General features: G+C 47.0%; 4 protein-coding genes across 20 annotated transcripts; 2 read left to right on the forward strand and 2 right to left on the reverse strand.

Annotated features, from left to right (window-relative positions):
• Positions 1-22,088: 22,088 nt before the first annotated feature.
• Positions 22,089-33,657, forward strand: LOC133927080 (uncharacterized). 6 transcript variants are annotated; one of them, XM_062373354.1, is made up of 9 exons: positions 22,089-26,956; positions 29,700-29,901; positions 29,999-30,146; positions 30,606-30,690; positions 31,135-31,222; positions 31,315-31,588; positions 31,663-31,705; positions 31,781-31,884; positions 32,924-33,657. In XM_062373354.1, exons 1-9 carry the CDS (start codon positions 22,501-22,503, stop codon positions 33,329-33,331), a joined length of 5,808 nt encoding a protein of 1,935 aa, XP_062229338.1. In that variant the 5' UTR covers positions 22,089-22,500; the 3' UTR covers positions 33,332-33,657. The 6 variants fall into 6 exon arrangements, with proteins under 6 accessions (XP_062229338.1, XP_062229339.1, XP_062229335.1 ...); XM_062373355.1 differs by having other exon boundaries at positions 31,318-31,588; XM_062373351.1 differs by having other exon boundaries at positions 31,663-31,884.
• Positions 33,605-37,114, reverse strand: LOC133927081 (protein TIC 21, chloroplastic-like). The gene is made up of 4 exons (XM_062373357.1): positions 36,781-37,114; positions 35,705-35,962; positions 34,620-34,823; positions 33,605-34,098 (listed from the first exon to the last, which is right to left on the reverse strand). Exons 1-4 carry the CDS (start codon positions 37,054-37,056, stop codon positions 33,985-33,987), a joined length of 852 nt encoding a protein of 283 aa, XP_062229341.1. The 5' UTR covers positions 37,057-37,114; the 3' UTR covers positions 33,605-33,984.
• A 1,153-nt stretch (positions 37,115-38,267) lies between these two features.
• On the forward strand, positions 38,268-46,301 carry LOC133927082 (uncharacterized). Of its 12 annotated transcripts, none has more exons than XM_062373359.1 (10): positions 38,268-38,604; positions 38,710-38,770; positions 38,854-38,871; positions 39,586-39,680; positions 39,767-39,800; positions 40,138-40,192; positions 40,271-40,313; positions 40,640-44,327; positions 44,462-45,168; positions 45,732-46,301. In XM_062373359.1, the coding sequence occupies exons 1-8, from the start codon at positions 38,365-38,367 to the stop codon at positions 40,709-40,711; spliced, it is 618 nt and encodes a 205-aa protein (XP_062229343.1). In that variant the 5' UTR covers positions 38,268-38,364; the 3' UTR covers positions 40,712-44,327; positions 44,462-45,168; positions 45,732-46,301. The 12 variants fall into 12 exon arrangements, with proteins under 12 accessions (XP_062229343.1, XP_062229344.1, XP_062229345.1 ...); XM_062373360.1 differs by having other exon boundaries at positions 40,640-41,479; positions 44,027-44,327; positions 44,462-46,301; XM_062373361.1 differs by having other exon boundaries at positions 40,640-41,479; positions 44,034-44,327; positions 44,462-46,301.
• Positions 46,302-47,809: 1,508 nt separating this feature from the next.
• LOC133927084 (probable LRR receptor-like serine/threonine-protein kinase At4g37250) lies at positions 47,810-51,498 on the reverse strand. The gene is made up of 2 exons (XM_062373371.1): positions 49,291-51,498; positions 47,810-48,672 (listed from the first exon to the last, which is right to left on the reverse strand). Exons 1-2 carry the CDS (start codon positions 51,140-51,142, stop codon positions 47,957-47,959), a joined length of 2,568 nt encoding a protein of 855 aa, XP_062229355.1. The 5' UTR covers positions 51,143-51,498; the 3' UTR covers positions 47,810-47,956.
• Positions 51,499-70,820: the final 19,322 nt, after the last annotated feature.

A 70,820-nucleotide genomic window follows, 5' to 3' on the forward strand; every position in this document is an offset into this window, starting at 1 on the left:
CAATGGAGATCACGTTTACCTGAGTCCCAATCTAATAGTGGCCGAACTTCGTGGAGTACAGAACTTCCTGGAGGCCTCAGCTACACACCGTGCTTCCTCTAGTCTAGCTTTACAATCTGCCAACCATCACCACAATCATGAATAAACCACAATAAGCATCAACATTCGTAGGCACAAACAGAGGGAAGACACTCTCATATGGGCACACAAAAGGCAATCTGCAAATGAAACATGCTCAGGCACAAATAGAGGGAAGACACCACCTCACCTTGAGGAAATCCGTGAGCGACCAGACTGGCCGTGCGGCGGCATTCCTGACCTTCCCAACCTGCTCGCAGGGGCGAAGCCAGGATTTGAGGTTGGGGGGGACAAGCCAGTGAAGCCTATGACCAAATGGCCAAAACCAACGTAGTTGTGTGTGCTGGGCTGCGGGGGTTCCCAAAATCGGATGGGGGGGCCCGGCCCACCCCGGCCCCCCCTGTAGCTTCGCCCCTACCTGCTCGGCCTCTAGGCCGACCTCGCCCCCCCCCCCCATCATATGCACGATCAGCCTGAATGCGACCTCCTTCCGCTCCAGTGCCTCAATCTCCTCCTCGAACCTCCACACCACCTCCCTAACCCCTCTGTTCTCCTCGCCCGCCGTGTCCTCCCCCTTCCCCTTCGCCTTGGTCAGCGCCTCCTCAGAGCCCAGGAACTCGAGGAGCAGCCGCACAATGATGGGTGCAGCATCCGCGGGGAGACGAGGAAGGAGCGCCATCATCACCGCGACGACAGAGAGGAATGTGCGGGCGAGCTATGCGGAGGCCGGGTCAGCAACGTCCAGCGTGGCGAGGAGCGCGGATGACAAGGTGGGAGGAGCCTGGAGAGGAACGATACTGCAGCGAAGGACTGAGGCCAAAAGGCTGGGAAGAGGAATGCATGAGACGCGAGGAACGCGAGGATCGGGGGCACGGGTGTCCCTAACCCTAGAATCGCAGGTCGGGGTGGAGAGAAGGGTGATGCCTGGGTTGGGGAGAGGCCGAACGGGCAAAGAGGGAAGAAAATTGAGTATTTATTGAATGGTGTGAGGTGGGTAATTTTTACGAAGTTTAGGGGTAGTCTGCAGGACGTGGAGGCAGGATGTCCTGTCTGATACGGGAACCACTACATATTTTTTAAGTAGTAGAGATATATATAGAGAGAGAGCATCAAGACTCCCTTTTTAGCAAGATTCTGTCATCTTTAAACTTAGGGATAAACTTTCTTGTTTAAAGGATATCCTAAAATCTACGTGCAGTTTCTATACATCCAGAGACTCCTTTCCTAGATATAATCATATGCTCCGAGAATCTAGAGAACCCTAAAGGATTCATATATACATATAGGATAGTCGTACATGATAATTTTATACTACTCATCATCACCAGTCAAGGGAGACCTCAGTGACTCCTCTGTTAACAACTTAGATTAGGCTATTTTATTACTCAATGTGACAAGAGTTGGTCTTTGTGTACTCGAGAATGTGCTAGTCCGATTTTGCAGTTTCATCACAAGGCTCTTTTGAACTAACAACATGAAGATAGACTTAATAAAAAAACGTAGCAGAGCTTTTCAAATTGCTCCATGGATAAAGTGCTTTCCTCTGGCCCCTGACTTTTCGATTGAAATAGAGCTTTTCAATCGGATAGTCAGAAGTTATGAGAAAGAAGATTATATTTTCTTAGCCCTCAACTGTTCAATTAAAGTAGAACTTTTCAATCGGACAGTAAGAAGTTACGAGGAACACATTATTAGTTATTATTAAAAAAATATTCTGTTCATATTTTTGTTTGTACTTAGGATGCCAAAAAATCATCAAGTAGGTTACACTTGGCAAACCGGACTGGTGAAGCTCTACCAGAGCTGGAAGTCAGCTATTAGGTCTTACAAAATTAATGAAAATAAAATCGCACACTGTATCTAAGAAACACCTTGACTTTGCTATTCTAATAGGAGAATTGAAATATACTTAACCTAACTAACTAATTTATTTAACGTAAAACTCATGAAGTCAGTCAATATCCACGAGTTGTTTGGTACTCACCCTAAGGAAGTTGTCCAATTTCGGGTCCAACGCAGTGCCAATCCAGACTTGCTTGGACAACTCTACTGGATTTAGAGGAACAATTTTGACCTCGTTGCCCTATTTGGGAACAATCTTGGGTTTTGAAGGTCCCGACTCTTCTTCCACAGAAGTGATCTCATGGAAGGGTATCTGTTTCGCTAACTCGAGTCTCTTCCTGTCACATTTCAGAGCCATATGTTTGTCGCCTCAAATGTTGATGACTTCTTTGGGACCCGAAACCTTCATTGATTAGTACGTGTAGTCAATCACAAACATGAATGTAGCTAGGGCTGGTCGACCAAGAATGACATTATACGCTGTATCAAAGTCGGCCACATCAAACTAGATCTTTTTCATCCAAAAATTCTTGGCGTTACCAAAAGTAACGGGGAATAACCAAGGGGTTTGGCCGAAGAGCCGGGCATGATGCCATGAAAATCATACTTGACCAGCTCAATCTTGGATCTAGGCACCTGCATATTATCTTGGATCTAGATGACTTTGGTGACAGCAAGGTGCACAATGATGACATCCTTGAGCGGTTGGCAGAAGCCATCAACAACTGCTAAGATCTTGAAGCAGCACTCGACTGTGGAGGTGGCCATGGTGCGCGGTAGATCTGAATAGAGGTGAGAGGAGCAGTGGCAAGTGGAGTCAACCAGTGAGGAGACTGGATGGATGCAATAGGCTTGGAGCAATGGACTGGGCTAGGAGTATTGATCTGGAACAACAATGCTTAATGGGTATATCCGTGAGTACCCATGTGCGGATTATAATACCCATGCCTGGACCACTACTTTGCGGGTACCCAACCTATTGTATCTGTGGGTAAAAACTCAGACCCATGCTCACGCCCACCGGGTATGGTACCTGCGAGTAGAATTGTCATCCCTAATGCTGAATCAAAAAAAAATTGTCAGCATGGCTAGAATGTATACTCTAGTTGATGGCGTCCTACATCGAAGAGGAGCCAACAAAGTATTGATAAAGTGCATCTTTCAGACGTAGGCTAATAGATTACTCAATAAAATCCATGAAGGTATCTGTAGAGCTCCTACTTATTTTTGAACTCTGGTTAGAAAGACTTTTAGACATGGTTTTTATTGGCCTACAACCATCCATGATGCGAGCGAATTGATAAGAAAATGTGAACAATGTCAGTTTTATAGCTGATAGATTCACCTTTCGCTACGTAGGGTTTGGTTATTCTAAGATCGCTCCATTTACAAAATATATCGAGGCGGAGCCAGTAGATATAATTACTACGAATGTTGCTAAACAATTTATCATGATGAATGCAATAACTCGTTTCGGAGTTTGAGTCGTATAATTATTGAGCATGGACCAGTTCACTAGTAATACTTTTCGCAAACACAATGAGGAACAGAGAATCAAGATATATTTTACTTGTGTAACTCATTCCTCGTCCTACCCGCCACCACCGCCAGATCAACCTACCTCCTCGACCTTCACTCTATCATGGAGATGAGCCACCTCTCTCCCCGGCAATTCTGAACCATAACCCTAAGTCGCGAGGACGCGATCGGGCTGCGGCGACATCAGACTTGACAGGAGAAAGAGAATCACCGCTGTCGGTGTATTAGGAACCAGGGGTCCCTAAATCCCGAGGCCAGGCCAGCCATCCGCCACATGGTGAGACCCCGCGAGGTCTCTCCTATAGGATGAGAAAAGCTCAAGTCCCGGGAGAAGGTGCTTGGGGCCACAGTCAGTGATCCCCGAGCACCCCAGTTCCCCGATGATCCACGGAATCCGAGTACCGTGAAGAAAGTGCTCGGGGAGGTGCCCGGTCACCCCCGAGCACCCTAGTCCCCCGACGATCAGAAGAGCTAAGTTCCGGGAGAGAGTGCTCGAGGCTGCGTGCGGCAGCTCCCGAGCGTTCGGTTCCCCGAAGATCCGTACAAGAGTGCTCGGGAGAGAGTGCTCGGGGCTGCACGTGGCAGCCCTCGAGCACTCGGTTCCCCGAAGGTTCGTGCAAGAGTTCTCGGGAGAGAGTGCTCGGGGATGTGAACAGTACCCCCGAGCGTATCCCCGAGCACTCGGTACCCCGACAACCCAGAAAGGCCCCCGAGGGGCCTGCCGATGAGGTGTCAACCAGCCAGAGGTCCGAGGCCGCATTTAATGAGTGTGCATGGCCTGACACCTCCAACTGCTCCCGCCGCGCTCAGCGTCAGTTCCTGCCACGTTTTGGCAGAGAGGCGTGGGGTCATTAATTGCACAGGTCCCGTCCCGTGCCATCCAGCTTGTCTCGGGATAACGTCGTGAGGATCAAGGCGTTCCGTCTGCTGCACTGCTGTGGCAGGGGAACAAGATAGGGCGAGCACGCCGAGTTGCTTTGCGGCTGCCCGGTGGGCCCTCTCCACGGCGCCCGTTGCCAGGGCATTTATGGTGACGAGCGACCGGGCGTGCGACGCATTTTCCACCCCCGGTCACTTCACCCAGAAGAAATGATGACACCCTTTCCATTTATGGTGTCTCGGAACTCGAGCCTCCTCCTTTCCGTTCTGGGCATGTCGTGGCCGGTGAGTACTTAAAATAGCCGGCAACACAGAAGAGAGGGGAGGATCGAGCCATCCTGCTTGGCAGGAGTTAATCCTCCGACAACCGTTGTTAGTTTCGTGCGTGCACGAATCTCAAAGCTGGTCGGTTTGACTGTTTGAGGTTAAAAATCAAGGGTGGCTCGGCTGGCATAAGGCCACGCCCAACAGCTTCCTTTCGCGGGCGAGATTCCCATCGTGAAGGGATTCTCGTTACCTTCAGCACTCCAACGGTTTTCCTTCACGACGGGATTCCCAGGGTCATTCTCTTCAGAACGTGATTCTCTCTCCTTTCCCTTCATAATTCCTCTCGAAATAAAGCTGTTGGAGATAAAAAAAAATAAAGAGAATAAGAACGGGTAAGGGAATCGATAAGAGAATGAAATAAAAGGAATATAGTTAGGATGATCTAACTCACATAGAGACTGCCACGTTGTTCTTCACCAGTCAGGGGTTTTTTTTTTTTAAAAAAAAGAACTAGACTCCACTCGTGCCGGTCGGCGCCTCCACTCGTACCACAGAGGATCTGTGTCCGCCGGCGCCTCCTCCGCTGACCAAAGGTCACAACAGCTCTGCGAGAATTCCATCCAGCCAAAAGCCAATACGGCAAAATCCTGCCCGGGCGCTCGGGCGCCGGCGCCAGCCACAGATCCCATCCAGGCAGCAGCCCCGGATTCCCACAGGCCGCACGACGCGCACGCAGCCGGCCGATCGCGCCCGAGCTGCCGTTGCCGGCTGGGCAAGGCAAGCAAAGCAGCCGCCGCACCCCACCCCAAGCAGCACGCGATTCCCACATCCTCCAGCCCTAGAACGCCCCGCCCCGCCGCCGAATTAGAACTGCAATTCACCGAGCCCAGCCCGAATCAATCGAACCCCCCCCCCCCACCGGTCGTTGCAGTCATTCCCATTTATTTCTCCGACAAACTTATTCAGGATCATCCCCCCGGCCGAATCTCTAAAAAGGGGTCTCTCGGGATCCCTGCGACAGGAGTTAATCCTCCGACAGCTGGCGCGCCAGGTAGGGGGGAACATCCCTGAATCTGTTTGTTTGTTTTCTTCCATAGAAAAAATGGCCGGTGGTCACCGCCTCCAGCGCTCCGGCTCCAGTTCCAGCGGGGAAATGCAGCCCCTCGCACAGGAGGCCCTAGCCGCTGCTGCGTCCCAGCAGCAGCCGCGATCTGCACGCGCGGCGTTCCCCGCCCAAGGGGACCAAGGCGCAGGGCCCAGCCAGGCCGCCGCCGTCGGTGCACCATCCGACCCCCAGCAGGTGGTCGAGACTCCGGCCGCCAGGTCCGCATCTGGACAGCGCCGGGCGCCTCTCCGGCGTAGGCTCGCCTTCATCGAGGCCAGCCCCGGGAGCGCGCTGCTTGCGGCGCACGCTCTCCTCAGGCATCCGCCTGTCCAGGCGACGCTAGAAACCCTGGAGGGCCGCTGGCTCCAAGAAGTCGCTGCCCTGGTCGGCACTGCCCGCCGCTAGGTGCTGGCCGAGAGTTCTCGCGCCACCACCCAGCGTGGCACCGCCAGAACCGGCCCATCGTTGGGTAACGTTCGCACAGGCCGGGGGGCCTCCAGGCGGAGCGCCGCCCCTCTGGCCGCGTCCGAAGCCCAGGACCTCCGCTTGCGTCTCAACGAGCGGAGGGGCCACGAAGATGCACGTGTCACTCTCGAGCGCCAGCGGGAGACCCGGCAGGAGGCCGAGGCTGAGGACCAGGTTCCTCTTTGCCGGCCCACGATCGCCAGGATTCCCCGGCTCGCTGGCGTTCGCCGCCAAGGAACGCCACCCGCACCACAGGGTACGGCACCGGCTGCCGTGCCTTCACTAGTGAGCTCCGCCAGGTCAAATGGCCCTCCAAGTTCCGCCCTGAGCTGCCGGAGAAGTACGACGGGTCAATCGACCCCGTTGAGTTCCTCCAGATATACACTACGGCCGTCCAAGCGGCCGATGGCAGTGAAAAGGTGATGGCAAATTATTTCCTTGTTGCCTTGAGGGCTCTGCCCGTTCTTGGCTCATGAACTTACCCCCAGGATCTTTTAGCTTCTGGGATGACATTTGCCACCAATTCGTGGCTAATTTTCAGGGCACATTCACGCGCCCCGGTTTGGAGTGCGACCTCCATGCCGTCAAGCAGCAGGAGGGGGAGACACTACGGCGCTTCATTCAGCGTTTCAGCTAGGTCCGTAGCACTATCCCACGGATAGCCCCCCACGTTGTAATCGTCTCCTTCCGGCAGGGCATTCGCGACGAGCGGTTGCTCGAGAAGCTAGGTACGCACGAAATCAAAACCACTGCGGAACTCTTCGCGCTGGTCGACAAGTGCGCCAAGGCGGCGGAGGCGCGGGCTTGGCATGCTCCGCGCCCCGAGAGCCCCGCCGCCGACCAACCAAGTTATTCCCGCTCCGACAGGCGGGAAAAGAAAAGGAGAAGAAGGCGTGAGGTTGCTCCCGTCGAACCGGCCCAGGGCCTCGCCCCTAGGACGACCCAAGAGCCCGATCGCCAACAAGAACGCCGGGCCGCCGCCGACAGACGGCCTGCACCCGCGAGAGCCCCGGCCAGGGCCCCTCCTAGGGCTCCGGCTCCCGCAAGGGCTCCGGCTCTCGCAAGGGCTCTGGTCCCCGCCCGGGCTCCCGCTCCAGCAAGGGCCCCCGCTCCTGCGGGGCCCGAGCCAGGCAAATGGTGCCCAATCCACCAGATCAGATGGCACGATCTTACAGAGTGTCGTACGGTCAAAGGCCTCGTCGAGCAGCGCCAGAGGGAGCGCGACGAGGCGACGCCGAGGCCGCCCCCGGCAACGCAGAGCTCGGCTTTCAGGAGCCCGAGCATACCGTCGCCTTCATCGACGGAGGCGCCTATACGCCTTCCTCGCGGCGTGGCATCAAGACCATGCGTCGCGAGGTGTGTTCGGCAACCCCGAGCGAAGAGGCCACAAGGCCCCTGAGATGGTCGGACGCTCCGATCACGTTTAGTATGGCCGATCACCCCGCCAGTACTGTAGGCATGGGGCGACTACCCTTGGTAGTGTCTCCCACCATCTTCAATGTAAAGGTCGGCAGAGTGCTGATTGACGGGGGCGCAGGCCTCAACCTCCTCTCCAAGGAGGCCTTCGAGAAGCTGCAGGTGCCCTCCAGGCGCCTAAAGCCGTCGCTTCCATTCTGCGGAGTGACACCCTGGCACTCCTTGCCCCTTGGGCAGGTCGAGCTACCCGTGACCTTCGGGAGTCGGGACAACTTCCGCACGGAGAACGTCCTCTTCGACGTCGTGGAGCTCCCCCTCCCCTACAACGCCATCCTCGGGCGTCCGGCGCTCACCAAATTCATGATGGCTGCGCATTATGTGTATCTCACAGTTAAGATGCCGGGCCCAGCAGGCCCCATCTTCGTGACTGCCGACTCCGGCGGCGTCGTTTCCTGCTGCGAGCAGTCATACCTGGCCTTGGTCTCAACTCAGGCCGAGGTCGAAGGCTGTCCAGGGGGCCCGGGACCCTCTTCATCCAAACCCTGACTCGCTACCGACGCCTCCGTTCCTACAAAGGAGGTCGTGGTGGGCGAAGACGCCTCCCAGGTCATCCGAATCGGCGGTGACCTGGACGGCAAATAGGAAAGCGCGCTTGTCACCTTCCTCCAGGCTAACGCCGACGTGTTAGCATGGCAACCGTTCGACATGCCCGGGATCCCAAGGGAGGTGATTGAGCACCACTTGGCTGTGCGTCCGGACGCATGCCCGGTGAAGCAGAAGGTCCGGCGGCAGGCGCCTGAGCGCCAGGAGTTCATCCGGGAGCAAGTCAGCAAGCTCCTTGACGCCGGAGCTATCCGAGAAGTCCTCCACCCCGAGTGGCTAGTGAATCCAGTTATCGTCCCGAAGGCCAACGGCAAGCTCCGCATGTGCGTGGACTACACCGATCTAAACAAGGCCTGCCCTAAAGATCCTTTCCCTTTGCCCCGCATAGATCAGATTGTAGATGCAACCGCGGGATGTGATCTTTTGTGTTTTTTAGATGCAAACTATGGGTATCACCAGATTCGCATGGCCATAGAGGATGAAGAAAAAACTGCTTTTATCACACCGGTGGGGACTTATTGTTATATGTCAATGCCTTTTGATTTGCGCAACGCTGGGTCTTCTTTCCAGCGCGCTATTCGCATCACCCTTGATTCGCAGGTTGGCCGCAACATCGAGGCCTACATCAATGATCTCATGGTCAAATCCCGAGACCGCGCCACCCTGCTCGAAGACCTTGCCGAGACTTTCAATAGTCTCCGCACTACCCGCCTGAAGCTCAACCCCGAGAAATGTGTTTTTGGGGTACCTGCGGGCAAGCTCCTCGGTTTCTTGGTTTCCAGCTGAGGGATCGAGGCCAATCCAGAGAAGATTCGGGCCATCGAGCAGATGCGACCCCTGGCTTGACTCAAGGAGGTTCAGCGTCTCGCTGGCTGCATGGCGGCCCTCGGGCGCTTCATCTCCAAACTTGGGGAGCGGGGACTCCCCCTCTTCAAGCTTCTGAAGAAGACCGGTCGTTTCGACTGGACGTCGGAGGCCGAGTGTGAGGAACCGTCCAAACAGTATTCTAATTAATCATTAGGAGGATTATTATTCATAATCACAACCTCAGTGATTAACCAGAATACCATTCCGGTAGTCCCGGCACGTGTTTATGCCCAAGATCGGAACACATGCCTTTCCAACAAGCATACCACAACATAGCTTAAGAAAGAGCGAGTACTTAAAGTTATATTACAAGTTCTTAAGTATGCAACCATTTGCAACAGTTTACACAAATGGAAACTACGCAGCGGAAAAAGAAACCTTAGCAACAACAAAAGGAGAGTGGAACCATATGCCCTTAGGCTCCACCTCAAAAGCTACACCTCACCAGAGTAGGATGCACTACTCTTGCCCACCACCTGCATCGGCGGGCATGAAGTAGCCAAACAACACATCACCCTCACCAGCAGAACCTGAAAGCACAAGCATGAGTACGAAGGTATTCGCAAGACTTAATCCATATAGAGCACATATACTTAGCTCGACTCCAAGGATTTTGCATTGAGCTGTTAGCAAGAGTAGGCCACAAAGTTAAGTAAAACATATGCGGTAAGCAACCTAGACACATATGTGTGAGCAGCTATACTTAACTCCAAGAACAACTACCTGTCTACTCTGTAGACCACAACTTGAACATGTATGTATAGTAACCATGGTACCTCATCGACAAACCACCAACCAAAACCATCATACCATAACCTTATCCCACATACGTAAACTCTACGACCGATACAAGTGAAACAATAGCATGCTCATGACCGAGAGCGCGGCAATTCGAATTGTTCTTACACCCTGCAGGGGGGTACAACTTTACCCACACGACTTGAGGACCATTCGGCTTGTGCTACTCACGAAAGCACACACAAGGGGGTACTCGAGTCAACCTTTCTCATACCCAGAACCACCCACTTGCAATGCCCCTATGGCACCGGGGTTACCACGAGCGTGTCCCGGACACCACCGGCTCCCCGCCACCTTGCTTCTCCTTTTCTTTTTTCTCTTACGCGTCATAGAGCCACAAGGCAAGTGTCGGCACGGCATAAGATAATCGGCTTACCTTACCATTAGATCAGCATGTGGTGAGTACGGTAAGTGCTAGAGCCAACTGTACCGACGGACGGCCTTAAACGATGCAAGCGGTCTATGGCATCTGGGTTCCTCTCCCGAACTACCCAGATGACTCCTCCTGGGCAGAAGATACCCCTAACACCGCCCACATCTCGTCTCAATCTCACATCTCAACCATTCATCTTAACCTTATCTTCGCATCCATAAACAGTGATTGAGCCCTAAGCTCGTGAACAACGGCAGCACCGTCGCTCGACTTCTACCGAGGACCTAAGCTTTGCTAAGCATTTCGAATAAACCTTGAAGCTAGACACCAACTATTTCATCAAGGCTACAAGGATAAGGATTCATCAATAAATCAAGGTAGAGATAATGCATCAACATAGGTTCTACCCATATTAGCTCGACACTGGACTCAACACATGCAAACATACATAAAGCATAATTTATCAATTTTAGACTCCATTTAATTTGAACAAAGGGTGCAGTATGCTTAGATGCTTAACTTTCTGCTCTGGGGTTTGCCTGATACTTCCCGAACAGAACTCGCAGAAGTGGTGTGCCTCGGTGCCAACCTCGATCACACTTGCGTCACGCTCCGATTCTTCGTTCACTACTGAAGAACGCATGCAATGATGAGCACGAATGACATGAAATGATGGATGCTCCACAGTGCATGACAAGGTGGAGATGCAGTGCATTATGACATGAGTTTTAAAGCCTCAAGATTTTCTTCACTTGGATTAATGTCAAGCATCTACTCACTTCCTAGATTAATTAAGCTTAACACAAAGCTTAACCCTAAATAGGTATTTAATCATGTCTAACATGAGGATGATTATGTTTAATGATCAGGGAAACAACAAACAAGATTTACAAAATTGATCTCATCAATTTTGGAGTTACCAATATTAAATTATGGATTAATAAAGCTCAAACCTATTTTATTAACCCATGCAATTTAAATACACATTTCATAGCTCCCAGTATTTTTTTTAACATGTAGATGATGATCATATAAAACTAACAAAATTGGTTTCGCAATTTTTGGAGCAATATTTATTTTTCTACACATTAAACAATGTCTCAGCCGATTTATCAACTGAACAACAAATCTATTTCGCTATTTTTGAATTAACCGGATTATTAAATGCTCTAAATCCTTTTTGTACCCATGCTGAGCTAGCCACAGCCATGACTAGTGGGGTCGGACTAGTTGACTCCGGTCAATCGTAACCTTGAGGCCATGGCGCACGGCCGACCAGCTCGGCTGGTTTCGCCGGCGGCGAATGGCGGCGCTATCGGCTGGCCGAGGACTTCAAAACGACCAACGCGTGATGAAGAATCCGATTGGACAAGGCTTGGCCAGTGGGCTCGTTGGAGCATGGCCGGCGGTGAGAGGCCACGGGCGGCGGCGCTCGGTCCGCGCGGACTGCCGCGCTGTAGACAGGCCAACCATGAACTAGCGCGGGCAAAAGTGCAAGGAGGGTCCCAAGAAGCTCACCGTGCTCTCGGTTGGCCGGGGGATGCACTGCGGTGGCGGATCGACATGCGACCGAATCTTGCTTGCTGGAGTTGGAGAAGATGACGGTGGTTCGGGCTCACATAGGCGATGGAGGAGCTCTGCTGCGGCACTGGGCTATGGGAAGAATGTCTCTAGTCCGTGCTGCACGCATTGGCTTGAGAGGAGGAGCGGCAGCGAAGCTCTCTGCGTTGATGCCGGGCGCGGGGAAGATGAGCGCACGCGCGGTGGTTGCGGAGCTGCTCGCCGAGGCCTGGGCGTCAGAGCTAGACGGGAGCGTGGATGTGAGGGAGCCGTAGGTGCTGCTCTAAGCTCAGCTAATGGAGGAGCAGAAGCTCTGCTGCTATTGGTTGGACGAGAGAGTGAGCTATGGCTGCTGCTGCTGCTGCTCTCTGTGCTGTGCTCGGCTGAGAAGAGAGAGAGATAGCATGCTACACATGCTGTGCTAGAAAACATCAGAGAGAGAGAGAGATATATCCAGCAGCCGGCTGGGCTTAAAGTCAAGGAAAATGGCACCGTCCATGAGGTGGCCGAATCCACTGGAAGGAAGGTCGGTGGCAGCGGGGATGGGTGATTGCCTCACTTAGTCAAGAAAAACGGCACCGGCTCTGATCTGTGTGCTGTCCAGATGAGTGAGTGAGAGAGAGCAAAAGAGAGAGCAAGAGAGAGCAAGAGGTGGCAGCTTTGCTCAAGGTCAAGTATGGCTGCGCCGGCCTACTCTGCTGTGAAGGAAACATGAGAGAGAGAGAGAAGAACAACAACAGAGAAGAAGCTAGATAACTTTTGGTGTTAGTTTGTACTAGTGTCTTCATTTTCTCATTTGTTTTCTCGAATTTCTCTAGTGGTCAAAAAGTCATCACAAAATTCAAGGATCAATTTTGCTGGATTCTATAATTCATGTGCAACCCATTTTAACTTGTTTGACCCATAATGCCTAAGCCAATTTCAAACTAAAATTCTTCAAAGATGCTAGCTTTTCTAACTTATGGTAATTATTATGCCTTCAAAATATTTCCCAAAAATTTAGAAAAATTCATTTATATTCCCCGCATGTCACGTACTAATTTCTAAAACTGTTTCCAGCCCTATGTTGTATAGTAATATTGTGAGTTCCTTAACAATGCACTAATTAACATTGATTTTCACAATTATGTTTAACTGAAAATGCAAGCTCATAAATCACCAACACAATTAAGCATGATGCCAATGATGTTTATGATGCTTAATGACATGATTAAGTCTTTTGGGCTGTTACACCGAGCAGGCCTTCCGCGATCTGAAAAAGTACCTCACCTCACCACCCGTGCTGGTGGCTCCATCCGAAGGTGAGCCACTACTACTCTACGTATCGGCCACTCCTCAGGTCATAAGCATGGTACTGGTGGTGGAGCGCGATGAGTGCGTGGGGCCAGGTGCTGGGTCCCAGCTCCCGGCCGCCCCCGGGCACTCCCCCGTCCTCGCGGCACCCCCCGAGCAGGGGGTCGAGCCCGAGCACTTAGCTCCCCCCGAGCAGGGGGTCGAGCCCGAGCACTCGGCTCCTCCCGGCCAGGGAGTAGAGCCCGAGCACCCCGTCAGCCCCGACCGCGCCGCCGAGCCTGGGGGCTGCGACAGCCCCTCGGGTGAGGTCGCGGTCCGGGCCCACCGGGTACAGCGACCGGTGTACTTCGTCAGTTAAGTCCTCCGGGAGGCCAAAACAAGGTACCCCCAGGCTCAGAAGCTGCTCTATGCCGTGCTCATCGCTTCCCGGAAGCTGTGCCACTACTTCCAAGCGCACAAGGTCTCGGTGGTTACCATGTATCCACTGGGACCTATCCTCCGGAACCGAGAAGGCACCAGGCGTGTTGTCAAGTGGGAGGTGGAGCTGGCGAAATTCGACCTGCACTTTGTCAGTCGCCAAGCGATCAAAAGCCAGGCACTCTCTGACTTCATGGCAGAGTGGACACCCGTCCCCGAGGTCGTCCCAGAAGAAATTTCTGCATATCCCGGGCACGATACGCCCGGATACTGGATCATGCATTTCGACGGTTCCCTCTCGCTGAAAGGCGCGGGGGCCAGAGTGGTTCTCACCTCCCCAACGGATGAAGAACTCAGGTACGTCGTGCAGCTGCAGTTCCGCGCATCCAACAACATGGCGGAATATGAAGGTCTCATCGCTGGCCTTCGAGCCGCGGTGGGCCTCGGGATTCGTCGCCTCCTGGTCAAGGGAGACTCCCAACTGGTGGTCAACCAGGTATCCAAAGAGTACCAGTGCACGGATCCTCAAATGGCGGCGTACGTGGCATCAGTCAGGAAGCTGGAGAAGCGCTTCGATGGCCTGGAGCTGCAGTACATCCCTCGCCGCGACAACGCTCTAGCCGATGACCTCTCCCGCCTGGCCTCCTCCCGTGCGCGCGTCCCTGCCAGAGTCTTTGAAGAAAGACTCACACGGCCTTCCGTCCTGCCTGCCGAACAGGGCGAAGGGGAAACCTCGAACTCAATTCAGGGGACCCCGGCGGTGCCCTTAGTGGGAAGCCCCGTCAGGGTGCCGCCGTCCGGCGAGTGCGTTGCACTTGCTGAATGTTCTCAAGATGCCTCGTGGATGGACGACATCCGAGGTTACTTGAAGGAAAAGTTCCTCCCCGGGGATGAGGCGTCTGCCGAAAGAGTTGCTCGGCAGTCCAAACGCTATGCCATAGTAGATGAAGATCTCTACCGGCGTAGCGCAGACGGTATTCTCCTGAAATGCATCTCCCGGGCAGAAGGCGGCGAGCTTCTCGCTGAGATCCACGAGGGCGAGTGCGGTGGCCATGCATCGTTCCGCACGCTGGTCGGGAAGGCCTTCCAGCAAGGTTTCTACTGGCCTACAGCCCTCCAGGATGCTTCCAAGCTGGTTCGGCGCTGCAGAGCGTGCCAGTTCCATGCAAAGTAGATTCACCAGCCAGCTCAGGCTCTTCACACCATCCCCTGTCATGGCCTTTCACGATCTGGGGGCTGGACATTCTGGGTCCATTCCCCCGAGCAATCGGGGGCTATGAGTGCCTCTACGTCTCCATCGACAAGTTCACCAAGTGGCCGGAGGCGGTCCCAGTCATCAAGGTGACCAAGAACACGGCGCTCCAGTTCATCCGCGGCATCACCAGTCGCTTTGTTGTCCCAAACCGGATCATCACCAACAACGGCACCCAGTTCATAAGTGCCCTGTTCGGGGACTACTACGAAGACCTCGGCATCAAGCTCTGCTTCGCCTCCGTCGCTCATCCTCGGAGCAACGGGCAGGTTGAGCGTGCCAACGTGGAGATACTGAAGGGGCTCAAAACCCGGACCTATGACGTGCTCACAAAGCACGGGAAGGGGTGGATCGACGAGCTGCCTGCCGTGCTATGGGCCAATCAGACCACGCCAAGCCGCGCTACCGGGGAGACTCCTTTCTTCCTCGTGTATGGCGCTGAGGCGGTCCTCCCCTCCGAGCTCACTCTAGGCTCCCCTCAGGTGCATGCCTATTCTGAAGGCGAATAGGAGCAGCAGAAGCGCGATGACGTCGACTACTTGGAGGAGCGCCGGCGGCGTGCCGCCATCCGGGCAGCTCGTTACCAGCAAAGTCTGCGGCGCTACCATCAGCGCCATGTCCGGGCCCAGTCTCTCGAGGTGGGGGATCTAGTTCTACGATGCGTCCAATCACGCGAAGGAAAGAATAAGCTGTCCCCTATGTGGGAAGGCCCCTTCACCGTGATCGGGGTCCCGCGAGGAGGCTCCTTCCGGCTGGCTGCAGAAGACGGGCAACCGCTCCCCAACCCATTGAACATCGAGCACCTGCGCAAGTTCTACCCGTAGATGGCCATGCTCGCGGCTCAGGTCAACCAGGCCGGGGGCTTCCCCACTGCCCAAGTTGACCGGGGGCTACCACTAACTGGGTAAGTCACCCAACCTTGTAAAAAATTGTCAATTCAGTATGAATGTTAAAATGCAATCATGTGTCAATTTCGCTTCTCTGGATTCTAAATGTTTAATCTGTCTGGTGAGATGCTCGATTGTGCGAGAAAAGTTCGCTCTCTCTCTTTCCCCGCTGATAAAAGAATCTCGATCGGTATGCGTGCGGGCAGTTACCACTAACTTACGTCTGATGTGGTAGGCTGTGGTGTTCGGTGTCGTGGCAGGCTCCCGGGCACTACCGAGTCCCTGGACGCCCTGGGTAATCTTATCGCTCGAGCTGCTCGAGTAGTCCGGAGCCTAGGCCCCAGGGGCGGGCTGTCGGTGCTCGGTCTGGTCTGTCATACCCGGGCGCCACCGAACCATTGGACCTCTGGGTTATGCCTCTGTCTGCTCTTGTCCGCCGGTCTGGGCATTCGAGAGGTCTCGGGTCGAAAATGAGAGCAGTCTATAACGAGTGCCGCACTAACAGAGCGCACCAAACAAGGAATTTCTCCATTTCCTCTTAAGTCACAGATCGACAATCAAAGCAAAACCAGCTCGCCCGTGAGGGCCTCAATGCCTAGGTCGCTGCTCGGCCCCAAGGGTCCTCGGGTGGTCCTACTGCTCAAGTATGAGTGGTCGAGATCACCTGACCCCGGGCTCCTCGCGCGCCCCTTGGTGCTCGGGCGCCCTGGCCGTGGGAACCAAGTCCCCGGGTACCCCGAGCACGGAGCGCATACCCCTCCTGGATCGGTTGGCCGAAAGGCCGACAGCTGTCCGATGAGTGGTTAAATTCAGATGAATTTACGTTCAATAATATTTTGCTCCTGAGTCATCCTCGGGGGCCCTCGTATTCTAATATGCCCGGTGAAATGGTCTCCTCGCGCACAAAACCCTACCGTGTGTCCACTTTTTCCTAGAATGACAGAACGGTCCGTAGAAAGGTGTACCGTACGTGCGATAATGTCCGATCGAAGTCTTTCATGGTGGTCGTGGTGTTCGGTCCGCTTTTAGTGCCACGAGCACTACCGAGTCCCTGGGCGCCCTGGGTAATCCTATCGCTCGAGCCGCTCGAGTAGTCCGGAGCCTAGGCCTCAGGGGCGGGCTATCGGTGCTCGGTCCGGTCCGTCCTAAGCCCGGACACCACCGAATCATGGGGACTCTTAGTTGCATTCCCGCCCGCGCGTGTCTCCGGTCTGCTGACCGAGTGGTCGCAAGATGGAAAAGTGTTCACCGGTCATGGCGTGCTCCGAGCTGGATCGACCTATCGCCTGGGCAAGGAAGCTCGTGCCTTTGCCTTCTGACTTAGCCGATGCGGATTCGCGAGGGCTCGGGGGCTGAACGCACCGAGAAGGATGATTGGGACGACTTCGTTCTCGGGGAAGGAAAGGTCGGGGTCGGTCCGACTGAGTACTCCTCGGGGCACCAAGAGAAAACATCAGAGACAACACTAAGTACTCAGAAATACTAGAGTTGCGACCACAAAGAAAGGCTTCCATTATATTCACAAAGAAGGATAGCTGTTCTGAGGGATCACTCCCATATTTACATCAAGTCAAAAAGAAAATAAGAAGGAAAAAGCTACTCCAAAAAGCCTAGTCGGAGTCGGAGTCCGAGCCTTCATGGCCGCTCCTCAGGGCCGGAGGCGGCGGCACCTCCCGCTTGAAGCCGGCCGCCACCACGGCGGCGGTGCAACAAACTGTCTCCCGGGCGGCCTCCTCCTCGGCTTCGACCACCCCTTCCTGAGTCGGCTCCAGCGGGAAGTTCGGGTCTCGGCTCCGGTAGCAAGCCAGGACGTGTTCGGCCACTGCTTGGGCCAAATCACGCCCCTCTCGGGCGGCGAGTTCCTGGACGACCCAGGGTAGCGCCTCGAGGCGCTCGCAGACCTGCTGGAAGCCTAGGGCGTGCCGGCCAGGGCCTCCCACCTTCGTCTCCACGACGAGTTGCCCGAGTCCGGCCGCCGCCAAGGACCGCTGCATCCGCCGGAGGATGTCATCCAGCATTAGCTGCAGGCTGGCCCGTGCGACAAAGGCGGCCTCGAGCTCCTCCTTCGCGATCCGCAGCTGTTCCTCGAGCCCTGGCCTCCGACCGCGCCAGAAGAGCCGGGGCCGGGCGCATGGCCGGCGGCCAGCTTCACCTGCCCCGCCAGCTCGGACAGGGCCCGCTCGCGGGCGGACAGCTCCACCTCGGACTTGGCGATCTGCTCCTCCCTAGCAGCAGCGGCCGCCGCCGCCTCGGCAGCCTCCGACTCCCGGCGGTTCAGCAGTTCCTCTCGGGCGCCCAGTTCCGCCGCCGTTATCTCAGCGTCGACCTCCCGGATTGCGACGTCCTCCTCCCAGCGTCGGAGATCCCCTTCGATGTGCTGGAGCTCCTCTGCCCAACGTTGAAGATCGACGCGGGTCCGCTCGACCTCGCCCTCCTGACGAGCTAGGTCAGCCTGGAGGGCCTCTGCTGCCCTCTCGCGGTTCGCGACCGCCTCTTCCCGCTCCTGCGCCCGCCTCTCCCTGGCAAGGGCCTCGGCAGCCTGCTGCCGCGACGCCTCAGCCAGGCGAGCGGCGTCTTCCCACTCCCGCGTAACTTCCACGCAGGTGTCCTCCAAAACCTTCGGCTCGGGGGCTGGCGCCGACCTCGGCGCCTCCGGCCGCCCCTGGCCCTCAGCGGCGCCCGTAGGCGGCCTGCAGGAGAAGGACGAAGATCAAAACCAAAATCCAGAGCTTAGTTCGGGCGAAGCACGCCGAAGAAGGAATAGAACTTACGCAGTTGTAGGCCTTCGGTACTGCCATTTCACCGCCGGAATCTTGAACTCCGGGCTCGGTGGCGCCAGCCCGGAGCCCTCCCTCCTCCTCTTCCGCCAGGGGTTCTGCGGGGCCGCCGCGTGGTCTCCGGGCGTCGGGTCGGGCCCCATCCGAACAAGGCGTGGCTCCAGAAATGGGAATGCCGCCCCCGCCGATGGCGACGGCGGGGACTCCGGCGCAGGAGTGAAGAGCCGGGGGCGCTTCCCCCGGTCCTCCAGCGCTGCCGCCGCTCCGCTGCCGTCGGTGCCTCCTCCCCCGGTGCGGTGGCTGCTGCCCGCAGTGGCCCCACTGCTGGCCTGCGGCTCGCCGCTCGCGGCGCCCGGGCCACCAGTCCGTGCCGGACCGCTCGCGGCCCCCTCGCCGGCCGCCTCATCCAACCCGGGGATCTCCACGACCTCGAGACTTTGGCTCCTCGGCCGGTCGACTAACCCCTGGGCGTCGAATTCCGGTAGCTTCGCCTGGATCGCCACACGCTCGGGATTGGCGCAGAGCGCCATTTCTCTCCACGGGAGCTCCGCCCGGCCATCTCCTCCACGCCGGTCACCACCCGGATCATGCCCCTCAACTCCGCAGGGCCCAGGTCCCAGCTCGCGCCGATCTGGGTCCGGGTGATGTCCTCAGGCCCGGTGTAGAGCCAGCAGGGCCGGGCCCGCTCCTGCAGGGGCGCCAGGCGGCGGCGCAGGAAGTCCGCCACCACCATCACCGAGGTGAGCCCGGCGTCGCGCAGGAACCTGATGTGCTTGAAGACCGGCTCCAACCGCGCATCCGACGGCGGCGGTACCTCCCAGGTCGCTTTCTGGGGCTCCGCTGCCACCTCCGGCAGGGTGAGACGGTCGTGGGGGTCGACGTCGACATAAAACCAGTCTCGCCGCCACTCCTCCCACTTGCTTCGCAGCACTTGGGGGATGTATCGCTCCCCCATGCCGTCCCGCAGCCGGAGATTGCAGCAGCCCGCGACGTCCGCGGTGGAGTAGCCCCTCTTCTTCCCGGCAGATCGCAGCGCGAAGAAATGCCGGAGAAGCGTCACCGACGGCGCCACTCCCACGAACATCTCGCAGAAGTGGGCGAACACCGCCAGGACGACGACCGAGTTGGGGCTCAGATGCACCAACTGAACGCCGTAGGTGTCAATGACTTAAAGAAAAAACGTCGAGAACGGTGGCACCAGCCCCACCGCCACGAAAGATGTGAACAGGATGATGCGCCCGGGGCGGGTCGTCGCCGGCGGGAAGCTCGCCGGCGTCACCACCAGGGCCCCCTGCTGGCCCTCGGGGACCAGCAGCTTCCTGATCTTCCCCGCCGCCTCTTCGTTCGTCAGGAGAGACTCCGGCAATACGCTGTCCGGAGTCCTATCGCGGCGGCTTCCTCCAGCTCTCGGCATTTCGTCGGAGGGGGAGGTGGTCTGGGTGGTGGAGAGAGAGATGTGCTCTAATCGCCTAGGAGATTCTAAGGGCTCAAGAGCGTGAAAGAAGCAAGGGCTGGATCGCGAGATGGCATAAAGAGGAGGGCGGTTCGCTCCCCTCCCCCTTTTATACCTCAAAGAATTCAAATGTCTCCTGCCACGGCACACTCGGTGGGACGGTTTCCTCGATCGACGCAACTGCCAGGCGAATCTCCCACAGGTCGTGCGGTGTCAGCGGTTGCCAACCATATTTTCCTCGATCTATGTGACTACCGCGCGTGTCGCCCGTCCCGTTGTCATGCCCTTCGGGAGTTGTGTGGACGTGTGTCCATTCATCTCCCCGTTGGGCCGTACCAAAGGCCCGGACCAAAGGGGCCGCCTTCCGAAAGCTTGCCATGTGGCATCCACGCCGGCTTCGGCCTCGTTCGTGACGAAGGGCCCATCCGCAGTCTCTGGGCCATCGCCTGCCAATGGGCCCGGAGGCTACTGTCGGTGTATCAGGAACCAGGGGTCCCTAAATCCCGAGGCCAGGCCAGCCATCCGCCACATGGCGCCCCCCCCGCGAGGTCTCTCCTATAGGATGAGAAAAGCTCAAGTCCCGGGAGAAGGTGCTCGGGGCCACAGTCAGTGATCCCCGAGCACCCCAGTTCCCCGATGATCCACGGAATCCGAGTACCGGGAAGAAAGTGCTCAGGGAGGTGCCCGGTCACCCCCGAGCACCCTAGTCCCCCAACGATCAGAAGAGCTAAGTTCCGGGAGAGAGTGCTCGGGGCTGCGTGCGGCAGCTCCCGAGCGCTCGGTTCCCCGAAGATCCGTACAAGAGTGCTCGGGGCTGCACGTGGCAGCCCTCGAGCACTCGTTCCCCGAAGGTTGATGCAAGAGTGCTCGGGAGAGAGTGCTCGGGGATGTGAACAGTACCTCCGAGCACTCGGTACCCCAACAACCCAGAAAGGCCCCCGAGGGGCCTGCCGATGAGGTGTCAACCAGCCAGAGGTCCGAGGCCGCATTTAATGAGCGTGCGTAGCCTGACACCTCCAATTGCTCCCGCCGCGCTCAGCGTCAGTTCCATCTCGGGATAACGTCGTGAGGATCAAGGCGTTCCGTCTGCCGCACTGCTGTGGCAGGGGAACAAGACAGGGCGAGCACGCCGGGTTGCTCTGCGGCTGCCCGGTGGGCCCTCTCCACGACGCCCGTTGCCAGGGCATTTATGGTGACGGGCGACCGGGCGTGCGACGCATTTTCCACCCCCGGTCACTTCACCCAGAAGAAATGATGACGCCCTTTCCATTTATGGCGTCTCAAAACTCGAGCCTCCTCCTTTCCGTTCGGGGCATGTCGTGGCCGGCGAGTACTTAAAATAGCCGGCAACACAGAAGAGAGGGGAGGATCGAGCCATCCTGAAGAACAACGGCGAAAGAACCCGAACCCCACGAAGAACACAGCGCAAGAGTAGATATTGTGAGCAAGGTTGAGCACAGTTCCAGCCGAAGAACAAGGAGCCTCAAGCTCTTAGTTAGACCAACATTCTTGTAACCAGCAACATCCTTGAGGGACTTCCTCAGGACAGTTATAGCATCCATACAGGAGTAGGGTATTACGCCCCCGTGCGGCCCGAACCTGTCTAAATTCCGGTGCATTTACTTCTTCTTGCACTAGGTCGACACCCCCACCACCGGCCGTTGCATTCATTCCCATTTATTTCTCCGACGGACTTATTCAGGATCATCCCCCCGACCGAATCTCTAAAAAAAGGTCTCTCGAGATCCCTGCGACAGGAGTTAATCATCCGACAACCGTTGTTAGTTTCGTGCGTGCACGAATCTCAAAGCTGGCCGGTTTGACTATTTGAGGTTAAAAATCAAGGGTGGCTCGGCTGGCATAAGGCCACGCCCAACAGCTTCCTTTCGCGGGCGAGATTCCCATCGTGAAGGGATTCTCGTTACCTTCAGCACTCCAACGGTTTTCCTTCGCGACGGGATTCCCAGGGTCATTCTCTTCAGAACGTGATTCTCTCTCCTTTCCCTTCATAATTCCTCTCGAAATAAAGCTGTTGGAGATAAAAAAAATAAAGAGAATAAAAACGGGTAAGGAAATCGATAAGAGAATGAAATAAAAGGAATATAGTTAGGATGATCTAACTCACATAGAGACTGCCACGTTGTTCTTCACCAGTCAGGGTTTTTTTTTAAAAAAAAAAAATGAACTAGACTCCACTCGTGCCGGCCGGCGCCTCCACTCGTACCACAGAGGATCTGTGTCCGCCGGCGCCTCCTCCGCTGACCAAAGGTCACAACAGCTCTGCGAGAATTCCATCCAGCCAAAAGCCAATACGGCAAAATCCTGCCCGGGCGCTCGGGCGCCGGCGCCAGCCACAGATCCCATCCAGGCAGCAGCCCCGGATTCCCACAGGCCGCACGACGCGCACGCAGCCGGCCGATCGCGCCCGAGCTGCCGTTGCCGGCTGGGCAAGGCAAGCAAAGCAGCCGCCGCACCCCACCCCAAGCAGCACGCGATTCCCACATCCTCCAGCCCTAGAACGCCCCGCCCCGCCGCCGAATTAGAACTGCAATTCACCGAGCCCAGCCCGAATCAATCGAACCCTTCCTCTCCTCCCCTTTCGTCGCCAGTTCGTCGAGCGGCGGCTGGCATGGATCCGCACCCGCCCTTCGACCACCCGCACCACCGCCGCGCCCACCCCGGCCACCACTACCCCGACCAGCACCGCCACCACTACCCCGACCAGCACCACCACTTGGCCGGCGGTGTCGGCGGCGCTGCCCCCGCGCGGTCCAGGTACGACTACGACTCCCACCCGATCCAGTACCTCCCTTCCGACCACCAGCAACAGCACCATCACCTCCTCCCGCGCGTCCACCACCCGCCGCTGCCGCCCCAGCCCCAGCCCCCGCCGCCGCCACCACCTCCCCCGCCACACCACCACCACGACGCCCCACACTACGCCGCCCTCCCGCTCCGCGCCGCACCGGAACCATACTCCCCGCCGCTGTATCCCCCTCCCCACCACCAGTACCACCAACAGCGTCACGGAAGCGACGACTTCCGCGCCGCCGACGAGATCCGCCGCGTCCCCAGCCACCAACACCACCATCCGCAGCAGCAGCAGCAGCTCCATCACCAGCCGCCCCAGCTCCCATGGGAGGAGGCTGAGGAGGAGAGGCGCCGCTATGCCGCCCTCCAGCAGCGGTTATTACCGCCCGACTCGCGGAAGAGGCACCGCTGCGCCATACACGACTCGGGTGACATCGAGAGCACCTCCAGCACTGGTCCACCTCCCCGCCGCCAGAGGCAGCACCTGCACACCAGCTACCCTCCGGATGATAGTTTTGTATATAGGACAACCACCTATCCGGGTTACAGCAGGCATGAGGGCTTCGTGGCGCACAGCGACTGTAAGGGTAACAGGAAGATGCCGACATCCACATCGACTATGCTGCCTGGCTCACCTCACTCTATGGATGCTGGGTGTCCAAGACGCACCCCGCAGAAGAGTGCCCCTGCGAGAGTGTGTGTGTGGCAGCGGATTGAGGAGAATCTCCCAGTGTATGCGCCCCCGTCTTCTCCGCGGCAGGTGCTAAAGGAAGTGCATATTTCACCCTGCAAGACGAAGAACACTGGGACTGCATTGAAGGAATTGGCCAGTGTGATTTCTCTGGATTGCAAGGTGAAGAGTTCTGATTCTAAGGATAGTGGTGATAATGCAGGATTGAAGAAGAGTACTGGAAAGAAAAATGAGAAGGTGTTGGCCTCGGTGCTTGTGAAGCCTTCACCAGAGCCCAAGGAAAAAGAAAGGGCTGTTAAAAAGGTCACCATGAAGACTGATAAGGTTCAAAATAATGTTGTGGGTTTCACTAGTGGAAGTCTGGGCTCGACTGCTTGTCCTGGAGCTGGTGTGAAGCAAGTGAAAAAAATATTCATCAAGAAGATTGTTAGGAAGATCAGTGCTAAAGATAAACAAACGAGTACTTCAATAGTCTCAGACAGGAAGGATAGTATCGATGTGAACTCAAATGCTTGTGAGAAGGAAGAAGGTGAGATCACAACGTCATCTTTTGAAAAGGATGTTATTTATGCACACAATTTGGTCAGCACTAGCGATACAACTGGTGTTGGTAATAGTGTGGAGGCTGACAAGGAACAAAATGACGACTTGATGAATCTGAGCAAAAGCAATGCTGCTTCAGCCATTGAACCTACAGATATTCTTGATACAGCAAGTGTTAGCGGGAGTCAACATCCTGAAAAAGAAGACGATAGAAGCTTCATGAATTCAAGTGATATTAATGCTGCTTCAGTCATTAAATCTACTAAAGTACTTGGTACAACTAGGAATGAGCATTATGGGAAAGAAGAGGATATGGATTCCATGGATTCAGGTGGTGAAAATGCTGCTCTTCTGTGTGGGAATGGTAACTCTCATAAGGAAGAGGGCATGTCTGTTTCAGGTTTAATGAACGTTGCAGTTTCTAAGGTTATGAGTGAAAATAATGCTGTCTCTGTGGATGTAGTTAAGGATGATACAAAAGATGATACAAGGCCAGTTTGTGGAAGTGAGAATGGCAGGAGGGAAGATAGTAATATATTGATTGGTTCAAATGAAGAAGGTGAGCTCCTTGTAAATAATTCCTTTAGTAGTCCTAGTACAGCTGAAGTTAGTGTGGCCGCGTGCAAGGATGTTCACAGAAAAGAGGGTATTATTTTGATGGGTTCAAGTGAAATGTGCGTTGCTTCTTTAGGTGACTCCGTCAAAGCTTCTACTTCTGTGACACACCATGAGAAGGCTCCTAATACATTGGAAGTTAGCATGAATGGGAATATTCAGAAGAAAGAGAGCCAGATGCCCGTTGATTCAAGTGCTTCTCAAACAATACAGCATGTAGAAGCTCCTAATACAGCTAAAGTTTTTATCAATGAGTTCGTTGGGAGTGAAGTGGGTAAGAGTCCCATGGAGTCAAATGAAATGCATCTTGGCACTTTTGATAATTCTGTGTATACTCCAGAATTTGTTGTAGCTGGTGGAACTGATGATAGCTGCATTCAAGAGCTTCTCCATGATGAGAAAACTGCTTTAAATAAGACAGATTTGCACCTGGAAGTTGCAGATATGGAGTTCTCGGATCTGTCATTATCCAGAAATGTAGAGAGCAGAATTGTGCCGCTGGATAGTGATCCCATGGAGGATTCCTCTGGTGCTGTTATTTTGAATAATGATGTAGGAAAGAACACTACATCTGAAGCACCAGAACTGATGCATCTTCATAGAGCACATTTGTCTCCTGACAACAATTTATCCTTGTTACATTCCTGTGATTTTACATCTGTATCTGGTAATAGTGAGCACTCTGTTCCTACAGCTCTGACCCTTGGTAATAATATCTATTTCAGTAGTGCTGACAGTGAGGGACAGCCTGAGGAAAACCATAAGCTAATGGAAGGAAACCAAGGATTGAATGTTGTGACGGTGGCGGAATTTGGTAATATCGACAAAAGAAAAGGTGAATCTGGCAATGACTTGATCAATGCTGGTGTTCAGAACTGGTTGACTTTACCACTGGCAGCCAACTATGTAAATAATGATGCTGCTGTTAGTATGGATAGGTTTGGTTTGGACCAGATTGTGGATGAACGCACTTCTGTTTGTCAGGATCATGATAGTATGCCAGATATGGACCAGCGTGGGAGTATTGATGCGTTCTTTTGTCAGGGTCACAGCCTTAAGCTATGTGGTAGCAATATGCCACAATCTGACTTGTTGGCACCCAAAGAGAGAAATAAGGATGTTGAGAATGAGAGTGGCATTGTTCTCCCAGGCTCTTCTGTTAGTTCTGCAGATGTTTTAGGTCAATATAGCTATCGCACGAGGGATAAACCTATAGATAACACTAAGAAACCCATTCTCATATCTTCACAATCTGCTGGTGCAACAGGTGGAGGGTTAGCTTCTTCTCAGGTATATGTTGATCTCGATCACACCTATCGCAGTAATACTGAGGATCCTGTGATTGAGTCAAGCACAAAGCCTGATTTGTTACCTTCTTGGATCAAAGCCATTGTTTCAGAAGCTAAAAAAGAACGTCATCCATGCCAATCCACTCTATTTTCTATTAGTTCTCCAGACAAGTTATTAGGACCAAAGGAGGATACCAAGAAGGCAGTGTCGGATTCAGTAGTAATCTCTGCAGTAATATCTCCTCCCAGGATGAATATAACAAGTTCCACAATTCCCAAGGTACCTAGTAAGCAGGTGGCTTTGCCCAGTTCATCCCGAGAGGCCCCTCGCTTAAACCAGAATGCAAGGCACAGAACATGGCATCGTGACAATATGTCATCTTCTAATTCATCTTTGCATGCTTCGCAGCCTTCAGGATTGCCCCCTAAACTACCACTGAAGAAGAATGGCAAAACTCAAAACTCTTATATCCGCAAGGGTAATGCCCTCATTAGAAATCCAGCTACCGGAAATCATCCTCATTCTTCTTCTAGCCTGGATGCTCAAAATAAGTTGAGTAGGCCCGTTATGCTGAGAAGCTTGAACTTTGTCAGGAAAGTTGATTTAAACGATGCTGTAGCACATTCTAATATTTCAGTTGAAAGACCCAAGACTCCACCTTTGCCACTTCACACCAAATCCATCAGTTGCACTATGAACCTTTCAGAGCCATTGTATCCGACATTGCAGAAGCAGCAGGTTCTTGAAACCGAAAAGGAAGATTCTATTGGGCAGGTTTATTCAGTTGTTGACAACCCAAGCGTTATTAGTGTTCAGAAATCTGAACCCCTGGATGCTAGTAAAGTGGTTTATGTAAGACCAAAGTCAAATCAATTAGTTTCTGCACAGGGGCAACAACTTGGTGACTCAACTAACAGTTCGATGGATAAGGTTCATTCATTGCAGCCATCCATAACATCTGATCTCTACTTCAAGAAAAGGAAAAATCAGATTGTTTTGGGTTCCTCCACTTCTGATGTTCCGAGTGCAAAATATATGTCTCAGGCTGAGAATTTAAACTCAGGTGAGAGTAAAGTTCTAATGTTTGCATCCTCCAACAATAATATAACTGTGGCCAAGGACAGACCAAATAAAGGTAACCTGTTATATAAATATTTGCTCCTTATTTTCCCAAGTTAATGCTGTTTAATAAACATGTCAACATTTCTAGTATACTGGAGTTTTGACTGCAAATTACATAATAATGTATTTCACTTGTCTTTTTGTTTATTACAACTAATTCCATCAACATAAGGAACTTTAATTTAATCAAAAGATTGAGAACCATAACTTAATCTGAATAAAATGGTCACTAAACTAGAAATTTTGGTTGTAGAAGACCTTTCCTCTTAGTATCGCACTCCTCACCCTCTGAAGCTCTAGACATGAGCACCTTTCCCCTGCTTCTTTATTGATGACCTCTGAAAGGGGATCTGATGTCGCATAGAGAGGGGGTGAATAAGCTTATCCTGAAAATTTTTACAAACTAAATGCAGCGGATTAGCAATATGCGGACAGTTTGCATATTTTTCCGGAACCTCCGCGTATTTTTTCGGAACCTTCGTAGATATACGGAGGTTCCATAGAAATATGTGAATACTCTGGAGATTTCAGGGAAACTTAAGTAGATGCATATGCAATTCAACGGGGATCAAATCCACGAATTACCCAGTGGCAGTGGATGTATTCCAACCTATCTCACCAAGTAACTATAGCTGAAACTTCACAAGAAAGTAGATCGAGCAATATACATAAATAGAGAGCAAGAATTTAAGAACAAGAAACAAGAGAGGAGACGCGTGATTTGTTTTCCAAAGTTCGGACACCTCCACTAGTGGTTCTTACGTCTCCGTTGAGGGGCTCAGTCACCTTGAGCCGGTTCTCTCTCAACCTTTTTCCTCTCCAAGCTCGATCACTCTTGAGCTTAGCTTCCACTCTAGATATCTTCCTTTGCGGTGGTGAAATCGAAGCCTTCACAAACTTTTCCGTAGCACACCATAACCTTGGGTGCTCACTGGTGACGCCTAGCCGCCTAGGATCTCTAAGCTCCAAGAGTAACAAACGCGACGACGAACTTTTTGCCGATGAACTCGAGTGCTTAATATGGGATTTAGCTCACTTGCACTCAATCTTTCAATTTCTCAACCTAACTCACTTTTTTTCTCAAATCTCACACTAGAATGGAGTGGGGAGAGCACAAATTGCTTTGGCTTTGAGGTATTTCGTGGAGGCACCAGCAGCACTCAAAGGAGGGGGTGAGGGGGTATAAATACCCAACCCCCCAAAAACTAGCCATTAGCCCTGTTTAAATGCGGATACTTTGCAAAAATTTACGGACCCTTTGATCTTTAACCCAACTAACCGGTGCTTACAAAAAACTAGCCATTAGACCTGAAATTTGCGGACCCTCTGTAAAAATGCGGACTATCCGCAAAAATGTGGACTCTCCACAAAAAAGTGCTTACACTTCACAGGTTAACAAAACAGCCCAGGTCACCGAAGAGAAAACGCCATAATTTTTTATGCCGAAGTCCGATTTCGAACTCTATGAAAAGCTTATTCAGAGGACCACATCCCAACTGAATTCATGATATTAAACCCATAGGAATAAAATAGGAACTCTCCGAAACCTAATTCGGATACTTTCACACTTTTCGCACCGAGCTTCTAAAGCAAACTCTCACTTTGGGTTTGGTTAGAAACTCTTGACACTGAGACGCGATAATTAGCACTATGTTGCATCACTCTTAATAGTGCGGTATATCTATATTCAAATTCAAAAATAAAACTCGTTAGAATCACATTTGAGCCTTCGAATACCTTCGAGTACTGCTTCTTTCTTTCAAACTTTAGGGTTTTCAACTTTCATATAATCTTCACTCCATCTCTTCTTGATTTTTCATATGATTGATGCGAATCATTCATAACTTCCTATGGCCTCACATGATCCATTGGCGCAAAGTCTTCACTCACTCTTCACCACCACCTTGGTCCTTTGACGTCAAGCCATTTGCTTGCCCTTCACCACCGGATGGTTCATCGTAGCTGAGTCTTGCTTGCCCTTCACCGTCTTGCCATCGAAAACCATTTTGTATCTGACATCTTTAATAAGTTCAATTTATCATATTTGGAGTCTAATCTTGTTCTTCACTCTTGACATATATGATTTCAATTTAACTTATACCTTATTATGGATCCTAACTCTAACTTACTCTTAAGCATAAAACACATGGGCTAATTCATAAAACCTAATTGACAATAGCATATTTTTAGTTACTTGATCTCCACAAGTAACTTAGTCTTTATGCTTCAAACTGCTTCTTCTTCTTATGAGCTTCACTAAGATCTTAATGACTTTAATGCAATTCTCTGAACTCATAGCAATTCTCAACAAAACCATGATTCTTCATTTATGCATCTCCTATTGAATAACCTAATAGCAATTCTCAACATATTTGTTAGTCCATAAGTATTGTCATTAACTTATCCGAACATCACTTAGAGTTCATTCATCTTAATACATATCTTTTCTTCATGCATCGTCTATGGAACAACCTACTAACAAATCTCAACACGATTGTTAGTTCATAGGTATTGTTATTAATTATCAAAACCACATATAAGGGCTAGATGCACTTTTAACCTCACATTTTACTTACAAAGTTTGATCACTCCTTTTGTTTAACTTTTGTGTAGACTCCTAAACTACTTTGCTGTGTGAATGTTTTTTCTTTTGGGTCTCTTGACCTGCCTTTTGAGGGCATGCAGCCTGGTACTGAAATAATAAAGCAATGCTAATTCCTGTAAACTATCATTTGCATAAACTTTTCTAAATGCAGCTCTTCAGATAACAAATACGGTGGGAAGTTTCTCTCACGTGTGGACACTTAGTGGACAACATCCACAGAAGAAACCTTTTGTGGGAACTAGTCATATGAAGGCCTTTCCACGTATACTTCCATGGAAAAGAAAAGTATTCTGCCAGAACATCAGACGCAGTTACTCTCCATTGTTGAGTACAAGCTCCTTAGGAATAGTCAGGTAATTACTAGCAAACTGGTCAAATCTTTTCCCTCCTCTATTGAATCATTCTATTGAATTTGTTTATAGCAAACCTTGATCCTCTATCATTTGTCAGAAAACTACTGCAAACAAGGAAGAGAGGTACGATTTATACTGTCTCTACTGATGGATTCTCTCTACGGAAATCTGGGGTGTTAAGTATAGGTGGATCAAGTTTGAAATGGTCAAGGTCCCTTGATAAAGATTCTCAAAAGATCAATGAGGTACTGAATTAAAAGATGCATGTTCTTCCTGATTGTTCATATTTAGTAGTCCATGTGAATTAGCTGTAGTGTTTTATTCATCATACCATTACATTCAGAAGTGGATCCAAATAGAAACCTTTGAGAAAAATTATTAGATATAACGTCAAACTTTTTTGCTCTCGAAGTTTCTAACTGAAGTTTGTTGGCTAATCTCAAATGTAAATGATGATTCTTGGTGGTTCCCTGTTTTGGAAACTTTACTTGATTAGACTGTCAGGAGAGTCATTAGAACAGCTACACAACCAGCTTTTGGATTCTTGGTTTCGCTTGTTAAATCTTAATTTTTTAGAATCGATACCCTTGCATTATTTCTATGCTTTTAAACAATGAGCACATTATTCTGCATAGTTTATAGAGCTACTGCGTTGCACTATTCTTGCTTGATCAAACTAGTGCAAATTGAAATCGGGACTGCAGGATGCTACGCTTGCAGTTGCTGAAGTAGAAAGAAAGAAAAGAGGGAAGAGAAAGCGACAATCTCTCCGTAACAAGGGAAGAAATGGTAATGCATTAACTTGTTTATCAGATATTGTTCGATCTTCTTTTGCCGCAATCTTGGGATGGTTGAATTACTAAAAATAATATATGCTCGAGATGCATAACTGACTACTTCCGTACTATGCAATTGTTCTTTTTTGTAGAACTTCCAAGATCCTTCGCCTTAAAAATTTACTAAGTTACTGACATAGTGGATGTATATTTCAATTTGTGCTGTGTAGCACCCAAGACATACTCATTGTAGCCCTAGTTTAAGAACCATGGTTGATTAATTAGTAATAACTTCGATGAGTGTACCTCTCCATGTGGAAACACATTACTTTGAATTGCCTTTCTTAGAGTGATCAGTATCTAGCCTCCTAATCCTCATATCTGATTGTTCGTTTGCTCACTTGATTTGTGATTTGTGTTGTTTTCACTGGTACTTCATGATTGCTGAAATTTGCAGATCAATACTCTGTACCTGTTGCTGCCAATCACTTAAGAAATAACGACAAAGCATCTTCAGATTCAAGGGTGTCATCAACTTGCAACGAGTATGTTTTTCACCATGCTATTCCTCTCATGATATCTCATCTTAAAGAGAAAAAATAATCATGGTGTCTCGTTCTCTACTTGCCCTTTTAAGCAGATATGTGCGCGTTAACAAGGGTAACCAACTGGTCAGAAATCCAAAGAAAGTAATCCGCATGCTAGCAAGTGAGAAAGTAAGATGGAGTTTGCACACTGTTAGATCACGCTTGGCGAAGAAACAACAGTACTGCCAATTCTTCACTCGCTTCGGCGAGTGTAAAAAATCTGGGGGCAAGTGTTCCTATATTCATGACCGAGCTAAAGTGGCTATCTGTACTAAATTTCTTAAAGGCTTGTGTTCTAATACTAGTTGCAAACTGACTCACAAGGTAAGATATTTCTTCTTGATTCTACTGTTTATGCTTTTGACAATTTCTTTTCATTGTGAGAATCTGTCCTGCAGGTCCTTCCAGAAAGAATGCCTGATTGTTCTTACTTTCTGCGAGGTGATTTATTTCAGTGTCACCGCACCCTTTTTTTTACCTTCTGTTTGCTTACATACATGTTTGGCTCGCTAGCAGGACTCTGTACCAACACAGCCTGTCCCTATAGACATGTGAAAGTGAACTCGAATGCACCTGTTTGTGAAGCTTTTTTGAAGGGATACTGTGCTGATGGTGATGAGGTATTTATGATATTACTAGAAATCTACTGATCTTCCTGAATTTTCGTTGCTGTGCCATTACCTTAAGTTGGAAAGTAGGTAGATGCATACTTGTTGGTGTTCGAAGTTGGCTTGGCCCGCCATTTCAAAAGAGGATAAAGTATGAAATACTGCAAAACGTTTGTGTCAGAAACCTAGAAACTCTGGGTGCAGGTGGAGGTTATTTCATTAATCAACGAACAATTCCTTTATCCAAAATTTTAGGCAGATGCATTTCACTGCATGAAACCAGTATCCTATGACTTTTTGGTTGGAATCTTGGTGGCTACTAAGATTCAGTAAGGGCTATTTAGATCCAAATACCTAGGATTCAGTTCAAACTGAATTAAATCACAATATTCCAAAAGGAACCACCTTTTCCAAACACCCTCAATAAGTTCTTAACACTGTCATGTCCTTTCAGACCAGGAAATCTTTTCTGTTGAGTTTTCTCCTGGGTTTGGACTGTGCTGTGATATCGAACTGCTGCTTTTGTTTTGGTTGATCTTGAGTGTATGATCTGAGAGCACCCCTTAAGTTTTAAAATTCTTTTTTCAAGTTGCTCCAAAGTGTAATTTAGTGGTTCTTCTGCAATAACTATGATGCAAGTGATTTTTTTGAATAATTATTTTTGAATGGATATATGCTTCCACTTAGTGTGAACAACAATTTTGTGAGCAAAAAGATCAATGTAGAAAGACCAATGTTTGCTTCCTTTGTATGGATACTGATCTGAAATAAAAGGTTTTAGTTCCATCATTGAGGATTATCTAATTTAGTCTAGTGTTGATTCTTGATAACATATTAGACGAGAAAGATTGTGCAAGTAGAGTTTTTTTTTCTTCTGGGGCTTGTTTACGCTAGAAAAGCATACTGGCTACCACTTAATTGGAAGCATGGTATGCTTTAAACAGAGCTTGTTCAACTTTTGAACTTTGGGGGTTTAGCTAAACCTTTTACATGTTCTGAACCAAGATCACTAATCTTTTCATGGACTTGAAACAACCTCTGTTACAAGCAGTGTCGTAAAAAGCACAGCTATGTATGCCCCACCTTTGAGGCTACTGGAGAGTGCCCACAACAATCAAGATGCAAGCTTCATCACCCCCAAAAAATAATCAAATCCAAGAGAAGCAGAGTAGAGACCCTCCACAACAGCTGGGGCCGGTATTTTGACACAAGCATTGACCATGACAGTGAGGAAAGGGTAGTTTCTTCAGAAGAAGAGCGGCAGAAATGGGAACATGTCTCTGGTGGGGACCTTGCTGACTTCATTGACCTTGGTGCGGATAGTGATGGTGCTGTGGATGTGGATGCTTCGGATGACATACAACTTTTGGAATTGGACTCGGGGAATCTCAAGATGCAGGCTGATAATCTTGATGCGCTAATCAAGCCACTTGGGATAATGAGAACAGCAAGAGTTTGACAAAGTATTTGATTGGCCTAGACACAGTTCCTGTGTTAATACCGCTCGGTGCACCTTCTGGTTCGGCACGATCTGTTACATACACTCTTGTATGAGGCTGAGGCACTGACTGGAGTTTCTCTTCAAGACTTAGGAAGGGAACCGTGGCTTGACGGTTCGTTTTGTTCATCCTGTATAGACATCACATAGGGAATAGGTTTCACGTGCCTCAGGCAGATAAGAGTGATTTGCTGTATTACTTGTGTGTGTGTTTTCAACATATCCAGAGTTGAATGTAACAAACGATCATTTATAGTTAGAAAAGAAATGAAGAGCGTATTTTTACATTGTCTTGCACGTGTCTTTGTGATATACTTGCATGTTGAGCGTAAGCAAAGAGTAATTTACATCACTGAAGAGTGAAGACTGAAGAGCTATCCCCAGGTTTGTAACTGACGGGCTCAAAGCAATGAAGGGTCATTCTCGCTTGAGGCAGGCACCACTCGCATGCTCAGAACTTGTCATGCATGCCAACTTTGAAAAGCGAAGGCAAAAACCATAATCCAAAAGAAAAGGAGATCCATGCATTAATGCATACACAAAAGATGCACCGTAATGCAACCCAAAACAACAGAAAACTGGATGGGACGATCAAAGGTGTGGAGGACATAGCTCTATGCCGGTTTAGGGACTGGGGCAGCTTCTGCTTGAGGCAACGTTACAGACCGCAGTAGTTCCAGTGAGGTCGATAGCCCAAGAAAATGCGAAAGTATGGTATTGACTGAAGCCTGCACATGATGAGAAAATATGGCAATAAAATGATCAAATGCTCATGTAACAGTGTTCTAGAATGTAAGGAAAAAATATTACTCATTGAAAAATAAGAAATGGATTTTCCAGAGCATGAAATGATCATGTTAACATCAGTAGGTCCAACAGATTGAATTTAGAATATGTAAGTGGCCTTTCTTGATCAAGTGGTCTTCCGAATGATTCCAAGACTTTCTTTAAGATGCTTACTAGACAGTGACTACAAGAAATCATCATGCTATCAATTCTTGATTAATGTTTACTAGACAGTGACTATAAAAAACATTAACGATGTTTACTGGACACGACTTTCTAAGACTTTCTTATGTTCCAATATTTTTTTAAGATAGTGCACGTTATTTTGGACTCCATGGAATAAATCACCTTTATAAATTAAGCAGACTAATTTGAAAGTTCGAAGCAGAAAACGCCCACAGAAGCTATTCTCATTGTGACCTGGCAAAGTAAACTATCAACTGGAGGGTAAACAGTGGCATACCTGAACGAGAAAAATATCTAAAGCAAGAACAGGACTTTGGCCAGGGGGTATTCCCTGGTAGTAGGGAACTGAGGAGGTAGTGAGAGCTTTTGCTACTAAAGCACCTACAGTTGCCTGCATACCAAGAACTGCAGCACCCATTCCAACAACATTAAGCACAATACCATTTCTCAGATTCTTAACCACACCAGCGCGAGGAGGAGCCTGGAAAAGGAGCAATCGATTTTACTTTTGGCTCAGAAGGATGTTAAAAGGAGTTTAGCAAGAATGCCACACAAAAGCAAAACAACACCAAATATTTTTAGGCTCCGTTTGGCTCCTATGAAACAGAATTAGTTTGTGGAGTTTGATTCCAATTTTGATTTAATTTAAATCAGAATTCCGTTCTAGCCAATTTAACTTCCAGCAGATTTAGTGAAAATAGGTCAAATAGCTGCAACTAATGCGTGTTGATGACGACATGTTATGGAAAGAGTCAAGTTAGTTTAAGCAAGTTATATAGTTGGTTAGTATTAGGTAATGTTAGAGAATCCTAATGTTATGGAAAGAATCAAGTTAGTTTAGGCAAAGTTATCTAGTTGGTTAGTATTAGGTAAGATTTGAGAATCCTAATGTTACGGAAAGAGTCAAGTCAGTTTAGGCAAGTTATCTAGTTGGTTAGTATTAGGTAAGGTTAGAGAGTCCTAGGTGGTTGTCTATTTCCTAGCTTCCTAAGTTAGCGAGATGGCACCTCTCATATAAAGGTAGCCTAGTTCTTGTTAGAGGGGAATCAAGCAAGAAGAATTCAAAAAAGGGCTTTTGCCCAGATGGTTAGATAGAACCTCTTCTTGGCTAGAAAAGCCCAAGGATTAGAGGGTGATCTGCCCTTGGAATCGATCAGAGCCTCTAGTCTATGGGAGAAGCCCGGGATTAGAGGGTGGTCCGCCATATCCTACCCCTTGTATCTACTGTTCCTCTCGTTACCATAATAGGACATGAGGTGACTGTAGGCAGGTACAAGATGGTGCCAATATCATAGGGAAGGATGAGTGGTGTATAGGAGCAATATTTTGTTTGACAGAAAAAAAACGAGGCGATGGGGATACCTTAGCAGGTTCATTTGCTGTCCTTCTAAGCCGTTCAGAAAGGCGGATATAACCAAATGACCAGAATACTGAGATAAAAGCCGCAACAATACCAACTGCAGTTGCACAGAACGTAAAGGGAGCTGTTGCATTCCCTGTCGCAACTGCGGAGAATGACAAAATTCCAGCCGAAACAGTCGTACACACCAACTGAGACCAAAATCCCAAGGTACCCAAGCTGTTGAAATACCGTGCTGTTTTCTCTAGTTTTTTGCTAACCTGCAAGAAGAAAAAAGGTAAATACCGATTGGCTAAGTCTACAGAATCATAATAATACGCAGAGTAAATAAAATTTCGGGAAGCATGAGTGTCGGTGGACCATGTAACCGTATGATGGAGGAAAATAGCTTGACGATCTAGAAAAGTCACTATGTTGAAGTTTTTTTGGAACACAATTCTGTTTGAAGAATTAACCAAATTACATAATAACAGTAGGATAACAGAAGATAGTGCCTAATACATGGATTTGAAACAAATTACATTAACACAACTTCAGGAATTATGAACAAACGATACCAGAGTTTACACAAGATTTTGATACAATTAAATATGGTGTCTGAATGACAGTATGAAAACTTCTGATGGCCTACAGGCAATGTATCAACAAAGTTGAACAGCAAGTGTTGTTCTTTATTCTCGATCAAATGTTGAGCTCAAGTGTTCTAAATTGGAGGTTAACTAGATGGGGAAATTTGTCCCCGGACACTCTCGGATATGTGCCAGGCACAGGTACTACTCCATTCTTTCACAACAGCCTGCAGAGTGCACTTAGTTGCTTCTGGCATCCTTCAATGCAGCAGCAGAAAAAGAAGCTACCACGGTATTGCCTAATATTGCCTATATCTTCTGTGCACATTCTTGATACGCACTACTCTCAAATATCAGCACCTAATAGACCGCTTATTGCAGCAAGAGAAATAAAAATGAGCGCGCGCACAATAGGTTGCAGGAACCCAAATCTCCCGAGGCATCAGAAATCCTACTAGCATCGCTAATTGGAGCTCAGCATATCAATAGGGTGCGCAAGTGAGTGGCACCTGAGCGAGCTTGGCGCGCTCGGCCTCCTCCTCCGCAGAGAGAGGCGTGGGGTCAGGAGGAGCGGCCGCCGCCGCCGCCCCCGCCGCCGCGGCGGCGAGGTGCGGCAAAGAGCTTCGGCCGGCGGCGTCGGATGTGGTACGGCCGAAGGCCGCCGCGCGGCGAGTTGCGGAGACGCGAGGCGCCGAAGCGACGGCAGACGACAGCGACCGCCGCCTCAGCGTCGGGAGGGGCGGCCGCGCCGGCGCCGGCGCCGGGGAGAGGAGGAGCACCTGCATTTGTGTGGGGGTTTCGGGCCGTTGCCGGTCACGGGGTTTCTCACTGCGATACTTTGCTTGGGGATACAAAAAGCTCCGACAAATAGGGACGGCTTCAGGTGAAATTTTCTGAAAACGGTACAAATTTTGGTCGAGAGGGTAAATTCAGAGATCAAAATGAACCGAACAGCACTGACATTTTAACATATTGTATTTAGCAGTGCCAGTATATTTTTCGAAAGGAAAAACCTTACAATAATTGTTGCTTGCACAGTTGTATGGGTAAAAGTTCTCCAAATCTCAAGAGACAAATTTAGCTATGTGATTCAAAACATGTATTGAAGTATTACATCAAGTATCTCATTGTAATATGCACAAGGTTATACTTGTATATATAAACAATTCACATAGGCATAGGTTTAATCGAAACACATCACATGTGTATTTGATTTATGGATAAAGTTTTATAGAGCTATATCATATAAGTATGCTAAAGAGAAATAGATTGAGCAAAGTTATATTTATTGATAAAAATGTTTAGTTGGTTATATCTGTCTTGATATGCTGAGTTAAGGGTGTGTTTGGTTGATTGAATCTAAGACTGTATGAGCGAACGCAAGAGTGAAGATTGTGATTGATTACTCACATGAAAATGATTTTGTGATACTACCAAGTAGCACCGTATGCATGAGCAGATGCAGGCTGGCTGTATAAGCATATGTAAGAGTTTAGATTGTATTGGTTGATTTTGTGACACTAATAAGGGATCCCGTATGTATGAGCGAATGCAAAAGTTACGATTATAATTGGATACTCATATAAAAATAATTTTATGATACTGACATGTGGTTTTGTATGTATGAGAATATATATTTGTATCTACCAAGATAGACTATAATAATAAATACAAATAATTAAATAAATTTTTTTTCGAGATTTTACACATCAGTTGAGCCAAGACGGAGGAGATACTTAGGAACCAAATACATCCCACATGAATGTCTCCCATCAGTCCAAAATCCTAGGACTTTTCTATTTCTTTTATAAAAATAGCATTCTATACCTGATGACAGATAATATTTGATTTGACTATAGAAAAATCACACATGATTTTTCAAATTTGCTATCAAATATGTTTTGAGAGAGACAATCAAACAAAAATTTGCAGAAACCAAACCGGAATTCATTTCTGGAGCATAAAAAAAACCTGACGCCCACATAAAAAAATGAGAACTAGAAACCGCCGCCGCAGCACACCACACGGCGAAGCCACCACAAATTGGTGCCCGCGGTGCTCCCCGATTACCCACGCGCCGCCGCCCCAGTGCAATGCAGGCGGTAGCGCTCGCGTCGGCTCCGGCCATCTTCTCCTCCGCCTCTGGGCTACCCGGCCGCAGCGCAGCTCCGGCCATCGTCTTCTCCGCTTCCGCTCGGCCCCGCCGCGCCGTCCGGTACGATGTCGCCTCCTCCTCCGCGCCGTCGGCGGCTGGCCCCCTGGCCGCCCGGTGGGCCCATAGGACCATCGTCATCCCGCCGCAGCGCCGCGGCTGCCACCTCATCACCCCCAAGGTGCCTCCGGCCCGCACGCCCCCGCCCTTTCGTCCGTACAGCTTTGAGTGTTCTGTTGGGTGCGGTGAGGGTGCTGTTCTCATTGTTCTTTCTAGTCTGTTGCAGATTGTGAATGAGATAAGGAATGACCTGGCCGAGTTCAAGTGCGGTATGGCGCATCTGTTCGGTATGTATATTAGTGTTTATGTTTTTTAATGATTATATTAGTGTATATATTCATACTTGATGATTTTTTTGTTTTTCTTTCAGCTGGATCATCTTGTTTTGGTAATTTTTGTTGGATCACTGATGACTGATGGAGTATAAATGATTGTTTAGTGATCATAGCATATTACTGTTTGATGAGAAACTGAGAATCGGTGGCACTGTTCGATTTTGTCCATAAGATGTGCGGGGATGTTAGAGGATAAAGCTAGTTTCTGCAGTTGGTCGGTGTTAGCAGTTTTGTTTTGTAACAACTTCGTTGTGAAAATTAAATATGTTGAGAAGATTTGGTAGTTTTAATGATGATTCTTGACTGATGCATGTAAAATTTGTGAGCGGGTTACTTTTCAATAAGTATAGTTTGTAATTTACAGTATATTTTGGCTAGGGAAATTCTGTAGCGACATGCTTTTGTTGGAGCAATGACAATATTTGTTATTCTGATGTGGACCATTATGAGTACTTCTGCAACACACAGAATTTGATGGCATTTATGCCAAAAAGAATTAGGCTTCGTAGGTTTTTGACTTTTATATCCATTCAATTGTAGGAAGGAAAACATCAAAGTATATTCATGTACAATACCATGATCTTGGTATTGAGATGTATTGAGTGTAATGAAATTATGTTCAGTTTATGTATTTACATGGTTTTCTAATTAGAAGAGAGAATAAAAGAAATTTCAGATAACAGATGTACCAACGGAACTTAATATCATATTTGATTAAATTTTAGATATGCTGTTTTAAGTACTAGTATAATGGTCATGCTCTACAGTGCAGCACACAAGCGCTTCGCTGACTATTAATGAGAACTACGACTCAGATGTCCAGGCTGACACTGAAACATTCCTTAGTCGCATTGTTCCGGAGGTGAATGCCGTGATATCTTCTTTTTTATTCTGTTCACAGATGAATAATTAAAATGGTCCCTTTATACATGTTTTTGTTATGACCAGGGTCTATCTGCTCCATGGAGGCACACCATAGAGGGTTAGTTCTTTAGAGCCTCATATGGCTAGTCTTTGGTGTTCCTTGTTACCAAATTATTTTTAATTATACAATTGTGCATATTCTTATTTGAGGATACACGAACAAATATAATTTTACTATTAGTATTTTTTAAAAAAAATATACTCTTGCTTGTTCTGGTATCATTGCATTGTTGAGTAAACTTAACTGTGGCAAACATTGGATCTGCCGTTCCTGTTCTAAAATTCCATTCATTGGATGTGTCTTCTTTGTGTCATGGTTTCTATGGCTGTTTGACAGGCAGAGACTGTACAATACATCATTAAACCACTCACTAATTGTCAGGTTCCATTTGTAGGATCTGACGACATGCCAGCACACATCAAATCCTCAATGTTTGGTTGTGCCCTAACTTATGTGTACCCTCCTTGTCCCTGCCAGTAACTTCTAATGTCTCCAAAATATCAGTAACACTTGGATTATTGCATCAGGATTCTTATCACTAATTGGCGTCTCAACACGGGAACTTGGCAGGTGCACGGAAATATCTAACTTGGCTTAGTATTATAGAGTAACCATCTTAACTGCCTCTTATCTCACTATTTAAGGTTCTGTTTCTAGTTGCACTTATTGAGAATACATGAGAATTTCAGATAAAGAATGTAGTGAAGCGCTATGCATTAGTGTATTCAATTATTATCTACCTATGTTTAATCTGAATTTGAACTTGCCTTTAAGGCCGTGCAGCATGTTATGTTGGAAGTACTAACTGCAATATATTGTCAATATTGGCAGCAGCTAAAACTCAGTGATCAGGGCAATATATTTGGGACATAATCTTGAGCATTCTAATTTTCTAGGGTATATGGCTCTGTGAACATCGAGACTATGCTACTCCTCGCAAGATTGTGATCACACTCAATGGTATCTAACTAAGTGATCAATGTTGAGAGATGGAGATGCAATGTGGCGGTTCTGATGTGTCTTAATCATATGCTTTGAAATTGAAATTTCGCCCCAATTGTGATATGAGTGTAGTGGCAAATCTTATTTGTAATATCATGTCAGTATAAGGGGCATAAAATCTCCTCTTTACGAGCTTCTTCTCAAATTCAGTTTGTTTAATTATCTTGCCACTTATAGGTTTTTCCAGATATGCTGTGACTGTTTACAGAAATGTGCTAGAAACTGTTCTATTTTTAAGGAAAAGTTCAGGACTTCTTATCTTATTCCTGCTCTGTTAACTGTTTACACCAACTTTTATTTTGTTTTATAGGTAAGTGAGTAATTAAGAAAAAAAATAGGGGTAAAAATAATGTTTGGTTGGATCAAATTGGCAAGCCTAATACTGTACAAATGTGAGAAAAATGACCAACATGCTTCCATTGTTGGATGCCTGGAATATCTCGAATTTGACATGGATTGTTGCAAGGAGTGCTGCCGGTACATGGGAGGCGGTCCTGGAGTGTGACCGGTAGATGGCTTTCAGACAGGGCTGCAATCACGGAGGTCGTTGCTGGAGGAGATTTGGTTGAGCACAATAGGAATAGGGACTGGTGATTGAGCAGAAGCTGACGGGCAAGTACGCTAGTGAGGGCTACTTCTTCCAGAACATCCGCGAGAGCCGCTTCCACACCGACGACCCCGACCATGCCCACCTCTTCTTCGTTCCGATCTCCCCACACAAGATGCGTGGCAAGGTCCCTTTCTTTGATAGGCTTCGATTATTGCGTACATTTGTGTGTTTCCATGTTATTTGGATAACCATTGATTAGTGTCGTCATCATTCAATGCTGCTTCTTGATTGGAACCAGTATACTGTATCTCGAATCGTGTTATGATCATGAAACCATGAAAAGAAAGAAATGGAGCTTCGGATACAAGCAGGTATGATTTTGCGATGATCCTTAGGAAACGGCATAGATCAAGTCCTAGAACTCAATAGGAGGACTTGACTCACTCGGATGAGTGATAAATTGAACGATCTTATAATACCAATGTTATGCAGTACTGTAGTCATATGGTTCTCCTGTGTAAATTTAAGGCTTTGTGAGATATAATTCATATATTATCATAGGAGATAACTTAATTCATGTGTCTCATTGTTGCAGTAGAAGTCAGATGTTTTGATTTCCCCTTTTGGGTATTAGATATTATTTTTTTGCATGTAGCGAGTGTATGGATAGGGGTTCTTAATGTTAGGAATAACAACTTGTATTCAATGGTAATCCATGGAGGCAATATATAGAGTACATGAGGGAAACACTAGACTAGCAGATTACCATAATACCCTAGACTATTATACTCTTAACATCTCCCCAAATACAAGGTGTATGCAATAGCGTTGCATTTAAAAGAGGTGACACTAAGTAATAAACTTAGACAAAATAAAACTAATACATCCAAAAACTGTCTCTTTAAAGCTATCATAGAGTGGAGCCTTGGTAATCCTGTCAAAAACGAAGCACATGAATAGAGTCATGATGATGACAACAAAAGAATACCCTTGGTCAAGAATCGCAACAGAGCGACGACGAGTAGGAAGACAAAAAACGAAATTGCCACTGAAGCTAAAAAAAATCAAGATGACAAAAGAATACCCTAGATGAAAAGTAGCAATAAACGTCAAACGAAGTAGTCACAAAAGCTACAGAAAGAGCTAGATGGCATGGTTGCATCAATATTGATGTGAAAGGATTAGCCAATCAAAGATAAATATTTGACTAATCACAAAAGAAAACAACTAATTGACGAAGTAATATGTGGACTCGCACGGTATAGATGAATTTAAAGAGGGACTAAGACTTGGATGGATACAGCAGATGACAACCCTAAGACAAGACATACCGGTACTAGCAAGCGGCAGCAATAGCAACGAAACAAAAGCTAGAAGTATACAGCAGGAGATAAAAGCTAGCAAGCAGTGGCCAACCCATAAAAGAGCAGCAGAGCAGTGCAACCGAGCAGAGCAGCAGCAACCAGCGAGATCCATGAGCTTCGACGGGAGTGGGTGGCCGGCCGGTGAGAAGGTCACCGGCAAGCAAAACTGCTTGGTGACCTTGATGGCGATGAAGAGGCGCAACCCGATGGAGTGAATCCTCCTGCAGTCGATGAAGAGGGTGTTTCAGAGAGAAGCATGATGGAGTGGATCTCGCGGCGACAAAGTGGATCTGACGGAGATGAGTTGGATCCCATTGACCTCAATCCAAACCAAGTCGCTGTTTAATCGGCGGAGAATCGATTGAGATCTAGCAGCAAAGGAGGAGATGACCGGGTCGAGCTCAGTTGCCATTGACAAGTACATGGAGGGGAAGCACGACGGGAAGCTGTCGTCCAATGACGGCAAACAATTCGCCATGCAGCTGAAGAAGCTCCCCGAATTCCCTCTGCGCCGACGCTTGCCATGGAGGAGCCCCCACCGTGGTGATGACGACGCCCGTGAGCTGAAGCGAAAGGTGGGCAAGCGGCTCAGATCTGGTGGAGATGAGCCCGAGCAGAGCCACGACAGTCCGAGCAGGGAGGCAACATGTGTGGAAGGCATATGCAAAGACCGTGGCCGCCAGTCGGTGGATGGACGACGCAGATCAGGCGGCCTGCCCTGGTATTGAAGAGGCAGCGGACCTGGAGAGGACAACAGCTACGGGGCTGGATCCGGCGGAGGAACCGTGTCCAGCGGGGAGCAGCAACCGACAAGGGAGCCGCATCCAGTGGGGAGCGGCACACGACGATTGGGTGACGCAATCCAGGCTACATGATCCGGATCGAGGGCGGGGCGACGTGGAGAAGGCGGTGCGGATGGGGAGCCGCAACGGGGAGGGGGTAGCATGATGGGGAGCCGCTAGACGAAGCTACCAGGCAACAGAAAGCAGCAAATCGGGAAGATGTGGACTAGATGGGACGAATTGCTGCGTCAAAAAAACCGTAATTTTAATACCATGTTAGAAATAGCAACTTGTATTCAATAGAGTACACGAGGACAATATATAGAGTACATGAAGAAAACCCTAGACTAGAAGATTATCATAATACCCTTAGCTATTTTACCCTTAACGGATAAATCTGTTCATCTTAGGCAGCTGCATACATTGCCTTTTCAGTTTTCATATCTTGATTTTTCATGTTTCCATACTGCTCTGATGTTTACAGTTTGGTAGCATCGGGATACGAGTTGACTTATTTTCAAATGTCAGGGTACTTTGCTGTGACTGGAAGCAATTTGACATTGTTAATGCATGTGCCATCTTTAGCTTGCAGGGTACTTCATACGAGAATATGACAATAATAGTTCAGCATTATGTTGAGAGCTTGATAGGCAAGTACCCTTACTGGAACGGACACTTGGAGCTGACCACTTTTTTGTCGCATGCCACGATGTCGGCGTGAGAGCATTCAAAGGGCTTCCCTTCATTGTGAAAAACTCTATTAGAGTGGTGTGTTCAACTGTTCACCGAGCTATAATGTTGGCTACATCCCACACAAGGATGTCGCTCTTCCACAAATATTGCAGCCATTTGCTCTTCCTGCAGGAGGAAATGACATTGAGAACAGGTTGACATGATACTTTCAAGTTTCAACTTGAATTTCCTGCACATTTTTTAAAAAATGTAATGTTCTTTATATGGATTTACCTATACTCTGCAAACTACTGAACCACTTTTTCCTTACTTTTCGAATGGAAACAGGACAATACTTGGTTTCTGGGCTGGCCACTGCAATTCCAAAATAAGAGTGATTTTAGCACGACTTTGGGAGAATGATACAGAGCTTGCTATCAGCAACAACCATATTAACAGAGCCATTGGAGAGTTAGTTTACCAGAAGCAATTTTATTGGACCAAGTTTTGTATATGTCCTGGTGGTTCCCAAGTTAATAGTGCTCGCATATCTGATTCCATCCACTATGGTTGTGCTCCTGGTTAGTATCTATAAGATTTTCATATGCGTGCAAAAGACATTATAAATCATGGTTTCCAATATGTTCTTTTGTAATCGTACTTTTATCATTCCAGTTATTTTGTCAGACTATTATGACCTTACCTTTCAGTGATGTCCTTGACTGGAGGAAGTTTGCAGTTGTACTTGAGGAGTGATACAGGGCCTCTTTGACAGAGCTCGAACTAAAGAATTTTTTGAGTTGGGTATCTCTAGCTCCAAAAATTCATGGAGTTGAAGCTCTGGGTACACTGGGGATGTATAGATGAGCCACATTCTTTTTATTTGAGACTACAAAAATATATTTAAATTACTTTATTTTAGTATACATACTTCAGATCTGAGGTGGAGCTAGGAGCTGAAACCCTGCCAATCCGGACCATATACCAACTTAAGAGTATTTTGAAGTCTATATCACATGAAAGAGTTGGTTGTGTTACACAACTCTCTGGTTAAGGTATATTTATTTTAACAGATTGATACATGAGGACCATCCATTTACTAGTCAGTAGCATCACAACTATCGCTAAAGGAGTAACAATGCTATTTGGTTGAGATTCTATTTGTTTCCATCTGTCCTCTTGACTAGAGAACATCTTGTTATTCTGAAGTTTTGATCTAATAAGTTAGATCAATTAGGTTAGGAGTGATATGGATTCCAGGTTTGGGATCACCTACCAAAGGATCAGAAGAGCATTAAGGGAAGAAAAGAATTAGTTTCCTATTAGATTTCAACATAATTAGTTTCCTTGGATTCGGAATAATCGGATTTCAGGACTGTTAGAGTCATATTCTATCTGTAAGGTAGTACATTTCGGAATAGGTTTAGATTTGGATTTGGAATAGGTATAGGTTTTGGCCTCCATATGGTGTAATCGGCAAGCATAAATTAATCTAAAGTTTAGTCAGAGCCTCGAAGCCCGGGAGATCTAGTTATCTAATAATGAGCATCACCTGTTCACTTGGAGAAGCCTTCAAATTTGATATAGCAGTGTACTAAGAAATCACCTGGAATTGCAGGTCCAGAAGCACTTCGAGTGGCATTCACCTCCCTTCCCGTATGATGCGTTTCACATGGTTATATATGAACCGTGGCCGCGGCATCATGTGGTCAAGTACTAAGTCCAAGATCATCCCCCGATGATTCCAACAGAAATCTGTGACCAACTGACAAGGCAACGTCATGCTTGACCACCTGCTAGTGTACACTGAAGATGCTTGTTTTTGGTTCTCAGAACCCTGTGCAGCTGAACTGATAGGTTTAGCACTGAAGCTTATAACAGCAGACAGCTGTTTGATGAACTATGGAGAATGTTTGCATCAAGGAAATAGGTAGCTGTTAAGCTTGAGCCAGAGTTCTAGTTCTACCCTGTAGATTTTTTTAATACAGAATATCGTTTTTTAATTATGTTTCTCTAGGATTGCTCACCTTGAGTGTCTAGCTTACACATGGTGTGAGATCTGCTTAAGCTTCCTCACTCATATCTTTGTACTCGTTCATGTAAACTAATGCATGATAATGCTGATATGATAGTAGAGATCTGCAAGCTGGATTTGCTCTGACAGAAGCTATGATAATCCATTCTCTTATCCGCCGGCTTATCCCCCCATCTTTAGCTGTTTTTACCTTTACACTGCTATTCTACTGCTGGATCTAGTATTCTAGTTGCACACAACTTATAGCTGTACAACTATAAGTGGAATTTATTTGCTTGTTTTGATTGGTTCTCATCTACCCCAAAATTGGAAGATTGATAGGTCAGTGAGCATCCATGGCCAGTTGGTCAAGGCTGCTATTTGAGTATGCAGCATGCACACCAGCATATGCTCTGCATGTGCAGTATAGCTGAAACATGCTTATGCACTCTCTTACTGTGCTTACTGTTACAGTCCTCTTCTGATCCCTCTGACGCCCTTGACCATTAGTTCATGCTGACCATCTTTAAGAACCTTGTTTCACACGAGTCTTTGAGTCTTGACTGGCCTGTCCCTTGCCTTTTCTAATGTAGCTTGTGACAGAAGCATGTCATTGGGGCGCATGCCACAAACACTTAACCCATCCCTTACGTTTAACCAGTTGTTAACCAGTTGGATTTGGTGGGGTTTAGGATTAAGAAGCTCGCGTTTACTGGTTAAGCTCTGGCAGAATCACGTGCAACGAGGCGAGGGAGCAGAGGAGGGCAGGCCAGCAGAAAAACCCCTGCCACCCGGCCGACACGGCTGTACGCCTGTACGTTATTACCTATATTCTCAAATAGATATGAAATAGATATTCTCAAATGCTTGTAATCAAATTTTAAAAACTTTGATCACTAATATATATAAAATTATTAGAATTTAATATATAAAAATAATAATAATGAAGTTATCATGAAAAATATTTTGACAGTATTTAATTCTTATCAACTTTTATCAAGAGATAGTTGTTAAAAATAATAGTCAAATATATTTGTTAGAGACTATACCGATATACTAAATGAGAAGTAGAACAGAACGGAGATAGTATATACTCAAAGCAACTAAACTCTGCACATCATCCGCAACCCCCACAAAATCTCTCTCTCTCTCCTGTGGTCCTTCTCGAGAGCCATGGCGATGGACGGTAGTATACGAGAAGGCAGCAGCAGCAGCAGCAACAGTGGTCTCGCATTCTCTGGCCACTGCGGAATGCGGAAGAGGGAGGGGAGAGCAGACCTGGGAGGTGGTGGTGGGGCGCTCGTCGTGCCCGTGCACCGCCGCCCCGGGGACACATGTCGGTGGCGTCTAGTGCCTAGAAAAGAAGCATCCCTCGTTGGCCGACTCCGGTGCACCGAACCGGGCAGCCAGAGCAGCGCTGCTCGCCTTTGCCGTTGGATCAAGAATGGTTGCGATTCAGTCCATCAGAACCGTTGGTCATGTGCTCAGATGGGTTTTTTTTTTTTGGATCTAGTGTGCTCAGATGATAACACCACGGAATTCACTGAGATTGGTAATCCGCTTGCAATTTACTCGAGCCAATCAACCATCTGAACACGAGAGGTCAAGAGCAAGATACACAAGAAAATGCATGACTCTGTAACAATCGCAAATTCACAATCACAAAACGAAGGATTAGTAGGTTAGTTTCACAAAACCGCCAAAATTAGTGACACAAATCTACAAACCCTACAACACAACACAAGCTTTGGCATTAGTGATTGGCGCTATCATCATTCCTTGTAGCAAAATTATTGCAATTAGTAACAAACACTACAAGGTCAAAGTTCTCAAGGAATGGCGCCGGAACTGGTCGACGCGCCGGTCGTCGGCGCCGCTGTTCTCTCGAGCACCATCACCGCGTCCCTCATGGCGGGCCGCTTGCTCGGCGCCATGGCGCAGCAGGCGAAGGCGAGCTTGAAGCTGGCCAGCAGCGCGTCCTCCCTGCCGTCAGCCTCGCCGCGGAGCGTGGGGTCGGCCATCCGAAGCACGCGGCCCCGCTCCTCGGCGACCAGGCCGGCGTGCCACTGGCACAGCTCCACCTCGGAGTAGACCCGCCCGGAGAGCAGCTCCAGGAGCACCATGCCGAAGGAGTACACGTCCCATTTCGCGTTGGGCCGCAGGTTCTTGAGGCACTCGGGCGCCTGGTACGGCGGCGGGGCGCCCGCGGCCGACGACATCGCCGACCCGCATGGGCTCGCGCCGGGGCCGGTCATCTGGGACAGGTCAGGGAGGCTGCTCGTCGAGTGCATGGACCGCTTGCTCCCGAACAGCCGCGCCGACGTGCCGGCGCGGTGCGCGGCCGCCTCGCCGGACAGCAGCCGGTCCAGCCCGAGGTCGCCGATCCACGGCTCCATGTCGGCGCCCAGCAGGATGTTGCTCGGCTTCAGGTTGCCGTGCACGCCCTTCTTCTCGTGGATGTACGCCAGGCTGCGTGCCACGCCGCGCGCGATCCGCAGCCGCGCCTCCAGGCTCAGGTGCAGCGGCGACGACGCCCCGAACCGCCCTGCAGATGCAGCGAAATCGACCGGTCATCACCACACGAACAACCATGCATCTCCTCGATCGAAACAATGTAGTGCATTATGCAGAGTGATTTGCAAGTGCTCAAGCAGCCAAGTACACTTTCAGATTTTTGCTTGACTTGTAGGTGAACAGTACTACGAGTACCAAAAAATCATGACGATTTCCGGCAAATTTGCAATGACAATGATTTGTGTGATCAATGACAAATTGTGTGTGCCATTGCTACCTATGACCGGTACGATTAAGCTCTAGTCAGTACTACTAATGTGCTTTTAAGCTGCAGCACAGTACAATCGGTAAAGGTGCCATCTTTACGAAGGACTCATGCCGTTGCAGCCAAAGGCTCCAACTTTGCAAACGATTCAAGCTAGAGATTATCAGCTATACAAATAAACCACTAGTTCAGTTAAGATGTCAGTGTCAAATTTAGTAACTTTCTAATGCAAATGGTGTCAAATTTAGTAACTTTCCAATGCTAACGGTGTCAAAATTTGAATGTCAACTTACTCTAAAAAAAATAAAAATTGAATGTCAACTTAATGAAATTTAGTCAAGTAGGTACAAGGAATGCATGGTGTGAAGAGGTAGAGGAACTTACTGCTGAATGCGATGTTGGCGAGGCTACCATTGGGGGCGTAGTCATGGATGAGGAGCTTCTCGTCGGCGCCCCAGTAGAAGCCGCGGAGCCGGAGAATGTTGGGATGCCGGAACCGCGCGATGGCGCGCACCTGGGCCTCGAAGTCCTTGAGCTTGTCGGCGCCGCCGCTCTCGCCGATGCGCCGGACAGCGAGCGCAGTGCCGTCAGCGAGGACGGCCTTGTACACGATGCTCGATCCGGTGGCGCCGAGGATGTAGGCCGACGCCTTGAGCAGCGTCTCCATCTCGAGCACGCCGTCGCCGTCGACTGTAACCAGCGTCGCCGGCGCGGGGCGCGCCTGCTGCTGGGGCTGATTGTGCTTCTTGCTGCCGTGGTCCTGCGGGGTGGTCCGACCGATGAGGCTTTCTCTCTTCTTGCGGTCCTCGCCGTCGTCGGACTCGCCGTCCGACGACATCGAGCACTCGGAGCTGTCCGAGCTGTCGTTCCTGCGGCCAATGCAGCACCCCGTCGATGTGGATGCCTTCTCTTCTTTGCCTCCGGCGATATCTAGCATCTTGACCCCGCCGTGGATTTCCCGCGTGCTCTTCTGCTGCAGCGGCGTCGGGTCTTGCTGCCGCCGCTGCCGCCTCTTCTTCCTGACGTGGTAAGCGTACAAGAACAGCATGAAGAGGAGCCCGACGCCGGCAATGTCTCCGGCAACGATGGCGACGATCGCGGCGGGGCGAAGCTTCTCCTGCCCGCGCGGCTCCTGGGGCTGCCCGTCGGCGCCCGGCGGAGTGCGAGCAGGTTTCTTGGGGATGGCCGCGAAGGCCGGCGGCGAGTCGGTGGCGTTCGGCGGGTTCGACAGCGACGACGGGATCGAGCACGCCTGCTTCAGCGGCGGCCCGCACAGCTCCGGGTTGCCCTCGTACGCCGCCGGCGGTTGCACGGCGAACGGCCCGGCCTGGGGGATCGCGCCGGTGAAGTTGTTGTGTGACAAATCCACCGTCGCGTTCGCCGGGACGACGGCAGACAGCTCGGTCGGCAGAGCGCCGGTGAGGTTGTTCAACGAGACGTTAAAGAGCCGGAGACGACTCCCGCCGAAATCCGACGGGAGGGAGCCGTTGAAGTTGTTGGCGCTCAAGTCGACGAGCTCTAACGCCCCCAGCCCCCCGATGGGGAGCTCGCCGGCGAGGTAGTTGTTCGCGAGCCCCAGCACGGCGAGGCTCGGCAGCCTGCACAGCGCGGCGGGGAGGTGCCCGGAGAGCGCATTGTCCGAGAGGTTGAGCTCCTGGAGACTGCGCGTGTACACCGACCCCTCCGGGAGGTCGCCGGAGATGCCATTCCCCACGAGCGAGAGCACCCGGAGCTCGGACGCGCTGAGCAGCGTGGCGGGAAGGCTGCCGTTGAGGCTGTTCCCGGAGAGGTCGAGGTGGCGCAGGTGCTCGACGCGGCCGAGGTCGGCTGGCAGCGTCCCCGAGAGCTGCGCGTTGGGCAGCACGAGGCTAATCACCCGCGACACCGTCGCCGCCGCCAGGGACGCGTTGAGGCCGAGGCCCCCCACCAACGCGGTGCCGTTCGACGCGGTAAAAGCGAAGGCCGTCGTGTTGCCGTCGCCGGACGCCGACGTCACGTTCACCGCCGCGGCGTCCGCCTGCTGGAACCCGGCGCACACGACGCCGTTCCACCCGCACGGCGCCGGGTCGTTGTAGCTCCACCCGGCGAGCGCGCCCAGCGGGTCCGCGGTGACCGCGTTCTTGAACGACATGAGCAGCACCCCGTCGGCATTGAGCCCGCACGCGCCGCCGCACAGCAAGACGAAGAGCAACAACCATACCACCCCAGCCACAGCGCCGCCCCTCCTCCCCTCCATGGACGCCGCCCGAGCTACCTAAACGCTCAGCACCCACGGCGACATGACTGGCCTCTTCTTGACCGCCGGCACAGCAACCGTTGGCCCGACCCGGCCGGCCGCAGCTCTCAAGACCCCACACCCCTCGCGGCCAGAGGCAGCAGAGGCGGAGACGCAAGCGTTGCAGGAGCAGAGGAGCAGTGGGAGGTTGGCAATGGCATGTCAGGCCGGGGCAGCCTCGGTGGAGCGGAATAAAGAAGCCAAGCGCGGATGGGTGGTGTGGCCGCACAAAAAGCACTCCAAACCGGGACGTGCACACACCGGTTATCTAGGATGTGCTTTGAGATTTGAAAGTGTTTCTCACCAAAATGTCTTCCACATCGATGACAGATCTGCTATTACACATGTGAGCTATAAATTTTTTTGAAAAGTATGATTATCTCATGGGAACAAACATATATAAAATTAAAATATTAAAAAACGAAAGTACAGACATCTTATAGAACAAACAAATAAAAAAACGGAACATTAAAAAAATCCAGAAGTGCGGTTATACTATCGGAACAAACGTATAAAAAACCAAAATATTTATTATCATAAAAAAATCAAAAAAAGTATGACCGATAAAATTGTAAAACTACTTATCTTATCGGAATATGGTTGTATCAATAGGTACACTTACAAATCTACCATTTTAAATATTTTTTTAGTTCACTTCAAAATTAATGCATTAAATATATAGATGGTTAAGATAAGGAGTGTGTGCTCAGCCGTTCCCGAAATTTCATATTGGTGTGGTCGCGTGGGGTGTGGGAAGGGAAGGAAAGCCGAGGCCGCAACAGCCGAAATTCCCCCAAAACGGCCGTGAAATCCGGCCACGGAACGCCTGTTTTCGAGCTGCCCCGGGCTCAGGTTCGACGCCGGAGTCTGGCTGCCGGCCGCTAAATTTTTTCAAGCTCTCGTCCGGGCCAGTACACACGTCGTCGTCTCTGACCAGTGACCTCTCCTCGACCTCCTCCTGCAATGATACCGATACTTGAATTTGGTACAGCAGCAGGCAGCAATTGCTCTTGTGGCATGACAGCAAGGGCGTATGGAATATGGATCACGGCCGGCCTCGTAGAGCGTGACGTTGAGGCGCGACCTGCCCTCGACCGGGTCGCCATCTGCCGGCTGGCCGGTCGAGCGATGGTTCGGGTTGGGTTGCTGTTGGGGACGGATTGATTTGAGGAGATTAGACCCTATTCTCAATCATATTCTCTTTATTTCGTTTCTTTTTTGATTTTTTTTCTCATTCTTATTTTTTTATTTTTTTTATTTTCATCAGCTTCCTTTTAAAGGGAATCACGAAGGAAAAGTAGAGAGAATCCTGTCTTGAAGGGAATGATCATGTGAATCCTGTCGTGAAATGAAACAGTTGAAACGTTGAAGGGAACGAGAATCCCTTCACGATAAAAATCTCACCCGCGAAAGAAAGCCCTTAAAAATGGCCTAACTATATTTTCCCTTCCCGATTTTTCTTTTTTATGTTGTTCTCATTCTTTTTTATTTTTTCTTATCGCTCACAGCTTCTTTTCGAAAAAATTCGTGAAAGAAAATGAAAGAGAGTCTCATCCTAAAATGGATGATATTGGAAATCTCTTTACGATAAGAACTGTGAAAAGAAATTGTTAAAATGCTGAAAGAAAAAAAATCAATTCGTAAAAAGATCCTGAGCCAGGACAAAAATCGGCTAGAAATGATTTTACGTGGTCGTTGTCGCCGATCACGTGGCGAGAAAGGTGAAAAGGATAATCGGTCTAGAGGTCATCAGTTTTTTTTCCTCCGTTTTGCTGAGAAACGGATGCTGCACTCGTTCTTCAACGCTGCTACTTTCGGGCTCGCTGGCGCTTGCGTAACAGTACATTTGGCCGAGGGAATGTACCTTGCCATCATAAAGAATTGAAGATTGGTTAGGCTCAGGGGGTCCTTAGGAGTAAGTGCAATGCAATCCATCGTAAAGAATTTAAGGATTTCTCCATCCCCCATGGCCCAGAAGAGGATCGGAGAAAACCCAGCCGGTTGTCATATTACTGTGCAAACAGAAACAGGACCCACTGCACCCTTTCTGATGTGAAAGGAGGATAAGAGGAAGTGGCAGCTGCTGGAGGATGAGCACGAGATCAAATCTTGATGCATGCATCCATGCAAACTCCGAATGCGTCCATGCAGCTCTGCTAGGACCGGCTAGCTGTTCTCGTCTCCCTTTAGATGATCATCTAGACAGCACCTCTCTAGCTGTCTTATCACATACAAGATATATACATTGACGGATCCAGGGTTTTACTAACCAGCGAATCTCACTTTTCTTCCTCCTCTTACATACCAAAAAATAAGAAGAGGGTTTGAGAGCTTCCTGGTGTACCCGGATAGTGAGGACTGGAGCCCCTTCCGCCCCCATGTAGATTCGCATTGCACTTGCGATCATCTTTACGTCACCTCTAAATTATATATATATACGATGGGTCTATTTTATATATAATTATAGTTATTTTTACGTTACTTTTAAGTTATGACAAAAAAATAATCAGTTATGATAGTACAGATAGTTAAGTTACGATCACATGATAAAAAATATATAATTACGACTATATTAGATACCAAATTATGACTATATATATTTGTAGTAACTAACATATCTTATAGATCACAACTATACTATTTTTAGGATCGTAACTGGAGATGTGTGCAGAGATGAACAGTTACGATCATATGACAAAAAGTACATAATTACGACTAGCGAAGGTATCGAGTTAAGACTATATATATTTGTAGTAACTGATTTATCTTATGGATCATAACTATACTGTTTTTGAGATTGTAACTAAGGGTGTGCGCAGAGGTGAACTATATTGCACCTATGCACATAGTAGATATACAGTGTGTGTATATACGGTGAGTCTATTCTGTGTCTAGGCTCAACTCTAGTTACTGTTGCGCCACCTCCAGTTACAACTCAAAAAACTGTCAGTTACAATCCGCTAAGTAGACTAGTTACAATCGCGCGTCCAGAAATACATAATTGCAATACTGAAATCTAACGAGTTACAATCAGTTACAATTAATATATACATATAAGGACCAAAGTTACGTTTATATTGTACTATGATTACAATCATGTTCATTAGGTTGTATATCATTAGATAAGGAATTTTTTTAGGAGTTATGTTCATCTATAACACAATTGCAACTTAATTTTTTTTATTTACGTTTGGTTGTAACTCCTTCTCTCGCGAATTGTAACTACTATTTTTTTATTATAATTGGGTTAGCACAACAGTAACTAGAGTTGAAACTAGACACGTAATATCTATACACAGTATGCGATAGGTCTATTCTGTGCATAGACGCATAGTAGACCTGCGCTGCGCACTGCGGCCGACCAAGCCAACTTCTTCCCGCGCGCGCCCCACCTGAGCCTTCCGTGAGTCAACAAACCAAGAGAGTTAATCCGCTGATACCACGTACACATCCAACCCACCCACCAAAGCATGCATGCGGAGATTCTTTTGTTGATTTGAATTGTTAAAATGCGATATCTCTATAACCATAGATCCAATTTTGGATCTGTTTGAAGTATATTGTTGGAAAAAATACGCTTAACAAAATAAGATCTATGAAGGCTATATTTTGATGAATTATTAGGATTGTTATATAATTACAACATGGTAGACATCCAATTGCGTTTTGTGCTATACTGCAGTCACAACTTGGTTGTAGTTTTGATTCAAACATAGTCGAATTACAATATGTTGAACAACATAGCTACAACATGATAGACACTCTAGTTATGACAATATAGTTACAATATATTAGACACTCTAGTTACGACAATGCATTATCGAGTGAGTACTAGGTACAACACAGTAGATACTCTAGTTACGACATTGTAAATAATATAGTTGTAACATGGTAGTCGAGTGTGGACTAATTACAACATAGTGAATAATATAGTTATAACATTGCTGATTGCAACATGGTCATAATTAACTACAATTAGTTAGTCGGGACTGATAAGTTGCAATCTCACTATACATATAGTTGTAACTACTCTATGCCTATAGTTGCAACAGATAGTTACAATCACTATGTGCTTTTAGTTGTAATATCTCTATGCACGTAGTTGCAACTGGTTGCAATCCTTGCTCACGAGGTGGGAACACGCTTTGTCATCTAGTGGGCATGTGGGGTAGGTGGGAGCGTGTTGGGTCAATGGGGCTGGCGCGCGCGTCAGAGCTTGGTTGGTTGCTCGGTCGGGCGCGCACAGCCTGTTCGCATGCTATAGGTACGTTGCGCATAGGCGCAATATAAACATACAGTGTATATATAAGTGACGAGTCTATTCTGCGCATAGGCTCAACTCTAGTTATTGTTGCACCACCTCCTAATTATAACTCAAAAAATTGTCAATTACAATATGTTAGGTAGAACAGTTATAACGCTCGTCCAAAATTACATAATTGTAATACGAGAAGCTAACGAGTTACTATATATATATATATATATATATATATATATATATATATATATATATTGTACTACGATTATAATTATGTTTTAGATTGTACTACGATTATAATCATGTTTTATAGGTTGTACATTATTAGACAAGAAATTTGTTAGGAGTTATGTTCATCCATAACACAATTGCAACTTATTCTTTTATTTATATCTGATTGTAACTCCTCATCTTAAAATTTTTAATTCTACTATTTTTAATTATAACAAGGGGTGGCATAACAATAACAAGAGTTGTGTATATATGTGTGTGGCGTGTACGCTTGTTGAGTCCTCATGGGCATGCTCGGTTTGTGATCCGTCGTCACATGTATCTACGCCATCTTAACAACAAGATCGATCAATTAAGCAAGTATCGGTGACTGTCGCTTTCGCGAGGAAACGATCAAGCTTCTATTCTATTTCCAGCTGAAGTTTGTTGCTTGTTCAACGTCGCGGAAACATCAGTGCCAGACAGACATGTATTATTGAACAGACCCATGCAAGATGCTGCATGCATGCTACGTATGATGATGTTGTAATGGAGCTGTCTGCAACTCAGCATCATAGGCACTGTGGCAGTGTGGCCTATATCATGTAACAACCGTTTCTCAAAAGAATCAAATAAACAAATGCGTGTGTACTTAGTGAGTATATGTATACGTACGTACAAGAAAACGACGCGCGAATTGGGACAACACATGAGCGAGAGACATGCATGCACTGTTATCATATTACCGTACGTGAAAACAGAAACAGGACCCACTGCACCCGTGTGATGTGAAAGGAGGATAAGAGGAAGTTGCAGCTGCTGGAGGACGAGGCCGAGATCAAATATGGATGCATGCATCCATGCAAAACTCCCAATGCGTCCATGCAGCTCTGCTAGGGCCGGCTAGCAGTTCTCGTGTCCCTTTAGATGATCAGTGAAGTGGGAACCTCTGCACAGGGTTACCTGACACGATCAGAAATCCATTAGGATTTAGGTGTTTGATTCGGCAAAGAAAATTTAGACATGTGAAATATAACTCAAAATCTTACACAGATGTTGGAATCTAACTCAGATTCGAGATGTCCGATTCGATTAAAAAATATTAAACATAGGTATCCAGGTAACATTGGCTCTGCTAGCTTGTCGTGGCACCTACAAGATATATATATGTACATGCCCTATAGGGATGGCAATGGGTCGGATCAGGTACAAACGAAGTAGATCCGTACCCGACTTGCTACTCGGATTGTCTTACCCAACCCGCATCCACAAATGCTAATGGACGAAATTTTTTACCCATGCATGTGCTCGTCGGGTAGCTGAAACCCGTCGGGTCGCCTGCGGGTTTTTCTAGCAGTAAACAAAACAAATACTAGCCACATCAATACATCAATAAATTAGTTGCACGAATTGAGTGGAAAAAATAAATATACCGCATACAATGTGATCTATCAAGACCATTTCAAACATATCGAAGAGATCTAAATCGAAGAAACTTTCCAACCAAACTCAACAAGCACAAAAGAATAAGATCCTGTTTGGTTGGGCTTCTGTCCGGCTTCTTGCCCCCAAAAGTTGGAAGCCCAACCAAACGGGTGGCTTTTGAAAGTTGCTTCTTAAAAGCTAGGGTGTCTAAAATGCCAAAATTGAACTGCAACCGAGAAGCAAGCCTAGGTAGGCTTTTGTGGCTTCTGCGGGTTGCATTTACCAGAGTTGGCCTCAAGTTCATGTAAATTACCTGCAATTGCCATTAGATAAAAACAGTAGCAACCAGTGCCACTCGTGATAGACTCTGCGCTCTCGCGACGAGGAACACCTCGCTGCGCTTTCGCGACTAGGGTTTCCCCGCCGCCACCAGCATTTCGCCACCGGGTGTCGGTGCTGCCTCCTTTAGTTGACTCCGCCCTCTTCGGTCGAATTCACCCCCTCCGGTCTATGCCACCTCCTCCGGTCGACGCTGCTCGCCGCAGTCTCCAGTCAACACCGCCCGCCGCCTACTCCGTTGGATGCCGCCAGCCACACGCCGCCTGCTGCCCGTTGACGCCAGCTAAAGCACGAGATGTCTGAGAGGTTCTTCTATAGCCTCCCTAAGGCTAAACTGCATAGATCTAGACTGCATCATCAGCTAACTTTTCCCTTTGGTGTCGCGCAGGCTCTAGAGTAGCATGTTTGATTTGTGTATGTTTGCCTCAGCGGTTGTATGAACTATGTCTAACTAATATCTTTACAGTCTAGCTAATGTGAATGCTATTCCTATTCAAATTAGCATCTTTTTTCCACATAGCCAAATTATAGCCGCAGTCCTATGACTCAACAATTATAGCCAAATTATTGCAATGAGCCCATACATTGCATAATCTGATGCTATGTCATGCCATTGCTTGTGCACGCATACCATTCTAATATACTGTGATATGCCTAGTATATAAGGTCAATGTGTGTTCAAGTTTTGGATTGATTTTCAATTTAGCTCTCGCAGTGATAATATACCATGAAACAACTGGTTGGCTATCAATTTTCTGTTTTTTTTTCTTTGTATATGATTTAGGTGTATCAAGAAAAGTATCCTTCCTTTCAATCTTCATAGGGACCAGTATACTTTGCTTGTTCATATATGCAAAATAAACCGGCTACTGTATACATCAATCAATATAGTTCATGTTTTAACTATATCCTGCATAGTAGCAATGTTAAGGATAGAAGAGTAAAGGCATTTTCTATAGTAAAATTAAAAGTAAAGCACATGCCCTTTTGATCTATATACTTGTAATTATGCTTAAATAGATTGAAAACTTATCTGGAAGTTTCTTGTCTTCACCAGTGCTTTGACACACTTCTTCGCATTGAAGGTATTTGGTGATTCATATCATGATCATTTTCTATTAACATGGGTCAGCACATGCCAAACTGAATGGAGCAGCACAAACCATAGAGTTCTTCATAGTCTGCTTCTGAGTTTTGTAGATTAAGTCATGTTTTTTTTTTTGGTAACTTAGGTTCATGCTTTCGGCCGAAACAAAAAGTCCCAAACAGACAATATCCTCATGTCTTGCTGATTCTCTGGAAGGTTTTCTAGGACCTGATGATGAATGTGAATGATTTGGTGATTGTCAATGTTGTTTGATCAGCAATCTTGGTTGTAACACTGAAACAAGTGTACTCGCTTCTAGTTGAAACAATATATGTCATGACATGGATTCTTGATAGCCTTTGATCAAATCAGATTAGTTTTTCTAAATTATCTAGTGAAGTATCTCTATTATATCTTCTAAAACAGTTGAGCTGCATTGTCATTTGTAAATCTGATCAAGTTATGCATTCATGCTTATTTGTACTTTGGCAATATTGCTGAATTAGAAAATCATGTGTGTGTACATGTGTGTGTGTGTGTGTGTGTGTGTGTGTGTGTGTGTGTGTGTGTGTGTGTGTGTGTGTGTGTGTGTGTGTGTGTGTGTGTGTGTGTGTGTGTGTGTGTGTGTGTGTGTGTGTGTGTGTGTGTGTGTGTGTGTGTGTGTGTGTGTGACTCTCCTCATGTGTCCTATTATTGGTTTCATGTATTCATATTTTAATTTGAATCCATGTTATATGTTGATAATAACTAGGGAATTGCACACATGTTGCCACATCAGCATTGGTTAGGTACATATTATCTTTCTGAGGCTAAGGGAATAAATTTGCGAGAATTGGAAATGCTAGAGTTTTCTCATGGTCCACGGCTATGGATTTTTACAACTTACCTAAATTAATCTCACTTGTGACTACCAAATAGTATGCCACATGTCCACAGTTTGGAAAAAAATTATTATCGATGCTAAAAAAAACTAGAAAAAATTACTATTTGAAAATGAAAACAATTATATACACCTTATATATTAGTATTCTCCACAAATATTAATAATATTCACTAAAACAGTTTACAGAAATAAATACATTCACTCCATACAGCGAGGGGCATTACAGACATTGCACATTTGATTCAGCTCAAAAGTCATCAGCCGGACAGGGTAATCAAACAGCCTATTAGTTTCTCCAAAGCCATCGGCTAGAAGTAGCTTCTCAGGGCCATCAGCCAGAAGCAGCTTTTGAAAAAGCCTCAGCCCAACCAAACATGCCCTAAGTCTTCAACCATGTCTGGCCTTGTGGTAAAACAAGAGGTACACGATAATGCCTAGATCCAGTGGTGCTGCACCGGACCAGATCAGTCCATTATATGGATCGTACCTTCATGGATTTGTTGTTGCCATAGTTGAGACCCTAGGGAGAGGCAGTGCTCAACTTGAGGAGGGTGGCGTTGTAAGAGAGGCACGGATCTAGCCATGGGCGGTGGTTCTTAAGTCATGGTGGCAAGGTGAGTCGCAGATCTAGCCATGGCGATAGTGGTGGTGGCCATGACCTCCATTATGAGTTCATGATGACGGTGGTGACCACAACCTCCTCGGTGGTGGAGATGGCAGCGGTGGCCATGGCCTCCTCGATGGCAAAGACGGCGATGGCGGGTGGCCTCGGCCTCAACCTCCTCAGTAGTGGAGACGATCGATCTAGTCATGGTCGTGCCTTGGGCAACGCATTTGAGACCTTCTTTGTAGTTGTACCATGGGAGGAGAAAATGAGAGGCGGCATGGCTACAACGTCCAACTCGGCTAGGGGAAGAGGATGAGTACTCATGGGCTGGGCTGAAGGAAAGCAAAGCTAGGGTTAAATCCATGGGCTGGACTGGAGAGTTTTGGGCCAACAGTGCTTAACGGGTATACCCGTCGAAAGATTATAAAACTCGTGCTTAACCCACTACTTTGTGGGTACCCAACCTGTTGTACCCGTGGATATAAATTTAAACTCACGCCCGCGCCCATCAGGCGCACTACCCGTGTAGAATTACCATCTCTAATGTCCCATGTGTTCAGGGGATCAAGCCCCTTACCCCTCTAGGGGCACCTGGAACCTCCAAGCCCCCTCCCTTTTAATTTTTGAGTACGGAAGAAAGAGAAGATGAGAAGAGGAGTAAGTGCTCCCACTTAGTGCCCTGGATGTGCCACTATATGTTCCATTCCATCCATGGATGGCCGTGTGTTCTCACACAGTCACATGGCATGTACGCTTGTTGGGTGGTCATGGGCATGCTCGGTTTGTGATTTTTGACCGTCGTCACATGTATTTATGACATCTTAACAACAAGATTGATCGATTAAGCGAGTATCGATGATTGTCACTTTCGCGAGGAAACGATCAAGCTTCTGTTCTGTTTCCAGCTGAAGTTTTTGCTTGTTCAATGTCGCAGAACCATCAGTGCCAGACAGATAGGGCCGGCTCTGGGCCAGGGCGGGGGGTGCGACCGCCTAGGGCTTAAGCAGGGGGGGGGGGGGGGAGGGGCAGCCCAAATATTCAACGTAGTAGGCAGTAGCCAAGGAGGTCACGGTAGTACACGACTATGCAGACGTGGCATGCCTGCTCGTGCTCGACGCTCGGTGCCTTGCCTTGGTCTCCACTCTCCCGTCTCCCGTGGGTCGTGTCCCGTGCGGCCAGCTGGCCACTACTGGCTACTGCCCTGTGTCTGTGTCGATGTGACGTCTCCGCAGTCAGACTCATCGAGATGTCAACTCGACGCTCGACCGCACACCGCAAACAGGCTTGACCGCAGAATCGTAGATCACCTTCACCGCTTCGCCTCGCAAGTCGCACCGTGCCGCTGATCGCCTCGCCTAGTGCCGTGCCGCAGACATGAGACAATAGGCCGTAGCCGCAGTCAGCCAGTCACTCGTCGGCCGTCGGCCGTCGCCTATACGCCTGGTGAGATCGCCTTTTGCCTATTTGCCTATTTTGTTTGCCTGGACGGACTGGTTTGGTTGTGCAAATTGCAATTCACTGACTTAATTTGTACGGTTACTCGGTCAGTATAACTATACTATAAGCTCAGAAAATACTATTGATTGATATCTATTTAGTTTGCAAATTAAGTTGTTTCTCAACTCATAGATGATCCATTGCCCATTGGTTAGGCCGTTAGGGTTCTTGTTGCTTATTTTCCTTTCTAATTTCAGGTGTTAGAATGTTGCCTAAGAAACATTTGTCGGGTGCTGAGAAAAGGAAAAAAAGAAAACGAGAAGATGAGTTTATTGAATCTCCAAAGGGTGTTATGCATAAGTTCTTTTCAGTTTCAAGTAATGTTGTTCCCGGTAATAATCCTGAAGAGATAGATGATTGTAGTACAGAAGATCAAGGGTAGGAACCTAATCATTATTTAAATGCAGAAGTTGATGTCAATGAGGATGCTACAGGGGGAAAATTACCGCCTTCATCTGATACTGAAAATTCAAAAGCTGACGAACAAAAAGATTCTCTTTTAGCTATCTATGATCCTAGAACATGGGATAATCTTGACAATAGGGGAAGAAATATCTTAATTGAAAAAAGGCATGTGAGAGAATTGAATTTGCAGTTCCCTTCGGATAGCAGTGGTAGACATTTTTTATATGCCTACTACTCCAGAAAGTTAAGTAATCGTGAGATTGTTGATAGAAAATGGTTGGTTTACTCTAAGCATGTGGACAAAGTTTATTGTTTTGCTGCCGATTGTTCAAATCAAATCAGACCAAAACTTTGTTGGTATATGATGGATTGAGGGACTGGAAGCATCTCAGTGGGAGACTCAAACAACATGAGAACAATGTTGAGCATATAACAAACATGAATACTTGGAATGAACTTAGGTTGAGGTTAAGCAAAAATTAGACAATTGATGATGATTTGCAACAGGAAATTGCAAAGGAAAAAAGAGCGTTGGAGACAGGTTTTGGTAAGAATAGTTTCTGCTGTGAAGTTTCTTGCTAAACATAATTTGGCCTTTTGAGGATCAAATGAGAAACTTTATCAGGATAACAATGGTAATTTTCTGGGCACAATTGAAATGATTGTTGAATTTGATTCTGTGATGCAAGAACACATTAGGCGCATTCAAAATAATGAAATTCATCATCATTATCTTGGCCACAATATTCAGAATGAGTTAATTTCTCTTCTTTCTCATGCCGTGAAAAGTTTTATTTTAAGGATCATCAAGGATGCCAAGTATTTCTCTACTATCTTGGATTGTACCCCAGATGTGAGCCATGAAGAACAAATGACTCTAATTGTGCGGTGTGTTAATATGTCAAGTAACATTCCGAGAGTGGAGGAGTTCTTTCTAAAGTTCTTAAAGGTGGATGACACATCAGGATTGGGGCTTTTTAACGTATCGATGAATGCATTGGACTCTCTTGATTTGAATGTCGTTGATGTGAGAGGTCAAGGTTATGACAATGGTTCTAATATGAAGGGAAAACACCAAGGTGTTCAGAAGCGTTTGCTTGAAATTAATCCAAGAGCATTATATATGCCATGTGCATGTCATAGTCTAAATTTCACTCTTTGTGATATGGCGAAATCTTGTAGCAAAGCTATTTCATTCTTCGGTGTTATACAACCGATATATGCATTGTTTTCATGTTCTACTAAAAGGTGGAAAATTTTGCTTGACAATGCTCCAAAACTAACTGTCAAATATTTTTCTAATACTCATTGGGAGAGTTGAATAAACAGTGTCTAAGCAATCAGGTACCAAACTCTCCAAATAAGGTCAGCTTTGTTGGAACTGGAGACATCTTCTACTGATGACCCAAAAGCAGTGAGTGATGCTCAATCTTTGATAACTGCACTTGAGAATTTTGAATTTTTAGTTGGTATGGTTATTTGGCATGATATTTTATTTTTTATAAATATGGTGAGCAAGAAGTTGCAGTCTAAGATTGTGTGCATGGATGCTACTCTCAAACAAATCGAAGGGGTCATCTCATTTTTTAAGAGGTACAAAAATGAAGGCTTCACTTCTAGTATTGATATTGCAGAAGCCAATGCATCTGAGTTGGATATAGAGCCAAAATATCCTACAAAACATCAAGGTAAAAGAAAGAAGCATTTTGATGAAGAAAATGACCAAATGAAGAAACACAACCAATTATAGAATCCTTCAGAGTTAATTACTTTCTAGTCATGATTGATGTTGCAATTGCTTTATTGACTATTCAATTTGAGCAGTTGAAGGCATTTGAAAATGTGTTTGGTTTCTTATTCAACTCAAAAAATCTGAAGTCCTTGGATGATATTGATCTACAGAAATATTGCACTACTTTTGTAGAAGCTTTTTCTCATGATAACTCATCTGATGTTGAGTTAAATGATTTTTTCTCTGAATTAAAAGTGCTGCAAGTAACTTTGCCAGATGGTTTGATGTCAGCACCTGAGATTCTTCAGTTCGTTACAGCTGCAGGTTGCTATCCAAATATCTCTGTTGCCTATCGAATCCTCTTAATTGTACATGTGACTGTAGCTTCAGCTGAAAGAAGCTTCTCAAAATTAAAATTACTGAAAAACTATTTGAGGTCAACTATGTTATAGGAAATATTGAATGGTTTGGCTATGTGTTGCATTGAGAAGAATGTCTTGGACAACATTGATCTCAATATTGTCCTTAATGATTTTGCATCAAGAAATGCCCGAAGGAGTTATTTTTTATGAGAGACATTGGGTATTTATCGTCTCCTCTTTTGTGAAACATTATCAATGAAGTCATTTGAGTTTGGTTCTCGTTCTTATTTGAGGTAATCATACTAGTTTTATTTTGTTGTTCTTTTAGTTTTTCTATTGTAATATCGACATTATTCATCGAGAATTAAGAACATGTTGAAAGTTAACTCTTACTAGTTACTACTTAGTTTATCATATTAGCAATGTTCATTTATATCAACTTAAAGGATTAACGGTTTATAAACTATAGAAGTAAAAACATATTTAGCCTTAAGGACCTATAATGACGAGTTTGCTCTAGAGCTCTTGAAATTATAGAGCCGGCCCTGCCGACAGACATGTATTATTGAACAGACCCATGCAAGATGCTGCATGCATGCTACGTAGGACAGTTAGGTCATAAACTTGTGATGATGTTGTAATGGAATTGTCTGCAACTCAACGTCATAGGCACTGTAGCAGTGTGGCCTATATCCTGTAACAGCCGTTTCTCAAAAGAATATATCAGACATGTCCTTAAAAAAAGAATATACCAAACAAATGCGTGTGTACTTGGTGAGTATATAAAATGAAAAGTTTCGGTCTCTCCCCTTCATAGTCCATGCATTGCCATTTCAGAATTTAGCACCCATTATTGCCTCACTAATATATTGCAATGAGGACCCGTCACTGATAGAACATTAGTGATACGTACTGAGCAACCGTTATTAATGTGATACTAAGTTAGGATCGGTCTCAGAACCGTAACTAATGATAGAATATTAGTGACGAGTGAGGGAATAACACATCACTATGATAGTAGAAACGAGTCACTTCATAATCCATCACTATTGAGTATCATTAGTTACAGGTTACAGAGAAACCACTCATTAGTGATGGGTGATAACAACATCCATAACTAATATCAAAGTCATCAGTGACGGGTGTTTTCAGGGCCCGTCACTAATGTGAATATGGAAGCTTCTATCTAATTGGACGAAGAGCTAGCTCACATCTGCGCCAACTTTATCTCTTCTGTGGTTCAATCTCATGCCCCCCACCGGCCTAGTCTCCTCCTCCTCGTCCTCTCTCTATCTCATGAGTGCTCTCTCCCTCTCTCTCGATCTTCTCACTCATTGGTCTGGCCCCCTATGTCGAGAGATCTCTCTCTCGATCTCCTCACTCAACAGCCCCCTCTGTCGAGATTTATACTCACCATGGAGGTGGCTAGGCATGCACGGTGGCGGCAGCCCACAGATGCCACGGCTAGACATGTGCGATAGCGGTGGCCAGGCATCCATGGTGGCAGCGGCCAAGCACGCGCGGCGACGGTGGCCAGGCGCGTCCACTACGGTAGCCAGGCGTGCTTCCACGGCGGCGACCAGGCATGCGTTCGTGGCAACGACGGCTGGGCTCGTGCGGCATGAGGCATGGGACAAGCAGCCGTGCATATGATTAGTTCTTGTGATGCTTAATTTATTTCATCTATGTAAATCGAGCACGATTGTTCTATGTGGATGAATCATTGTTCATGTCTAGATTGTTTTGTGCGACTGGCTCGATGCAAAGGTCGGCTCCATGTAGCGGCTCGATGCGAGTCGTTTCTTTTTTTTTATATATAGAGAAGCTATCACTGTCGGCTTGTAACGGTAGTGATAGGTGGTTTGTAACCGTAGTGAGCTTGTAATTACTAATAAGCATCTATATTTGCTTGTATCCTATTTTATATATTTTTATTTTTATTAAACACATTAGTGATGGATCTAGATCCGATCTGTCACTGATGTATAGTCATCAGTGGCGAGTATGCATCCAGACTCATCACTAATATATATCATTAGTGACGTATTCAGAGTGATGAAAATTTTACACGTCATTAATGAGAATTATCACTCATCGCTAATAAGATATATATTTTGACGTAGTGATATAACCCTGGGACCCATATGGCAGTGTCACGTCAAACGGCAAATCATGATGCGGCAACGCATAAAGTCCTACATGCTTTTCTTCTTTAAGTTTATAAACTCATAAGTGAGAAATAGCTTGATTTTTGCAGCGGTAGTGGAATGCAGTTGGAAAGGAGATGTCGGTGTGTCGCGTGTGAAACAAATTGGGTCTAATTGGGGTCCCTTGGTGCTAGCATCAAGGCTCTTCTTCGTTGCGATTAGTGTGGCCGTTGCATGTGATGAGTGCACGACGGACCACATGGGTATCAAGTATCATGTCACCATGATGCGAGCGTGAGATGGGAGAGATACTGGCATTCGCAAGGATCTGACAAAGGGTAGTAAAAAAAAAAAAGCAGCTCATCTGGGATTCCTATGATGTGCTGCTGCCTGTCCTTTGTGTTCGAGTGCATTATGCATTGTCCAAAATTTGTAGGCTTGGCAACTTGTAGGGTTCACTACTATAGAATATTATATAGCTGCCGTATCAGTATTGTTTTATAAACGTCTCTAACATCATTATAAGTGTTCGTTCGAGCATGATTATTACTATTAATGTATCAGTGTCGGTTTTAAAAATCCCACGTGTGAATCACTACTGAGGCGCTAAAAACTAGTACTGATAGTTATTATCAGTGTTGGTTCTATTTACAAACCGGCACTGATAATTATTATCAGTGTCAGTTCCATATACCAACCGACATTGACAGTGACTACCAGTGCCGTTTCTATATACCAACCAGCACTGATAGTTGCTATAATATAAAAATTCGCCCCCAAGCACAAATAGGACAGAGCCGCCGCAAGCCCACCCAAAACTGATAGAAGATTCAAGATTTAGAGGAGCCAAGTGCTCTAAAGTTAGTAAGATAATCTATATTTCTTTTTTAGATAGATTTCCTTGATAGATTTCTCTAGTGTTGATGGTTGGTACTTATTCTATGGTTATTGATTTAGAGATGTAGTTGAGATATAATTTAGAAAAGTTTGTAACTTTGTTATTGTTAGATGTATATAGATTATGTACATTTGATTCTTAGTTGGATTTATTTGCTAGATTGCTCTAGATTTGAATTTAGCTGGTTGTTCCTTGGTGTTAAATTTTGGAATGAGCAAGAGCTCCCATATCGATATAAATTAGAGAAAGATCATAATTTTGTCATTATAGATAATTTAAAGAGTAGATTAAAGTCACATGCAAAAAGATGTTGGTGTGTATATTAAAATCTAGGAACAATTACAATTTTGCCACTACTTGAACCATTATTGCCATTAAAAATTGTAAAAATACCAAAGAACTATCATTCGAGTGACATCCTTGCAAAGAATAAAAAATCAATGAGGTATTTACAAATACCCTAAAATCTAGCTCCAATTTTCTAGTATGTGGATTGTGTTTATTTTTAAAGTCTTGCATTTAAATAATAATTTAGTGGATTTCCTATATTCATTAATCAACGTAGTGAATTTAACACAATTAATAAAATATTATGTTTTAGGGATGGCACGCCCACCCACGGATCGCAATCGGATACAACAACCTTTGGAAGGCGAGTCCTCTAACCCGGCCTAAGTACCGGAAAGAGATGAGCTCTCAAATAGGGACCGATCAAGATGCGAGGTAATTTGAATTTGTTCTAGATTTTAAAATATTTAATGATTATAAGTTAAATATATTTAATTATAATGATTTACAGATGGACCGGTCATGGATGTAAAAGGATCGAGGGCTAGAGTTTGTTGTTGGCGTTGAGGCTTTTCTAAGGGTTGCTGCGGTGTACAAGAAGCTAAAAAGGAAGCGTGTCGATCATTATATATGATGTTTATGTGCCGACTGCAAGAACGAGAAGTAGTTTCCAAACATAGAGCAGATCCGTGCACACTTGATTCGTAAGGGTTACAAGGCTAGCTATACTATTGGACTGAGTGCGGTGAACTTGAAGATGTTGGGTGTGAAGGGAAACCAACGGTCAAAAAAGACATAAGCAATGATATGACGGCTAACAACGACTTTGATATAACAGTATTTGAAGCTACTTTTGTCGAGAACAATGGAGTGGACACTTTAGTTGGCAACAATCCTGACGTGGGAGCAAATGTTGCGTGATGAGGAGGGTGACTTCACCAGTGAAAGATAACATCAAAAGTTTCAGCACATGGTAGAGGACTCTAAAATACCAGTTTATCCGAATTGTAAACATGAGCATCGCAAGTTACATGTGGTGCTGACACTGATGCAAATGAAGGCTAGCAATGGTTGGGCCGATAAGGGTTTCAATGAATTGTTAGATTCTTGAAGGAATTACTTCCAAGGGGCAATGTGTTGCCCAAAAATACGTAGCATGCTAAGCAGGTTGTCTGTCCGTTGGGATTTAAAGTAGAGAAAATGCATGCATGTGGAAACGGCTGCATGTTGTCTCGCAGCGAGAATGTAAACTTGGAAGCGTGTCGCATTTGCAATGCACCACGGTACAAGCAGAACGCTGATGATATTGATAGTGGTGGCGTAAGGGTGAAGATAAATGAACCTCAAGAATGAACTACACTACATACAATTAGACAACGGCAAAAAGAAACTTCCCACAGCTTGCTACACTATAAGCAAGGAAGAGAAGATCTGCTTATGTGGTTGCTTGTGTGATGTCAAAGCTCTGAGTGGTTATTCCTCCAACATCAGGAGATTGGTAAACATGAAAGATAAGAAGTTAGTTGGTATGAAGTCTCAAAAGCTTGGTAAACAATGAAATATGTTTGAAACCGAGGTCATCTGGAAGGTTACATTGCTCAAGGGTGAAGTACGGAGGAGGTCATTGAGTTTTGCATTGACTACATGAAACTGAACGCGGTTGGTATGGCTATATCTCGCTATAAGGGGAGGCTAAAGGGGAAAGACGATACGTCATACTTCAATCCATATCAAAGATTGTGTTTCATTCACTCAAGCATACTTCATAATTCTACAACAATCACTTGTAATGGGTCCGTATGTCAATATGCATGTGAGCATGCTATGCTCCACAAATCCAACAAAGTCAGAGGATTGGATCGCAAGAGAGCATAGAGATAATTTCAGTAATTGGTTACGTCAACACATGATGGGTAAGGATATTGACGATGCTCTGTTGGAACTGCTAGTTAATGGCCCATCGACTACGATTCGCACATTCCAAGCATACGAGATTAACGGCTATACATTTTATACGAGAGCACAAGACAACAAGAGCACTAACCAAAATAGTAGTGTCTGTATTGATACGTATGACCACGCTGGCAATAGGGAGACATACTATATATTCATAGAGGAGATTTGGGAGCTTGAATATGGTGAGTTGATGATCCCTCTATTTCAATGCCAATGGGTCAGACTCCCCGGGGAGTCAAGGTCGACAAGTACAATATGACTATCGTGGACCTCAAACTCATCGGATATAGAGAATAACCATTCGTGCTTGCCAAGGATGTTACACAAATCTTCTATGCAAAGGACCCGGACCTAACTAACAAATAGGAGCATCACATGGTTCTTCAAGGAAAAAGAAATATTATCGGTGTTGAAAATGTTATGACGAAGAAGACTGTGACAAATTCGATAGCGCGCCTCCTTTTTGAGAGAATGTTGAACTTCCTCTCATTGATGACACCTAGGAAGCTACCTACATATATCACGACCATAACGAAGCATTAATCGTTTAATGAAAGCAATTTTCATGTATTTGGTGAAATTTGTATAAATTTAGGATAAGCTTTAATTTGTATCGAGGACATGTATGGATGATGTAAGAATATGTTTTAGTTTATATCGAGGGCATGTATGGAGTAATAATATGCTTTAATTTATATCGAGGGAATGTATGAAGTAAGAATATGCAATTGTACCTGATCATATACCTAGAACACACAAACGTTAAGGTTGGATAGTACTCGATTTTAGAAAGATTTATTTAAAATTTTGTAGAATTATTTTTCAACATAAAACTAGTTAAAATGATTTTATAGAATTTGAGTGATGCCTCCTCTTCGAGCGTCGCTTCCTCCCCGGCCGCCACCCCCTCCTTGAGCACTGCCTCCTCTCCAACTACCGCCTCCTACCCGGCCGCCACCTCCTCTCCGACCGCATTGCTATGCGCCATCTCCTTCCTAGCGTCCACCTCCTCCTCGGCCATCGCCTCCTCCCCGACCGCTGATATGTTAGGTTTAGGTCAAATTATGTGCAAATTTGAGAGATTTTGATGCTCATGGATGATAGATGGAGGATGCTCATGTATGTAGGTTTAGGGCAAATTAGAGGTAATATAAAATGGATGTGTGCTCCATAGTCGCATGGTGGCAATCAAATTAGGTTTTTCATTTGTATTTTTGTGCTCATGGATGTGTGCTTCAGCAAATCAGCATGGATGTGTGCTTCGGCACTGAAATTTTACCATAGGTTCACAAGATACAGTGGCATTTTTGTGAATTTTTGCAGAATTGTTAAATTCCATTTGTATTGCTAAACAAATTCATGAAATTGTCATCTGTGTGAACTGAACTAAATTTGTTGTGATGCACACTCCAAGAATTTTACCATAGGTTCACAAGTTTTTCTAGAACTTTAAGCAATGTGTGAACCACGATATAATTATTAGATCCTAGTAGAGTAAATGAACAGAAGTAGAATGCAGCTAGTATAACCTAGGTATAATGTAGC

This window comes from Phragmites australis, chromosome 8, assembly GCF_958298935.1.
Source record: "Phragmites australis chromosome 8, lpPhrAust1.1, whole genome shotgun sequence".
Taxonomy (NCBI): domain Eukaryota; kingdom Viridiplantae; phylum Streptophyta; class Magnoliopsida; order Poales; family Poaceae; genus Phragmites; species Phragmites australis.

Coding starts and splice junctions, on each gene's coding strand:
- LOC133927080 (XM_062373351.1), top strand. CDS start 22,501: ATGGATCCGCACCCGCCCTTCGACCACCCGCACCACCGCCGCGCCCAC. Junction 29,902..29,998: donor AGCTCCTTAGGAATAGTCAG/GTAATTACTAGC, acceptor ATCATTTGTCAG/AAAACTACTGCAAACAAGGA. Junction 31,885..32,923: donor ACTGTGCTGATGGTGATGAG/GTATTTATGATA, acceptor TGTTACAAGCAG/TGTCGTAAAAAGCACAGCTA.
- LOC133927084 (XM_062373371.1), bottom strand. CDS start 51,142: ATGGAGGGGAGGAGGGGCGGCGCTGTGGCTGGGGTGGTATGGTTGTTG. Junction 48,673..49,290: donor CGCCAACATCGCATTCAGCA/GTAAGTTCCTCT, acceptor CTGCATCTGCAG/GGCGGTTCGGGGCGTCGTCG.
- LOC133927082 (XM_062373358.1), top strand. CDS start 38,365: ATGCAGGCGGTAGCGCTCGCGTCGGCTCCGGCCATCTTCTCCTCCGCC. Junction 39,681..39,766: donor TTAGTCGCATTGTTCCGGAG/GTGAATGCCGTG, acceptor TGTTATGACCAG/GGTCTATCTGCTCCATGGAG. Junction 39,801..40,137: donor ATGGAGGCACACCATAGAGG/GTTAGTTCTTTA, acceptor TTCCATTTGTAG/GATCTGACGACATGCCAGCA.
- LOC133927081 (XM_062373357.1), bottom strand. CDS start 37,056: ATGCAGGTGCTCCTCCTCTCCCCGGCGCCGGCGCCGGCGCGGCCGCCC. Junction 35,963..36,780: donor AGCGCGCCAAGCTCGCTCAG/GTGCCACTCACT, acceptor TTCTTCTTGCAG/GTTAGCAAAAAACTAGAGAA. Junction 34,824..35,704: donor CAGCAAATGAACCTGCTAAG/GTATCCCCATCG, acceptor CTCCTTTTCCAG/GCTCCTCCTCGCGCTGGTGT.